The 60,210-nt window shown below is 41.5% G+C and overlaps 4 protein-coding genes across 6 annotated transcripts; 3 read left to right on the top strand and 1 right to left on the bottom strand.

The window, feature by feature from the left end:
• The first annotated feature begins 7,018 nt into the window (after positions 1–7,018).
• LOC147196131 (rho-related GTP-binding protein RhoV-like) lies at positions 7,019–7,839 on the top strand. The gene is made up of 3 exons (XM_086127795.1): positions 7,019–7,196; positions 7,273–7,331; positions 7,396–7,839. The coding sequence occupies exons 1-3, from the start codon at positions 7,028–7,030 to the stop codon at positions 7,837–7,839; spliced, it is 672 nt and encodes a 223-aa protein (XP_085983921.1). The 5' UTR covers positions 7,019–7,027.
• A 2,170-nt stretch (positions 7,840–10,009) lies between these two features.
• On the top strand, positions 10,010–22,286 carry LOC147196130 (zinc finger FYVE domain-containing protein 1-like). The gene is made up of 11 exons (XM_086127385.1): positions 10,010–11,363; positions 11,435–11,933; positions 13,003–13,217; positions 13,409–13,515; positions 13,607–13,715; positions 14,194–14,291; positions 14,533–14,650; positions 16,887–17,057; positions 17,265–17,445; positions 17,542–17,643; positions 20,560–22,286. Exons 1-11 carry the CDS (start codon positions 10,857–10,859, stop codon positions 20,790–20,792), a joined length of 2,340 nt encoding a protein of 779 aa, XP_085983511.1. The 5' UTR covers positions 10,010–10,856; the 3' UTR covers positions 20,793–22,286.
• A 472-nt stretch (positions 22,287–22,758) lies between these two features.
• On the top strand, positions 22,759–45,106 carry LOC147196129 (zinc finger protein DPF3-like). 2 transcript variants are annotated; one of them, XR_015102711.1, is made up of 11 exons: positions 22,759–22,838; positions 32,454–32,614; positions 33,210–33,317; positions 35,532–35,656; positions 35,955–36,050; positions 36,145–36,205; positions 37,159–37,200; positions 37,298–37,438; positions 38,154–38,267; positions 39,188–39,915; positions 42,180–45,106. XR_015102711.1 is itself a non-coding variant. In XM_086127920.1 (10 exons), the coding sequence occupies exons 1-10, from the start codon at positions 22,807–22,809 to the stop codon at positions 39,355–39,357; spliced, it is 1,050 nt and encodes a 349-aa protein (XP_085984046.1). In that variant the 5' UTR covers positions 22,759–22,806; the 3' UTR covers positions 39,358–40,771. The 2 variants fall into 2 exon arrangements, 1 of the variants encoding a protein (XP_085984046.1); XM_086127920.1 differs by lacking the exon at positions 42,180–45,106 and having other exon boundaries at positions 39,188–40,771.
• A 1,406-nt stretch (positions 45,107–46,512) lies between these two features.
• Positions 46,513–53,146, bottom strand: LOC147196128 (cytosolic 5'-nucleotidase 1A-like). Of its 2 annotated transcripts, XM_086128068.1 has the most exons (6): positions 52,651–53,146; positions 51,380–51,547; positions 50,651–50,780; positions 49,089–49,211; positions 48,806–48,990; positions 46,513–47,476 (listed from the first exon to the last, which is right to left on the bottom strand). In XM_086128068.1, exons 1-6 carry the CDS (start codon positions 52,759–52,761, stop codon positions 47,141–47,143), a joined length of 1,053 nt encoding a protein of 350 aa, XP_085984194.1. In that variant the 5' UTR covers positions 52,762–53,146; the 3' UTR covers positions 46,513–47,140. The 2 variants fall into 2 exon arrangements, with proteins under 2 accessions (XP_085984194.1, XP_085984195.1); XM_086128069.1 differs by lacking the exon at positions 52,651–53,146 and having other exon boundaries at positions 51,421–51,541.
• Positions 53,147–60,210: the final 7,064 nt, after the last annotated feature.

Below are 60,210 nucleotides of genomic sequence, written 5' to 3'. Positions count from 1 at the left end.
GATGTGTGTTTAATCAATTCCTTCACGTAACTCAGATGCACATTCAGAGGGTGTAGGTCATATGGCACATTCTATGAAAGGATGCAACGCATGACAGTTGTGTAGCCAGACTGTTGCATATCCCACAAATCAAACGGACAGATTTCCTGCGGTGCTCTCTGGAGGGTGAAGTAGGATTAGTCCTGCCGCCTCTGGATTCATGCCGGGGTTTAATGGAGCAGGACTGACTGAATTGACGGGGATGCTTGTTTTTTGGCCAACAAAGGCCTCAAAACACTTAGGTATTACTTGGAAATTGGGACAGCCTTGTTTACCCTAAGTTGGTTCCCATCCAAATGATATAAATACTGGTTATGAAATTAATTCCGATTGACTGCAAAATCGCTGATACAGCAAAAAAGTAAAAAATTAAAAAATGGCAAGCCCGGATGTACCCCGATTTATATGACTGCTTTCCTGTCACAGATGTAGTTTATTTGGTTTCCTGGATACAAGTCAAACATTCACCTGGTTCATGGCGGAAAACATAAGGAGTTTCCGGTGTACCATCAGACAAACATTTAGATGTTAGAAGTGTAGTTAAAAAAAAAAACTATGCTGCTATTCGCTGTCAAGCCAGTGGCCAATACAAGCTTTTCCACATGACACCTCATAAGTAGCACAGTGTTTGGGTGACATGGTAAGGCATCATAGAAAGCTTACAAAATTAAACGGATAAGTGCAAATCGGTATTTTTGATCTTATAGAGTAGGTGGGGTTCTTTGTATGGTTTTCTTGAAAAGCAGCAAAAAAAAAAAAAAAAAAAGCCATTATTTTTGGCAGTGTGGCATTTTAGACCACGGGTGTCAAACTCAGTTTTGTCACGGGCCTCATTATAATTACCATTTCCTTTGGAGGGCCGTGATGCCTGAAACTATATAAAGAAGTCAACAATAGCGTTTTATTCAACTATTTTTTCAGTAACTGTAATGAGGGGATTGCTGACAATATATGTCACTGATTTATTACATATGAAAATTAGAAATTTTGGTACACATTTTAGCAAATATCATGGAAGTTGTCATCTTTGATTTGCCGTCGCGGGCCACTTAAAATCATATGGCGGGCCACATCTGGCCCCAGCGCCTTGAGTTTGACACCCAGTGTCTTGACATTTATTTTTTTCATTCTGCAGGAATAATAATCTGTCACTCTGGTCGGTGGCACTCTATCGTCGAAATATGAAATCAGTATAGGGTGATGTTGAGTTTTCCTCGAATAAGAACAAGTTAAAATAGAGATTTTCATGATTCTGTTTTCATTAGAGTTGGTCATCATGTCATTAGCTTTTTCTGTTAAAGGACTCCGCGTCAGGTCGTTGTGTAACTGTCAAGTTTTTCTCTTTGTCTTTCTGTTCCTGTATTTGTTCATTTTCTGTTTGTGTCACATTGTTTTGTTGAACTCAGTGGTGTGTTCTGTTGTTACCTAGCGTTTTGGGCGTTTTCGGGACTTTCAATTTTGCTTTTCCAGTATGTGTTTTTGTTCACACATTTTCTTCGCTACTCCCTGCTTCTTCTGCCTCCCTACTTTTTGGTTCCATGACCATCACGCACATACTTAACACAGAAGATGTATTGTAGACGGATGTTGATACAAACACATTGGTCATGCAATTGTCACGCAATGCCTCCATCCAGCCATTTTCTATACTGCTTATCCAGTTCGATGTCATGTGGAAGCTGGATCTTGAGGTGGGGTGAATCCTAGATGGATCACCTGTCAGTCGCGGGGCACATGTCACGCAATGTATAAAGGGCAATTAGGGGAAGCAACCGCCAGCACTCCAGTTAATCCGTCACAGTGTCTATGTAGAATTCAAGCAAGCAGGTCGAGCCCTTTGACCTCATGATTGTAAACAATGGCAGATGAGATTAGGTTAAACATGTGCACAGCAAGCAGCAATACCCCAACCACGACCATGAAGTCACACCTAAGGTCCAGGAAGGGCCATTGCCATAACACGGTGTCTCCGTGTGATGGAAACGCCAACCCTCTATAATCCCCAGCCCTTAAGAGGCTAGCGAATATCTACTTAAAGCGACATTATGGGGGAGATGTTATGCAAATGGGGGCTTGATCCCTTCATCTCTGTGCCAGCCACTTGTTTTGTGTGCTGTCTGCCATGTTGATCTCAGGCTTAGGTTGGGGCTTAATCTTTTAACACCTATCTGACAGATTCTCCATTGTTGTCAGACTTTATGAGACCATGTTTGGGTCGAACAATTCAAACCACACAGCAACCAATTCAATTCTAGATACAGTATTTTGATACACACGCAAGTTAAATTTCAATCACAGGAAGCACTTGGCATTGTTGGAGGGGCATTTTGCACACAGGAGGAACCTTCCTCAATCGGCAGACCTTTACTAAGAAGATTACCACTTTCAATCTATGTCAGGATACATTTCTACAACATTAACTAATAGCCCCACTCCATGGAGCGCGTGAGAATGCTTCGAGATGACATGATTAGAATAAGAGATGTGCAGTCATCAGGCTACAGACGCTGATCGGTGCACTGCTGACATCTACTGCAAGGTACATGCAAAGCTTCCAAGCGCAGGAAGAAAAACAGCTGTCTGATTCACAGCCAGTAAGTCTGCAGCCAGTTTTCATGGTTATTGGAAATTAGCTTTGCTTCGATTCGAAATGTGAGTCAGAGATGAACAGAATCGCAACAATTGTAGATGTAGAGGCCAATCAAAAACATTGTCGTATCACGTATGCTTTCAAAATGAAAATTATGATTCTGGTTACAAGGCAACATTCAAACGGCTGCCGTCAAGCTGTACCAATTCAGTGTAGATATAAGTGTATTTCACTACATTTACTAAATAATTTCATTTGTATCTGTGACTTGAAAAGCAAAGTGTGCACAGTCTGCGATCAAAATCCACAAGTGCAGTCAATGAATGGAGCCAGATGCCTCACGAATATCCACACTTTGTCCATTATTTCTCACCAGTTTCTGCTCTTATAGTGATGTCACTTCAGCGCCAGGAGAATCCACTTCTTCCTTGACAAAAAATGGATGTGAGTTGTCCAGTGTATTTTAGTTTCGCTATTGTCTATTTAATTTGTGTTCACCTGCAGCACTTAGTTTAAGCAAGTCATACAATCTTGCTCAGTCACAAGCTATTCTCACATTAAAGAATTTCTCATGCTGTGTCTTGATTGTGTTTCAGCTCCAGCTGGATTGAAGTGTGTTTCTCTCCAGCGGGCGCACCTGTGCCACATTTTCCAATCAAGCCTTGCCATATTTAAGGACTGCCAAGCTACCTGCTCATTGTCGGGTGATTGACCTTGCTCATGGTTGTGCTTCAAGTGTTGTCTCCTACATCTTTCTATACCTTTCGTTTTGTCACAAACCTTTGTAAGTATTTTCGATCCTCGGTTTCACGTTGGTGGACTTTTGATATTTTGTTTGTATTCTCGGGCCTTCTATTGTACTTTGTCTTTGCAAGCGCTTTTTTTGTTTATGCATGGTTTTTCCTGGCTTCCTGTGACCAGTGATTTCAGTTTGTACTTTTGTCGGTGCCTGATAAATATTTTTATCGCACTTTGTCTGAGCCTGCATTTTTGAAAGCTAAAAACATTACTCGGTTCGGTCTTGAACTTGACACACTTTGCTCTCATTATCAATTCTTGCATTCGTAATCTATTTACAATCACAACTCTGCATAGAATTTATTGCTTTGTCTTCCCAAGGAAACGCATAACTGCAGGAGGCTTACTTCATGTTCGACTTATCGGTTAGCTAAACTGCTACGTTAAGGTAGCTTGCCTGTATTTGTAGGTTTTAATAGTGATAAAATTAGATGTCATAGTTATGTCTCTCATCTTTGAGTGCAAATCACAAACAAAAAAGTGTTGCCATTCTCTTCTTCCAGATTTAATGAAAAACATCCTTGAATGTAATCTTCAGGGAGGTTGCCCCACATCATAGTGCATAATAGTGGGTTGTCAGTTTGTGCACGCAACACAAAAAGTTACTTCTTTCAAACACGAGACGTAAGGCACACTGTCTTCAAATTTTTGATTTTCTAACAGACAAGACTTGTCAAGCTATGTAATTCAAGTTCAGTCTCATGAATAGCAAGTCATACTCTACTTGACCCTCATAACCTTTTGCTGAACAAGTCCTGAAATTGGTTATTTAAAAATGATGGGAAAGAGGTCTCTTTGAGAAGGTATGCTGTGATTGTGGTGGTCGGGCCCGTTTCCTGTGTTGGACATTTACCTTGACTGAGGGAACAGCATTGTTAGCAACATCTGGCAGGGGGTGTCCCAAGAGTGCCAAGCTGGTAACATGATGGGCGTCAGGGGACCCAGATGTTGCCCTCCTATCTTAAAAGTGTGTAACACCGCAGGTGGTGGGAACGTAAGGGGCAAAAGGAGGACTGAGTTTGAAACGACGGCAAACAGGAAGTTGAGACCTTACAACACAATGCACACCCAGCTTCCTGCAGGGGTAGACAGATAAGGGACAACGCTTTGTTTTAAAGTCATATTTTCAGCCCCAAACATTTCCCGCTGCTCTAAAATCACATTTTGTCTTAACTATAACTGTTTCAAAGAGAAACCACAAGTTTGTTATCCATCAAGAAGAACCAGTCACTACACATGATTACCCAAAGCAGTTGAAGGTCATCTCTTCCAAGACAGTTGCAACATATTTTCCCTTCGGGATCAGTCAGCTCTCGGGTTAATCCATTACTATCATAAAACTTGTATTTCACGAAAAGGTGAACGTTTTTAACCTTTTAACATACTGAAAGACCCTGCAGTGGTCTGAAACCCGTGGCCCCAGGGCCATTTATCGGCAGCGGTATGACATTTTTCGGTCCCCTAATTGACATCAGTTTAATGTTGGTGCGGCACCCACATTTTTTGCCATGTCGTAGCCCTGGGTGTTTTGTGTCTCAAAATCCTGTGCCAGAAAGATAACATGACAGGGGCACACAGACGCGCACAATGATCAAACCAATACTGACAGAAGCCGGGGAAATAAATACAAGCAAGATGATGAGACGATGAGAAACGCCTGGACAAGACACAAAGGGTTGAGGGAGTTGACTGGTTAAACACAAGGGACCCGGATGACGAGAACAGGTGAAGACAAAAAGGGCACGAGGGAACAAAACCAAATGTAATCTAAACATAACACTTCCCCTCATGCCCCTCGCCTTTGTTTTTGAGTTAGACACGGTTCGGTTGGCAGCCGAAAATTGCTTCGGTTGGCATTTTTTCCGGCAGTTTTTCAAAAATTTCGACCAGTCGTCAATTCGCCACTGAAACAGGAGTCCGTCAGTGACGCGCTGATAGACCTTCCGTCGGTACTGACGGACTGCCCACCACTGTTGTTGTTTTTTTTTTTTTTTGCCTCGTCGGCCAGGCATGTACGTCATGCAGAAAAAACTGAATATCATTGAAGGGGGAGGAATAAATGAAGTCTAAATTGAAAGCCAGCGTGTGGTCCAGGGCATTGAGTGGGCGTGGCCACTTTCAAACAAGTCATTGTTGGCTGTAAGTGTGTGTGTGTGTGTGTGTGTTATGCAGAGAAAGACCAGAGAGGATAGGGGGCAGGGAAATATATTAAAAAGCCTGACTTGACAGTCGGTATGTGCACCGGCGCTTTGGGCTGGTGTGGACACTTTAGAGCGCATCGTTGTCAACACTTAGTGCAAACACATCATGAAGGGAAGGAACAAGAGCAAGGAGGGGAAAAAAGTCTGACATGAGAGGCAGCATGTGGGAAGTGACTGGGCTACTTTAGAACGCCTGGTTGTCATAGTGTGGAAAAGCCTTGTGACCACACGGCGGCATATATTCCAGCCAGTTTCGCGGCTCAAACATACATAACTGTAGTTATGTGTAGGCTTACGAAGGACACTGGATGAAGTAGCATCCATTTTTCCAGGTCATGGTAGATTTGTTTGATTCACATTTGACAGGTGAACACGGCGTGGTCTCTGCACATTCAGCAAAATAAGCCTAGCGTTCAAGAGCGGAACAAATGGACAAATTTTCAGAGGGAACATGCATGCACACAACTTTATGATGAATAGTGAACCCCAACTATTTGCAGTAGATGGGGACAGAGCCCTGTTGCCAATAATGAAAATCTGGATGTTACTGTACTGATGTCCACTCAAGAAGGTTTATATTTGCCTATAAATGCCACAAGATGGTGGTTAAGGGCTACTTTTGTTTTTAATGAAGCTCCTGAACCCACTTCAAATCGTTTCCTTGCCACCAAGATGCACCATGAGCTTTTGTGTGAATGTCTTTGGACAATTCTATACTGTGCTGTTCTCTGCTGTCTTCAAACCAGAGCAACACTTCCCTCTGTGTGCCAAAGGTGGCATTGCATTTGGTAAGTATGTCGAGCCAAACTTGTTTTTGTGGCGTGGAGGGCTTTTTGTTTTGCGTTACTGTATTTGTTGTTCTACTAAACCATCCTCCATACATATTTATTTGTTCCATTTTTTGTTTTTTTTGTTTCGGGATTATACTGTGAGTAAAATTAATCTGGAAAGTGACTGGAACTGAGCTTTTTAGTTGAAATTTAAGCAAAAGTATAGTACTTGTTTGCATTGTATTTTATTCTGTTATATCATCCTTCTTATTATTTATTTGTTTGTTTGTTTTTGTTTATTCATCGGCCCATCTTCTGCTTATCCTCACTTGGGTTGCATGTGTGGTGGGCGATTTATTGTATACTAAGGAAAATGTTATAAAGAAACATCTGAGAACCACATCAAACAATGAAAGTGGGCTTGACCATGTAAATGAGGAGCAAACTGAATCGGACAGTGACTGTTGGGCTTTGGCATCACTCATCTGATTGGCTGCTTTTGTTCTTTTGAACTGGAAGTGTCCCTTTTCCTTTTTAGGGGGTCGGGTTGGCAGGGAGGGGGTTCACTTACAGGCAAAAGACCTCTTCATTACAGTTAGGTGGCCATGCTGTGTGAAAAAAAAAAAACGATGGCGCTGCAGGCTCCTCAGAGGCATGAGAAGGCCGGCTGGCCAAGGGAAGAGTTGAGCTGCCTCCTGGTTGGGGATGGAGCTGTGGGGAAGACGAGCATGATCATCAGCTACATCTTCAATGGGTACAAGAGCGAGTACAGGCAGACGACTTTCGACGTGTTTACTGGTAGGACAAGATCATTTAAAAAAAAAAAGGATAATGGACCATAACTGATTTAATGTTTATTACCGGTAATTCACAGGTTTGGTTTATGTAAATGGAGTGCAAACACGACTTAAACTGATCGATACAGCTGGACAGGTAAATACGTCATGGTGACTGTAAAATTTCCTCCCAAATGATGTCTGAATTTGTGTTTCAACAGGATGAGTTTGGCCATCTCCGCTCTCTATGCTACGCCCACGTGGACGTCTTCATCCTATGTTTCAGCCTCATCAATCCCGTTTCGTTGGACAACATCACTTCCAAATGGATCCCGCAGATCCGTGCACAGAATCCCAGCTCCCCCATCATCTTGGTGGGTACGCAGTCTGACCTTTGCCATGACGCGGACATCCTCGTTCATCTGGCCCGGCGACGTGCCAAACCAGTTGCACCGGGCCAGGCCAAGAGGCTGGCACGCAGGATCCGAGCTTACAGCTACATGGAGTGTTCGGCTCTGACCCAGCATCGCCTCAAAGATGTGTTTGACTGTGCCATCTTCGCTGCCATCAAGCACAAGCACAATGCTGCAAAAACCAAAACGCTTGGCTTGGTTAAATGCCTGAAGACTTTTTGTGAATTTGAATGGAGGAGAATCTTCAAATAACGTGAGGAGATTGGCTGCTCTGTCTAGGACGGGAGTGACAAACCTTTTTCTCAGTTGTGTATATTCTCAACATTTTGGGCCTTTAGTCCCTCTTGGCTTTTATTTCTTTTTCAAATTGGATGGCCCACGAACTATGGGTTACATACACTTGATAGATGAAATGGACAAACCAAAATGGACATCAGGAGGCCACATTTTACTTTCTAATTCTTTCATGTTTTTTTCAACTCCTGTGTTTGTTGCTATTTTTGTCGTTCGTGTTTTTGCACATGTGGAATAAGTGTATAATAAATGCACTACAGAGCAGCACACATTTCATTCCCTTCTCTTTTATAGTTAACATCCAATTTGAAAAGAACAAGTGTGTGTGTGAGATAATGGCAGTGAAAAAAAATTGGAGGGAAAGCAGGACCAGCAAGTGTTATTTGGGACAAATGGTCACCTGCTGACACTTTGAAGTGCTTGTTTGCAAGACAAAGACCATTTAAAGTCAGCCGCTGTTGGAAAGATTAGGTTGGGGCATGCCCTCAAATCCCTGTTAACCCATTACACTCATACAAATACTTGGAGATTCCCTGCTATTAAGTGTTGTCACTCGCAAGACTTTTGTTTTACTCAAGTAAAATACATTTTTCAAATCAATATCATATATTGTATCGTATTTCAATAAGGCATTATCCACTGATATGTGTATGTTTTTACGATACATGTATTTACTATAAGGTTATGCAACCCTCAAACCTGTATTTTATTTATGTATTGTCGAAATCACAAGTGTCAAACTCATGGTCCAGCAGCCAGACCTGGGCAGCTACATTTTATGTGGCCTGTGAAAGCAAATCAAGCATGTCAACTTCCATGGTGTTTGCTAAAATCTGTACCAAAATTTGAAATGGTCACATGTAGTAAATAATAATGTTGAAATGTTGCAAGCATTTCCTTGCTATGTTACAACAGTAACTTGAACAATACCTGAACAAATTATTATTCTTGACTTCTGGGTGCTACTTATTTCTACTACTTAACCATCAATTTGTTGTGTACTGTATATTTAATAAGATGAGGAGATGATTAAACAATTATATGGATGGATTCACAGTCATAATGGCTCTCCAAAAATAAATTGTAACTTATGTGGCCTTTGACAAAAATTTGTTTGACACCCCTAGCTTACCTCTGGTTTTCTGCATATGATTTTAATGGTTCATTTTTTTCTCCAAAAATTAGGCATTACAGTAATAATTACTGAAGCCATTAAAAAAAGAAAAAAAAACAATTTCACCATGACTAAGGTATAAAGCAGGGTTGGGTAAAGTAAGCTCATCTAGCATTATTATGATCAAGTGTCCTGTTATTTGTTGCATTAATTTACACTGGCTTTTATAATTATTGGCATCCCTGCTTAAGATGTTTTCTTTAGCTTCTAATCAATTAACTAGGGGAAACCCCCTAGTTAAAACAGGACCAGAATTCAAAAACAAAACAACCAAAATAACACAACAAAAAAAAGATGAAACTCCAAATTTAATTAAAGTATATTTATTCAGTTGGGAAAAAAATCCTACTTTAAGAAATAATTATTTTACCTCAAATCATGTGTGCCACAATCTGTGTCAGATCCCTTGTACCACCCCCTTTTTGTCAATACAGCAGCATCTATTCTTCTCCTATAATGTTTCACAAGATGGAAGAATACAGAAAGAATGATCTATAACCATTCCTTTTTGTACAATCTCTAAATCATTCGGCGAACTGAATCCTCTCCTTTGCACGATCCTCTTTAGCTCTCTCCACGGGTTTTTAATGGGGTTGAAGTCTTGGGACTGAGATGGCTACGCAGGAGCTTGAGTCTGTGTTTGATGATCCATGTTTACAATTTTCGGTGCTTCTGGAATAAAAACTTAATTTATCTTAACCAGAGTAACCAATAATTCTTTTTTTTACCTCAAGTATGAGACATGGCCCATTTCCCCATTTTGAGAATCAAATATGGGCTTTGTGCTCACAATCCTGATACATATTACAGTATACCTGTAGTAGTGTAAATTGTGTGACGCATTGAACATCGTTCGTTGTAGAACTACACTTCCCATGATGCACCAGCGACCCGCCCTCAAATGACCCTGTGACTGAAAATAATCTGATCAGCTGATCTGACCTGGCGACAAAATAACGTAGCGAGTGAAATCTGTAAGGGAGGGGACCCACGAACAAAAACAATGACACGGCTCGGATGGATTTTGCAAAACAGCTCCACTTTTTAAAGACTTTAAGCGACGTCGTAAGGATCCCTTCCGGCTTGATGGTGTCCGCTGTTATCGGAGCTCTTTGACATCGATTGACTGCAGTTTTGTTGATGTTTTCAAGTATATGTCGCTAGCTGTTCATTTTCTGGCTGCTGCTACTGCGAGGATCGCTTACTCAAAAACGACGGGCTTGATTTAGACAAAGCCCCAACACGCACAGAACCGCTAGTTTGAAGGAAAGCGTTTCCCGTCTGGATGCCACAGAATTATATTTGTCGTTTTAACCGGCGAGCTATTTTTTTATGATTAAGGGCCAGTCTGGTTGCTAGCTAGTTGTTACCTTGATTTGCACATTTCATTATTCACAAGGAAGAGTTCTTGGTCTGCTGGCGGTTTCGTACACATCTTTCGCCTTTGTTTTTCTTGATTGTTGTAACTTAATTTGTGTGTGTTTGTGTTTAATGGTAACTTTGAGGTACAAACAAGCTAACTGCTTGTTACAAGTCAGGTCTATTCTTTGTGGTTACACTAATAGCAAATGGATGTCGGTATAACAAATTGTTATATGCTTTAAATGCACGCCAGTTAAAATAACTTATTTTGTTGTGCACAAAACAACATTACCCTTGTGAGAATGCAGCTAATTTAAGTTGACTTAGTATTTTACAGTAATTTAGCCAGTATTATCACAGTGCTGTCGGAAATCGCTGGTGCTACAGTTAAAAGCATTTCCAAAAGGCAGTCAGCTGTATTTTTAAGGTGACAGAAACGATGAGTGGGCATGGCTCATCATCTTCTGAAAAGGGAGTCAATACAAGTCGAACATGTCAAGAGAGTTATGTCTGTGGTGGCTCTGAGCAGGCCGCTTTTGATTGTCAAGAGTGCAGCACCTTGCAGTGTGTTCGTTGTGATCTCGAGCTTCACAATCAGAAGCGCTTCCAGAACCACGAGCGCCTCCAGATAAACCCGGGCCACGTCCCTTACTGTGACAACTGCAAAGGAGGGGACAATGGAAAGCGCAGCAGATCAGTCGTCCGTTGCCAGAACTGCAAAGTGAACTTGTGCCAAGAGTGTCAAAAGCGCACTCACAGCGGAGGGAACAAGAAGAAACACCAGCTCATATCGTATCTTCTGCCACCGAAACACACGGAGCTCAAGTTTGTTCAAGCTTCTGTTCAGCCTGCTGTCCAAATCGCTGATGAGCAAAAGTCACTGAAGGCAGAACTCCTGGAAAATGTGTCCAGTTTCCTCCTTGTTGATGAAAATGAGGAAATGCAGGTAAGCTGTACAGAAGTAGTGCTTCATAGAGGTAAATCAATGTCTTATTCCTTTGATTTTAACTTTCCCAGATAAAAGATGATGTTGCATTTGTGAAGAAGCTGAACTGCGGCGCCAGCCAGCTCCTAAAAGTGGTGTCCATCTTTGGTAACACCGGAGAGGGCAAATCCCACACCCTCAACCACACCTTCTTCATGGGCAGGGAGGTGTTCAAGACTTCCCCCACACAGGAGTCCTGCACGGTTGGCGTGTGGGCGGCCTTTGACCCCTTCCATAATGTAGTGGTCATTGATACAGAGGGGCTGCTGGGGAACAGTTCCAAACAGGGCCAGAGGACCCGTCTCTTGCTCAAGGTGCTCGCCATCTCTGACCTCATCATTTACCGCACCCACGCAGACCGCCTCCATGATGACCTCTTCAAATTTCTTGGAGACGCCTCGGAAGCCTACTTGAAGCATTTCACCAAGGAACTCAAGGCCACCACGGCTCGTTGCGGTCTGGATGTTCCTCTCTCTACTTTGGGTCCCGCAGTGATCATCTTCCATGAAACTGTCCACACAAAGCTTCTTGGTACAGGAAGAAATTCTGTAATCTCTTTTTACAGTATGTTTGCTATAACAGGGATGGATTATCTTTTATTCCTATGCAAGGGCATTCCATTTTTTTTAATAGTCCAGTGAGGGTAATACTAAATTAATGGGGGGGGTTGCAACAATTGAGCATGAATTGAACCAGCACGGCACATCTGCCACACAGTTCTGTGGTTCGCAGTTCAAATTAGGGCTGCTGCCTTCATCCTGCAGTGTGTAACCTTTTTTTTTCTCACCCAAGCCACTGTTGACACTGTTGATTAAGCTGATCAGCTCCTCTCACATCTGGCTGTATTTTTCAATGTTTTATCATTTATATTTCGTGTCAATTGTATACATTTTCACGCTGATGGATGAACACAAGGTTTGGACTTTGCAGCGGTTCCTGTTTTCTTTTTCTTTTGTTTTCTGTCCGCGCTGAAGTTATCAGACACAAACATCTCATGCAGGCGAGTTATTCCCTATTAATGATGCGTTTATGCTTTGCGTACTTTACATCAAGCGCCTCGGTGGGCAGCTAAAGCCTTGAAAGATGTTGAGTTTGTTCATTGTAATTATGGTTTTAATTCACAATGTAATTAAAGTGGTATTTTCAGCTACAGAAATGCAAAATGCATTTAGTTACCTTTTTACAAATGGCATAGAAGGGGCCACATTGCGTAGTTTCCGCTATATCGTATCCTGTGCTCCATCCAGCGAGCCTGTGTAAAAATATGGACGGTTGACAGGAAATATAAAAAGATAAATGGAGAAAAATAAAGCAGAGGACCTGATAAGCTTAATCAGGAAGAAAAATACACAATTGGTTCAATAAAGCATGTGGCAAGTACAACCTTGAATAATCGCGTTACAGCTCACATCACGTCTCAACATAATGCTAACCTTATGAGGTGCTTTATGGCGGAATGCCTATGAGGAGAAAGGGAAACAAAGAATTGATAGAAATTGTGGTCAAACGTGAAGCTTGAGCTTTATTTCTGTGTTGAAACGGAACGAGCACAGTATTCGTACACTTACTTCAATGAAGCATCTTTTGTGTTTTGTTTTAGGCAACTCACACGAATCAGTTGACCGGCTGTTGTTGGAGCGTTTCAAAAAGGTTTCCCGTTTCCCTGAGGCCTTCAGTTCTGTTCAGTACTGGGGCACGCAGACTCTCACTCCGCCCACTGACTTCTGCGGCCTGCAGAATAAACTGGAGCAGCTCCTGGACAACAATGCCACGCGTTCTCCACGCACGCCTGTGGTCATCTTCAAAGCCCTGCTGGTAGGGCTGCTTAACTCTTTCAGTACCAGCCAATTCTAGACCAAGTCTGAAAAGACGTTTAAAAACGTCTTTGGGAGTGAATGAGTTAAAAACCAAGATCTGAACATCTCATGTTAAATGAGTTTATAAACGTCTATGTCATGCTCATGTTATTTTAAAGTAACATCTATTTTGGTTTGATTTCCTTATAGGCGTTAAGTGAGCGCTTCAGTGGGGAAATTGGAGACGAGCTGGTAGCCCACAGTTGCTTCTTCCCTGATGAGTACTTCACTTGCTCCAGCTTGTGCCTCAGTTGTGGGTCAGTGTCTCTTGAATCCCACCCCTATGCTTCCTTCAGTCTCCTACTGTTGGTATATGTTTAAATTTCTGACCCACCGATGTCCTCGCAGATCTGGTTGTAGGAACAGTATGAACCACCTCGGAGAAGGAGTCTGCCATGAGGCAAAGCATCGTTGTCGCTATTCAGTTCAGCAGGATAACCGCATTTTCACCTGTAAAGTAAGCACAGTCAATATATATTTGTTCCGCATGTTTACTTTTACCCTACCAACACAATGCGGACAAAAGTGTCGGGACGAAAAGCACACATTAAGTGAGAAATATAGAGTTGTTACAATAGACCTTGCTTTGTGGCACAAATGCAATGGTGGAACAAAAAAAAAATGCCTGCCTCAATTATTTCAATCACATTGTAAGCTGAGTATGAACAATTTTAAAACATCTTGCTGAGATGAAGACCGAAGGTTGGGGTTGGGGTGTCCCAACTATAAAGTAAGCATATCTAAGTGTGTGCTTTTTGCACCTGAGAATGTGCATCTATGCCACTGCGCAAACTTGTTTCTTGCACACAATTTGGAATGTCGAAACGTCCTATGACGGGACTGGGAAACCAATGAGCCCTTGTGTGGTGAATGTCACTGTATTTCAGCAATTCAAGGTCAAAAAGTAAAATGACTTGTTTGTTGCATCACTTCAGGCTTGTTATGAAGGAGGCAAAGAAGTGATTGTCATCCCGAAGACCTCAGCTTCCTCGGACTCACCTTGGATGGGCCTCGCCAAATATGCCTGGTCAGGGTGAGTAGGGTTGCAGGGGGAGTCGCACGGTCAGGGATGAATGAACTCTGTCAAGGCTTTTGTTACCCTGCATGAACTTGTGTTCCAGTGATTTTAATGCAGTTCTTTCACAAGCACGAATCAGTGTCGCTTGTTCCCTCCACCCATTCGGTGCAGTCGAACCATCAACTGTTATGTCACAAGTCACATTTCTAACCGATTATTCATGGGGGGGGGGGGGGGGGGTTGTATTCATTTTCAGGTATGTTATTGAATGCCCCAACTGTGGAGTGATCTATCGGAGCCGTCAGTATTGGTATGGGAACCAAGACCCAGTGGATACAGTAGTCCGCACCGAGATCCAGCATGTTTGGCCAGGGGTAAGAGGACCATGTTAAAACCTAATTACTATATACCCTCACATAGTAGCCTTCATTCTGAGTGATGCCACACCTCAATTAACGACTGGGTTTCGTCAAAAAAAATTCATATTCTGGATCCTATCCCAGCAACATAATAGAGAGCAATTTTCAAATTCTGAAATTTGTAAAAGAAAAAGAAAACACCTCTGCTTAATCTTGGTCGGTCATCAGTCTTTATTTTTAATATATATGTATATGTCTGTCTATTTATTTATATAGTGTCTAAAAAGGTTTAATGCTTAAGAAGTGCAGTCCACATGTTTACGTCTCATTGTTGCATGAAACATGAAAAGTTGAAGAGAGCGACATACAGTATTTGTTTGCATTATTGTTGCAGTCCGACTTAGGACTTACTGACCTTTGTTTACTTGTTTGGTAGGATTTTGTGACGTTGTCGTAGTGAACGCTTAAAAGACAAAGTCAAGTCAAAGTGTTCAGTAAATTGATATCTCAAATTGCTGTAGATAAACTGCCTTTCTTAATACTACATGGTTCATTTGCCTTTATTTCATCATAAGTCAAACCTTTTACACCAAATTATTTATACGCCATTTTCTTTAGAATTCGTCATTGCCTTGATTACAAAAGCTCCTCTACCTTGATCCACATGATCATATCTTGTCAATATTTGACACATTTGATGAGTCTAGGCCTGAAGACGTCGACAAATTATTTATTTTATCACAGTGGTAGCGCCACCTACTGGTTGGAGTAAATATAATATGTTTTACTCTGATGTTTTTGCCCAGCGGCTTAACCAGATTTGCCTCATAGCTTCTTGGAAGAGGTTTTAGGCCTTCTTGATGTTGCAACACGAAGTTTGTGTATTTTCATGAAAAGCTGTTTCCATGGCAACATGCTGTTCACCAAGAAAACTGCACTACTTGCGAGGGTCTAAACAGGCATGAAAATTCCTGAAATTTTGCAAACATATCAGGCCTAGCAAGAGCATCAATAATTGTGTGTGTGTGTTTTTTTTAAATGGCTCAACAACGCCCTAACAAATTTTCAATGAAGCAGGCTTGGTTGTATGTGTCAGCAAGATTGATTAAATTTTGGAAGTGTTGTACAAAATGGCGCCGCGAGAGTGGCTGCCTTTCCAGCAGCTCCTATATTTTGTTGTTCTACTTCTTCCTTTCATAACTTTGCTGCTGTGAATTGGGAATTTCTCCATTGCGAGACTAATAAAGGTTTTCTTATCTTATCAATACATCCTGATTTATATAGCGCTTTCACAACAGCTGCAGCTGTAACAAAGCGCTGTTATGTAACAACCCAAGACCGACAAAAAAGTCTCATATGCGAAAGCTAACAGGAAGTTTGCGATTTGTCATTTTCTTTCGGGTTTGGAACCTTTTTGGCCTTTTATAGAGGTCATATTTTTGAAGTCCTCAAAGAGGTTTTACCTGATTGTCTTGAAACTGTGGATTTCTTTCAAACTAAAATGATCTTGACAACCAGGGAAAGCAAGTTTTTTATTTTGCTAAACACTGTTGCCCTGGCGACGTACTGTTTGCCAACAAAAATGATTTTGAGCCGTACTCAAAATTCAGAAGGAATTCGTCCATTTTTAATTTCCTTTCAAATTTCGCCTCATTTTTGGCCTTTTATAGAGGTAAGGTTTTTTTGCAAAATATCATGAATGTGATGTACTTTAATTTAAAAAAAAATCCAAATCCAATGTGCCAGTACCCCAATATTGCCGGGGACTGCGAGGGCCCTTAACTCATTCACTCCCAAAGACGTTTTTAAATGTGGTACTGAATGAGTTAATAGCTGCTCACAGTTCTACTTGGAATTGGGTTTGCATATGTGACATGCACCAACTGAAGCCAGGACGGAACAGTTCCGTCTTTAACTGCCTTATATTATTGATAGATACAAAAATATTTTAAAAAAACACAAGAACATCAAAAATGAGACCGCTAATGTAAAGCAGTTACATATTCCGTTCCCATTGTAAAACTGAAGTAAGAATCATCTAATAATCAGCAAACAGCAGCGTGTCTCACCACCTGCTTCCTTATGTACTGTATTTGTACAAATGAAATCTTCCCCTCAAAGAGACACCTTGCTTCACAGTTGGGTTAAACGCCCTCGGCTAATATATGAGGAAATATTGAATCAATCATAAACTGCAGACAAAACTGTCATCTTAATTTTGTAGTAATAATTGAATGTCTGTGTTGTGCAGTCGGAGGGCTTTTTAAAGGACAACAGCAATGCAGCGCAGCGACTTTTGGATGGAGTGAATTTGGTGGCCCAGTCTGTATCGGAGCTCAGTGTCAAGCCTGCTAAGGCTGTCACCTCCTGGCTGACAGACCAGATCGCCCCCACCTACTGGAAACCCAATTCTCTTATCTTGGTGAGCGACCGTAACATCCCCGCCCCCTGTCACACGACACCTGTAGCCTTAGCCAACACTTAGTGTCCCGAGGGACGTTTATGTGGTGTTCCTTGCCTGTTATGTAATCTTTGTGTGCTCACAAGATAAAGTGTGGACATTACGTTCCCCTCCCACTACAAAGCAGGTCGTGGTCAATAACAGCGGCTTGTTTGTCTCTCCCATAAGCTTTGCCATAAGTGTCAAGCGGTTTTTCTGGAGAATGACACCAAGCATCACTGCCGTGCCTGTGGTGAAGGCTTCTGCGATGGATGTTCTTCCAAAGCTGCCCCCGTCCCCGAACGCGGCTGGGGTCTCGGCCCTGTTCGAGTTTGCGATGTATGCTTTGAGCAGAGAGCCTTACATGCAGGTATAGCCGCGCTCATTAGTGTCACGACGCCAGTCTCACCTCACTGTTTTCCTCGGACAGTAAGTGCACCTCATGAATCATTTTGTCGTCATGCAGCTCACGAGGAGGAGGAGGAAGGCGGAACACTCGCCAGGAAAGTTGGCGAGGCAGTGACCAACACCATTGGGGTTGTTGTCACCGCTATTGACATCCCACTTGGTGAGTGTTTCCCAAAGCAAAACCTTGAGAGGATTGTTGTGTAATAGGAGTAAGTCACTCTGTCAACGTTGCTGTATGAATGCATTGCCCTCTGGTGGCAGAGACAAATCATCTTTACAGTCATGGTGTGAGATCCTTTTCCAGCTTCATCGCTCATGACCAGCCTGCAAAGCTACACTGATAAGAAATTTAAGATGGCATTACTCCTAACTTGTGATGAAGAGACCATATTTTCCGTGCTTTTTCGGTTAAAATGTCCCAAATGTCAACACTATCTTTGAAGATTTGATGGCGCCTGCATGGCATCATTGCTCAAGCGCTGCCATTTAACATTCAGCTCTGTCATTAATTTGCACAGTCTTATTGGAATTGAGAGATTCAGCAGATGCTCAATAGCTTCGGTAATTTCATTTTAAGAGCCCTCGTTTCAAATTCACTCTCATTGTACATAATTTAAATGTCACTCAGAGTGGTCGTTCTAACTGCAACGATCACGCAACGATTTCATGTAGTGGATTACATGAGAGGGTTTGTTGTTTTGAATTTCCAACAGGAAACATCCCATGGCAATAAATAATTTCCTTTTGCTCCTGTACACTCACCAGCCATTTCCTTAGGTAACACTTTTACAATTTAAATCATAAATACATTTGATCAAATACTATAAATATCCACTTCAGTTCTACACTAATGCACCTCAATATTCACCATATGAGACCAATGACTTCAGTTAATAGTGATTGAGTGCTTATAATCTTTGACATTTGTTGGTTTGTGCATTTTTGCCTTTCTACAAGTGTACCATAATCACTCCGATTTGAGTGGTTGTTGAAAAATAAATTTTGGAAAAACAACAACAACAAAAAACACACCGATTCGCTACCTGCTTCAGAATATAATTTCACTTTTCAATTTGGCCCACTAAGAGGACCCAAGTGAAAACTCTCCAAAGGAGGCATTACAGACCCACGTAGCTATAAAGGGGATCTTTCCACAATCGGAAATGTACTTGACAGTATTTGCTGGTGTGGTGTGTGTTATATCAACGGGCCTCCAGTTACGGACCTGAAAGTCAATACATCTTCTTTACTGAACTCAATACTCTGTTGCACTTTTCTGCAATGACAGAATGAGGACCTCAAATGAGACGGGAAACAATATGGAGTGCAGTATTTCAGTATGGCAAACTGCTTCTGCTGTTCTGCCATTCCCCTCAGAGTGAGGCAGCTGTCACAGATGCTACTGTGGATGTGCGAAAAAGCTGCCACCATATGGATCGTGTCGGTGGTACGCTTTCAATAAACAAGCAGTCAATAATGATAATGTATGATGAACACTCCACAAAAAAATCAATAGATAAAAGAGGGAAAACAACAGAAAACAATAAAGGGATTTATTATGAGTCGGGGGGAGGCCTCGTACCTGCCCTGAATTTTAATTATTCTTGTTTGACATTTCTATGCTTTGTTTTAGGAAGGCCTTTTTTTCCAGCATGACTGTGCCCGTTCCCAAAGTATTAGAACCCTGACCTTAACCCCGATCAAATCAGACAATGGCACAATGAAAAACAGGAAAGGGTTTTCAATCTAGAGTATGTCTTTGAACTTTTTCCCCATGCTAATGTGGCCTCTCAAAAACATGCAAGTAAAATAACATGAAGTGTGAGTGAATCGTTTCTCTCGAGAGTATATGCAGTGCCATTTGCTGGCGACCAGTCAAGGGTGTACCCCGACTGCCGCCCAAATTTAGCTGGGATAGGTTCCAGCAACCATAATGAGTAAAAGTGCTTTAGAAAATGGACGGATGGTTCAGAAGTGTGTCGCTCTGGCTGTTGGGTTACATGACAACAGCTTTTTGGAGTATGAAACCAAAACATCACTCAATGTTGTCGAGAATCTAAATCAAATTGATAGTTGTTGTTCTAACTGCTCATGTTCTTGTTGTGTATTGGTGTTTGATCAATTTATGCTCTCACATATTAGATGTGCAGCACAATTGAGCAAACAAGCCTTACAGCCTTACAAATGGCTGCTTCAAAACAAAATGGCTGTCTTCCTGTTCAGTTTTACCCATGATTCTACTTTTTGTGCTTCTTATGTTGTTATATTTATACATGTCTATGTAGTTTTGTGTTGATTGGTGAACTCTTTGCACACACGAAACACAGCACGGTAGTAATATTTGTGTTTATACATTTCTCCAGCAAGGTGTACATATATACTGCCAGATGGAGTCATATGCTTACTTCCTTGACAAAATATTAATTGAGGTATCATACTACATATGCAGATAAAAGCTGTTCAAAACAAGCCAGTTTCATCCCAAAGGACAACAGGTTGATGTGTTGGTAGCTCTTCTAGACAATTTTTTCCCCCAGATTTTTTTTCCGGGTCTATAGTGTCATCCCCAAATAATGGTAAATTTGTGCAATGGTGCTATATTTTCTTACATTTATACTTAGTGTCGGTGTAATGTCTAGCTGGACTAATATTAATGCAGTCTAGGTCAAGGATGGGCAACTTAAATGCTGGAGGGGGCCACCATTTTTCACTTCCTAAACAGATTATATAGGGATGTGTGTGTGTGTGTGCCTGTCACCATACGTCGCTGGCATAAATAGTTGTTTTTTTTTCTGTAATCTTTTTTGTCAAATTGGGTAATTTCTCATGTCACACCCGATGATCTCACAAAGCACGATGCCTCCGTGTTGCCCACAATGGAACACATGTTCATTATTTGATATGAGCAGTTGTAGATTGTGTGCTTTAGGACAATTTCTCACAGTTCCTCTGAGATGGCTCTTGTTTTTAGAACTGCATGGCTGCCTGGATCATATGCTCTCATGTGCTGTGTATTGCCCGCAGCCTTTTGGTCGCGCACCCCTGTATTACTATCAATATTCTGTGCTCCTTGAAGGCCTGGTGAAAGATGCCGCCCGTCCTGCCTACTGGGTGCCCGACCAGGACATTCTCTCTTGCCACATCTGCCGACGCGAATTGACTGCCAAACTGTCCAAGCACCACTGCCGCGCCTGTGGCCAAGGGGTGTGCGACGACTGCTCCCCGGAGCGTCGAGCTGTGCCGTCTCGCGGCTGGGACCACCCCGTGCGCGTATGCGCCAGCTGCAACCAAAAAGCCGGAGAACTTTAACAGAGATGATCTTCAATTACTCAGAATACTTGGACAGAACCGCTCGCTTTGTTGTCATACCTCTGCTTCTCCAGTGGTCTTGTATCTGTGGAGAGGACGTGCTTAGGTATACTGTACATAGGACACTTAACCAAATTTGGGAAAGTGAGCGTTCATGTGGCCTTTGTAGAGCAACCAGAATCTGTGAGTTACTTGACTGAGAGTGTAATATGCATTTCCAGTCTTGATTATTCAATGTGTATATTGGAACTCTTATTGATACATGTCCACATGTGTATGATAGATGGCTGATGAGCTATTTTTCTACTAGGAGAAAATATTTTTTAAAAAAGTAACATTTAAAAAATACTAGATAGTTGAGAGTGTTATTAGATTCCAGACATTCTTTTATCAATGAGTATTGTCATATGTATGTGTAATGGCCAAGAGGTGTTTTATATGCGTGCAGGTTACATTGCATGCTGTGTTGCAACTTTTTAGTTTTTGCACTAAGCCTTTCTTCAGCTGTTATAGGTTGTTGCTAACCATGGCCAAAATAACAGATGTCCAAGTTTTGGATAGATCTGCCGTGCCAAGTCATTCAGGTCACTGTGTCCGTGCTGGTATGATATTTATATTTTACCAAGTCAGTTGTGGGTGTATGATGACGTAGAACCGTTTGCAGCTTGGAAATGTAGTTATGTTTGAGAATTGATGTAAAAACAAAAAACAGCTGTCTGATATGCATGACAATACATGAGAGCCTTATGGTCATTTACTTTGTTTTTTTGTGGTTGCTGTTTGAATGACTTCATCTCTTTTACCACAGTACGTTTAAAAAAACGTAATGTGCTAATTTAGATTTTTAACGTTATTATTGATGGCTGCTTTATTTTTGTTTGTTTGTTTTTGTCCCTAATTCGGTCATGCTCTTTGTCCCTTACATGTGTACATTTTTTCCCAGTTTTTACTGTCTTTGAAAATATATTTTGCCATTTTTCCCCAACCTGTATTTCTTTTCTCCATTTCACATATTTATTTGTTCATCCTACGTAGACTGCCGCTCGAACAGTATGAAGTGACTGAGACGTCATGTATCTTGTTTGTTTTGCATCACAACATGTCCTGTTTCACTACCTAATACGTAATGCCATGGAAGCTCAACGCCTTAGAAAGGCTTGTCTTTTGTTTTTAATTTAAGTAAATGTAACAGTCGGCTACACATAGACATTAAAGGGCAAAAAAATACGATACTGTTGAATCTTTGCCCGTTAAATTCTCTGGTCCAAAAAGGCCTCCTGCGTGACTAGATTTGACAAAATGTTGTATCGCACCCCGACATGACATAGCATTGCGCAGGATAGAATCGGAACTACATCTTGTCGTATAACTGGAGTTCATTCCTTTGAAAAAAAAAAAAGGCCAATCTGTTGCTTCCCATATCTTCTGTGGTGTTTGATAAACGCGTGCATGGATGAAAATATTTGACAAAGATAAAAAGTGTCAAAACATGAAGTGGGACTCGCCCTTTGTGTCTCTGATGTGTGTTTTGGGGCGTAGTGTGTGTTAACCACTAACTGCAGTCCTATGTGGGAGGAAAACAGTGTTTGCATTCCGTGCTGCACTTTTCTCTCACCGCTGCAGGCTCCGATAAAATGAGGAAAAGCATTCCCTTCGAGCTTATTGATGATGCCACTAAATAATTAATAATTAGTTGAATGAATAATTAAACATAGCTTTCTTGTGTCCACTCTTTCACGTTGTTATGTGTTAGTGGTATGCCAAAACTAATGTGACTCACTTAAATTGTGACTCTCAAGCAACATATACTTTGCTACGGCAAGTTGTGTGAACATATAGAGTGAGGGAAAACCCTTTAAAATTATTTTGACAGTTTACCACTACCAGGCCACGCCCAATTGGCACATACCGCACGTCTATTGGTCGACGAATACATCCCGAGCTCCGATAGGTCAGTTTCGATAGGTTTCCCTCAGAACTGCAAGACGCCGATATTGCATTACATTGTAGCAAAATGGCGGCTGTCATTCAGAATCCACTAAAAGCGTAAGTAATTGAGACGTTTTGGGTTAAACTGTGATTAATTAATTTGTTCCCAACTCGTGTGGTACAGCTAGCCGTTCGTGCATGCTAACCCTGGTCGCGAGTGTTCGGCCGCTACGGCTGTCTAATTTCATGTTGGTGTACTTCTTGCAAGGCAAAGTAGCCTCGATATAGTTTTTATTTTCACAAAGATTCCAACGTGTCGACTGCAAACGTGACATTGCCTTGGCACAAAAGCAGCTTCTTCGGAGAATGTCGCCTTCCTCAGCTATGTAATTTTAATTTAACCCAAGCAAAGTCTCGACACGGTGACTCTCCGTTGCTTTCGAACGAATTGAGAGGCGATTACAAAAAAACTCGGTTGCTTTTTGTCAAGCGACGCGGCGGAATATCAAGTGACATTCCAAGAGTGCTTTCTACTTTTGCAATTTGTCGACATGTCAACTTTGGTTTGTCGGAGCGCAGACGTGGTCAGGAGGAGGAGGCGGAGGCGGCATTTTGTGTTTGCATGCTCGTTGGCCAAATCGACCAAAGTGCCAGCACAGACAGACACTGGGGAGAAGACAAATTTCTGCCACAACATTCTGTGCAATTTTATCCATGTTCATTCCGTCAATGCTATAGTGCTCCACCTTATTTCTTTCGGTTATCCTTTGTTCACATGCATTGCCTCACTGGTGCACATCGGTCTTTTTCTTCTTTAACTATGATGATTTGCACACTGAGTCAGTTCATCCTCCTCCTCTACCTCCTCCTGTTCCTCCTCCTCCTGCTCGTGCAACTACAGCAACCGTGCTCCACTGTGCCTTTAAGTAGAGGAGTGCGAGAGATTAGCCTGGTCTGGTCCAGGATCCTGGGCCCATCTGTCAGAGAGATGCTCCAACAGGGAGGAAGTGTTGAGTACAAGCGGGAGAACCATCTGCTCCTCCAGAAAGAGGTGTCCCTCTGGCTCCATCCTTCCTTCCTTAGTTCGGAGCTTGGTGGACCTCACCACACCTTGCCCCGTCACCATTGTTGCCAGTGCGCATTTCCTTTTTGCCCAGCCCTTTTCAACTGTTCTTGTGATTGGATTGTTAATCAAATGCATGCGGCCCACACAACATATGGGGTGTGTGTTGTATTCTGCGGTTCACAACTACGGGGGAGACAAGCCCACGATTTAATTCAACATCTAATTTATGGTCTGTAATGTCTGTCGTCCTGTTCCACCCATGTAGGTGCTGTTCTATGGTCATTCTTAGCAGGACAACCCCCACCGGTATTCCCATCGAGCAGAAAATCTCACCTAAATCTGTTTAGTGGCCTGTGCATTTATTACTAGCTGTGCAATAAGCTCTATTTTGTTGGCAGCCAAACGGCTCAAAACAGCACTTGAGGTTAAGACCTGAACAAAACCCTATTAATACTTTCAATTTTCACATCACTTGTGTTTTTTCATGGCTAATCCTGCTGGTTTTAGAAGCACAAAATTCCCAGTATATGTTATCAGGTGTCAAGGCTGAATTATATATGAGGGCCACACTTAACAGAACAATTGCGAAAAAGTGTTACGAATAAAAAGTTGGATTTTATTCATGAAAAAAAGCCTGTCATAAAGAAAAAAAAAACTCGTAATATGTGTGTAAAGTAAAGCTCTTAACAAAATATGACGTTGCAGGAATGAATTTGTGGTTAAAAAAATCCCCAAAACAACTTGTGATGTGAGAATTAACTGTATTTTTCAGGTATAAAGTCGGTTTTATGAAGATGTTTTTCTTGAGAAAAGGCATAATAGTGTTATTACAAGAGTACTTTTTGTGAAAAAAAGATGAAAAAATATGTAATATTACGACAACATAATAAAGGTCATACAAATAGTTTGTTTTGAAAAAGGTAATTTTCATAATTGTCAGTCATCACATTAAGCTGCTTGTACCTATAGCGTTAATGAGACAAAAATTTGTTTTTGACATTCAACATTCTCCAGATGTTCTTGGATAATGCATACAATTTTCCTTGTATGTATTAAAAATATTGCAAGAATATTAGTATTTTCTCACAGATTTTCAATGTTATTCTAATATATTTCAACTAATATTCCATATAAAGTTGGTATTTTACCCTTCTACTGCCCGAAGACAGCTGCGATGGGCTCCAGCACGCCCACGACCCTCGTGTGAGGATAAGCGGTTCGGATAATGGATGGATGGATGGATTGATGATTATTCCAGGTCATACTTTGTTCCTATAAACTAAACATAATGAAGGGTTTTAATCCGCCATGACAGGATTCTGGTTTATGACTTCATTTCACACTTTAGTCTGATTTATAATTAATAGCACTTGACGCTAATTGGATATTGCTCCAGAGAACCGGCGTCACCCTTTTTTGTATTAAGACCATTCACTTTAGGGAAATAGTTTGAAATTGGGCTGGAGAGATGGTGGGGCACCCACAATGTAAGGTCTTTGTTGATCGGAGAGGACAATAATCACTGGAATCAGATTAATATGAGGCTTTGAATATGAATTGAATAAAGCTAAGCTCGTCTAGACATTTTTCATGGGCACATCTTCCGACTAGAGTGAAATCACAGTGGGAAGATCCTGCCCATATGCCACATTCCAACCAAGTGGTAAAACTCACGTTTGGTTCGCTTTTTGTATGATTTGTAGCAGTAAAGCCTCATCTGTTTTCTTCATGAGGTGTATCGACATTATGGCTGTCGGCTTTGTAAATTGTGACATCATCGTAGAGTGACACAATGTAACACAGAGGAACGTACTAGCCAATGGAGGATATCACACCATGTCTGTTCTTTCTTGGCTTGTTGTTTACTTCAGGAAGAAGAGAAGAAACAAATGACAATTCACCCAATGAATGTTTGAAACTATTTTGGTTTAACATTTCAGATGTAGAAAATGATCCCTTGTTTTGGCGCCCTGTAACTTTTGATGATGAAATTTGATACACTAATCAAAAGAACATTATAGCCATTGTGGGACTGTGCTCTAAGTGTGACAAACACACATTTGAATGAGATCCAAATAAAACGGCAATCTGTGTTCTGCATGCAAAAACCAAAAAAATAAAAAATAAATACAAGTCTGTGGCAGCCATGGTAGACAGATGAGTAAGAACACTATTGTGTCACCCGTTGGGATACAATTCACCAGCCACGAGCCAAGAGATCAGAAGAAAGAATGGTATCACTCATGTGGTGTTACGCCATTTGTATTGTCATTGATTGAATGTCGTTTAAGAAGGCATTTAAAGGTTTCATCAGAGCTGATCTTTTTATTGGAACTTGATTGTTTTGCTGAACTACTTTTACGGTACATACAAATACAAGGGGCCCTTGATTAATGACAGTCATTCAAGGTTATGAATGGTACTCGATGAGGTACTTTGCAAAGTGGATTAAAAACATGTTATTGCATACATATTGTGACACATAAATTATCCAAATGTCCACAAATCAATGTGGAAAGGATTCACTAGAAAATATTTGGAGGAGGATGTCATCAGATTGCAGGAGAAGAAACGCTTAGTTACTGCTATCGTTACCATGCAAACAAACAATCGAAGTCGCCTTGGTGGGATATATCATGGTTATCAACAACCATGCGTACAGTATGTCAACAATCATCTCGACTGCAGTTTATCGATCTCCACCCTCTACCCGTCACACCCGGGGTTGCAGCCGCACTGTGGTAGAGGTAACATAGTGGTGCAAAGTAGTAAGTGGTGCAAGTAGTACGGCTTAGTTCGTGTTTTTTTTTTTTAGAAAATTTGCATATCATACCAACGTGAAAGGAGCTGTACTGCCGGTTAGTAACATTGTTACTTTGAACGAGTCACGTCTGCTGTTGATTGGCACTGTCGTGTGGTGATCTGTGGTCTGATTTAATGCTGTTCAGTTTCCTGCAGTTGGTTGTTTTGGTGTGGTAGCTGCAGCTTCCTGCGAATGAGCTGTGCGCCTTCACAAAACCTTTAAACAAAGTAAGACTTGTCCTCCGGTTTGTGGGTTGTAGTTGTGTGTGTCTCGCTGAGGAGTCCCCACGACATACTAGAAATGCAAAGTGACATGCAAAATGAGCGTTGACACATTGTCACATTACAGGCTGTCATGGAGGCCGACCGCTGACAGGAACGTACTGATAGCGGCTGGGTACGCTGGCTATATGATTAGCTTTTGTTCAATTTCATGCACCCGCTAACTGTATGATGCGAAAGCTGTGTAGTACATGCCACAAGCGGAGCTGAAAGGCTCACTTAACCATACTGTGACTTTGTTTTGGCACTGGCAGGCTCATGGGAGTGTGACAAGAAGAGATTGGGTTGGACCAAACCACTTCATTTGGTGGAAAAGTTCAAAAGGAGTGCCAGTTAGCTTATTGTGAACGCCACCATTCACCACTCATATGTTACATTTGTGGCAAGTTTGTGTTGTGTAGTTTGCCTGTGTTCAAAGTCGATGACAAATGTTGCAAACTATTCTTTACTAGAAATTCCGTATTTTCAGGACCATGCGATGCACATTAAAAGGCGGAGTGTGAGTTACGGGTGCTCTTTCTATATTTAACAAACATTGGTGCATTACGTTATTGGACGGTGGCATGATAAAACATACGCTATCTTAAAAAATATATAGCATGCATACACACTCGCATATGTTTTGAAAAAGGCAGCGAGAGCAAAACTAAGTTCGGTTGTAACTTTTTGACGTGGTTCACAATGTACTTTTTTTATTTTCTAAATCAATCGCGTAAGATAGGAATGTGCGGATTGGTTGAGAAAATGGTAATGGAAGCCAAACGAGGCCGGCAGAGCAGCAAAATAAAGGATTAAAATCTCCAAGAAAGTGTTTTACTTAATCTAACGCAGAACATTACACTTTCTACTGCAGTAGGAGCAGAAGATGGCCAGCTTTTCCTTGCAATCCGCTGGATGTTCCTTCACCATGGTCATCCTTGTCTGGATGGACCAATGGCGCCATTTCATAAAACAAAAGCACCAAGCACCATGGATTAGTTGATCTTGAATTCGCTTGCGGCTGCTCAATTCCCATGATCCTCTGTGTAACTGACAGCTTGCAGTTTAAACTGTGTATCGTAAGCCTCTCTCTTCGTATGTGCCATTTTCGGGATGTTGTTTTGCACAATGCACGTAACGGCCCTATTTACACATACTGGTGGCGTGCCTTTAGCGTCGTATTTCACGCTCACCCTTCCCACATTAATGTCCGCACGCTGTCCTCAGTTACGTCCGCCTTTCCTCTAGATAAGCAACGTGTCGGCGCAATGTCAGTCAGTCAAGCGGATCAGTGATCCAAGTCACACCAGCAGCATTCACCGATTTTGGCAATCGTTACATACACAAGGCATCATTAGGGATCCCGTCCATTTTGGAGAAAATTTAAGACTTTCATGTGCATCTTATGGTCGTGAAAATAGGGTATTTCCATTCCAGTGGCTACAGCCCAAAATATTGCGATTACTTTGCCCGATGACTTTGCCCTGTTGTTCAAGTGAGGAGACAGAGCAGAATAATTTACATTTTGGAAAGTAGTGTGTTTGCTGATTTCCAAGAGACAATCCAGTGTAAACCCTTGAGGGTGTCATTCTCACCTGAAGAGGGTGGCTTAAAATTAGAAACATTTTCCCATGTCAGGTTTTGATCAAAAATGTCACCTCACTACGTTCAAAAGAGTCGGACTTTAGATTTTCAATTTTCATTGGAAAAAAAAAATCCCTTAAATGCTCAGTGAATTTTCATTTGACTACATTTTTTAATTACAATTAAAAATGTAGACGTGTTAAGTTTGTTCATAGCTGTGTTGTGTACCATCCTGAAATTTAGGTCAGAGGTCTGGTTGGACGTGAGAAATGTTGACTTTTGCTCAATAAGAATGTTGTCAATCGTGTAGAATTTGATTAGTCTACTAGGTTGTGTTGTCTATGCCTTGAGGGGCTGGCGGTGTCATGGAGCTCACTACTTGACAGTAAACAGGAAAGTCAGTCAAGCCCACTTGTGCTGCTATGGCTTGCTGAACAAAATTACTGTAAATGCAATGGACAGTACATATTTTGCAGGAGTTGCAGATTCAGGATTAGACATGCTAGTTTGAGTCGGAATTGCTTGCCAACTTGCTATGTGAGGCGATTACAATTCAGAGATCGACTGTGCGATTCGGGTGTGTCAAAGTCCCTGGCAAGCATTGTTCCGCTACATTTATTGGTGATGCTTTGCTGACATCATTCCAGCTCAATTATGTCGCCAACTCCAAGCAACCGGTTCATCATAATAACAAAAGCCTCGCTCACAACTGATGAGGCGGGGTGAGCAGTGGCTCACTTGCATGAGACAAACGCCCCCTCAAAACAGTCTTTCGGCATGGTCAAAACAAAGTGTAAGGTGTATTGTAAATCTGGATCCATAGGCTATTTTGAGAAAAGCCTGTCACAGAAATATTGTAGTATTTAGACTGAGCAACTGTGATGTCATTTTGAGTTGACAGAAAGTGGAAAAATGGCCACCCTCTGAGATGGGCGAAAGTTGCTGCTGAACTCATATTCCACAAAAACAATATTCAATCATTTTTAGACGAGTGGACACTCAGAACATACTGTACAGAAAAATTTGGGATCAACTTCCACTTTGAGATTCATACCAGTGGTACTTTGGGATTGTCTTTACATGAAACCGATTTGTTGTGCAAAAAGAGTTTGGAGGATCGCTGGACTGTGCTGGAAAAAGTCATGTCAGTGATTTAATCCATTTCGGTTCGGCTTTCATGACGTTAGTTGACTACACAAAATCTTTGGCTGTTCAAGCCTTACTCCCCAGCCAAAACCAGTATTTTGCTTATGTTAGTGAGTAAAAGTGAAGCAGCGACAGTAGAACTTTATAGCCCCTCTCTACCACCTTACAAGGGTTAGAAGACTCTCCTACCTTGCGGCTGGGGGGGGACTCTTTCCCTGAGTAGTCTGCACCAACCCAAATACTTTTAACCACATATTTGTTCTCTCAACTTGACCCCCCGCCTACAGTGAAAGGCAGTCGCTGAGCCTGATTAGTATCCGGCGTTCAACTTGAGTGGTCTCAAGAGCTGCTTCCATGTGGCATGCCTTTCGAGTGCGCCTTCAAAGCTGAGCCCACTTGAGGGACCATTTACAGCCGGTCTGTGCTTTTGTAAGCTGATATGTCATGTCGCGTTCCATCACTGATGTGTGCTGATGTCGAGGAATGGCAGGGAAGGACACAGCCCGGAGTTTGATGTGCATTTGGAGATAAGTGTCACATTTAGGGATGCACGTTTGAGGTTCCATGATCGACTGTGTCAAATTAACAATTTATTATTTTTTAATATTCTTTTAAAAGGTTGGGAGAATTTCTGCACACAAATCCAATTTGGTCCCAGCTAGTATATATGCATGTTCTTTATTATTTTGAAGCTTTTTAATCATTATTTAATGGGGAATTGGACGGTATACTTACTCACTCATGTGTTCAGATATGGGAAAGGAGAGCAACAGTTACCAACAGCTGAAAATACCCTTTTCAGCTGTTTATTGAATATTTGGAGAGCAGTAAAAAGCATGAGCACATTCCTCCGAAAGATTCTCTCTGCCACGGCTCCTTCCCAAGTACTCGTTCTCAAAGGGCCTGCTTCTTAAAGGCACATATCTGACACAAAAGGTGACCGTGCATTTGGATTCCTAGCCCCAACTCCGTCGAGCCATCTTGCTCAATCTTTTGGAGCTGCCAAACCTTTCTCCTGCTTGACAGCACCGAAACAGCACCTGAAAACTCACCGATGTTGTCAAACCATTCCACAGACCTCTCTTTTGTTCCCATTTTCTGTGCTATTCTTTTTCTAGTTAATTTCTCTTGGTGTCATATTGGCGCCCTTGTTTACATATTTGTCTATTTTACGCCCGTCTCAATTTTACATATGGATGTATTTCTGAAGTGCTTTCTAACTGCCTGTTTTAAATGTGCCATATAAATAAAACCTAACATACTTAATTACAGAAACAATGTGTACAATCTTTTCTATACACTTGCATTTTTTTACGTGTGGGTGTGTTCAAATATGTTTAGAAAGTGTGTTGTCGTGAGTTTAGGTGTTTTTCGATGAGTTGGAGTTTTCATACCTCTATGTACAGCAGATGTCAATCTATTACAATTGGGTCTGTAACGTATATTATCAATATGTCATTTTTTTGACCTGGAACAACTCTCATGCATAGACACACCGATTATTGTCGAAAATAAGACAATACTCTCAGTACTCGCGGAGTCGTACCCATCCACCGTATATCTTACCCTCCTAAATGTTATCATGGATGATTTAGAACATCCATTTATAAATCACATTATTTAAGATAATAAACAAAGGCATATGCCTAATCATTTGGAACACAGTCCGGATTGGGAGGTCTGACTGTAAGTGATCAAATCGTATTTATTTTTTTGCCTCTTGTCGTCTTGGAATCTAGTGTACCTGTGACTCTCGCCGCTTGTTAGCCATGGCCTCACACGCTGTGGCTTTGTCCGAGCCACAGTGTGGAAGGCTTTGTGCGGACAGCATTCCTGACGCGACTGTTCATCTGCTACGCATTGTCTTGTCAGGAGCTAGGGCTGGAGGCGGAGAAAGCGGGTGAGAGCAGGACAAGCAAGCCTCTCGCCTCCCCAGGTCCACTTAACGATTCCAGACTCGACTCGCAGCCGTCAGCTCATTAGTCTGCCTTCAATATGTCTGTCTTCCTACTGTCGTAATCGAAAACATGTGGAAGAATCTTATTATGCCACGCCGATGTGGAGATGCCATGTTGCAACTAACAACGACCTGGAGTCATGGTTTGGCCTCCCCCGGTAGACAACAGATGATAGAAATCGAACACGTCGTACTTATTCACGAGCCCCAGCATTTACCCTCCATTTTTGACAGTTAAATTAGAACCTGCCCTTGTGCGCACCACTCGGCCGGGATTAATTAAGTAGGCTAATTACCATAGCAGGCATGTGGCAGAGATTGAGGGTTTGACTGTGAAATATCCTTCGCCATCCCACTCTGAATATTAACACTGAAACGCTGAGGGACAGCCAAAGTCTCAGTGGTGCTCAGGAAAGTGGAACTAAGTCCGAGAGTCTTAAATGCTCTCTCGTCACCGGAGACACTTAATATGGGCCAGGCGGGAAACGAGCCTGGCAAAGAATCTCTCAACATTTTCATCAGTTGTTCAAGTAAAATAATCAGTCATTTTTTTATGCTAGTCATTAGCAATTATTCTTTTGGCTTTTTGTTTTTAATCGAAATATTTATCTTAACTCATTCAGTACCAGCCAATTCTAGACCAAGTCAGAAAAGACGTTTAAAAACGTCTTTGGGAGTGAAGGAGTTAAATGAACAAAATTAACTTTCCCCCCCCCCCCCCCCCCAGAAAACTTAAGCTCAACTTTTGTGTTGGCCCCACATTATTTATATTGATTTGCTTTGCTCCTTTTGCCTAACGGATGCGTGTTATATCAGCCAGTGTGACTTTAGGTTAGTTAAATAATTAAATCCACTATATATAAAATAAGGGAAATTCCTTTCTTGTGGCTAACCTTATGGGGCAACCACTTTTCAGATTGGGTGACCAGTTCTACAAGGACGCCATTGAGCAGTGCCGCAGCTACAATGCCCGCCTGTGTGCCGAACGCAGCGTGCGCCTGCCATTCCTGGACTCACAAACTCGTGTGGCCCAGAACAACTGCTACATCTGGATGGAACGTCATCACCGCAGCCCAGGTGGACACACACACAGGCACACAGACTACAATTTAACAATTACCGAAACTACAATTCTTTATGAGGTCATCATTATTCATAACATGCATAGTCATTAGAGCTGGGTGATATGATGATATATATTGCAAAGACAATGCATAGCAATGCATCACGTTATCGTCATTTGTCATCTGTAACAAGCTGGAATACCTCAAATAAGTTTGATTTGATGGGCAAAAGCTTTCACCTATCAATCTTATGCTGCACCACTGCCACTGTGTGTGTGTGTGTGTTATATGTATGTAAATACATACAATCTGTGTGTGTATATATGTGTGTGTGTGTGTATATATATATATATATATATACAGTATGTGTATATACACGTGTGTGTGTGTATGTATATAGGTATATGTATGTATTTATGTATATGTGTGTATATATGTATGTAAATATATACAATATGTGTGTGTATGTGTATATGATGATTTAGGAGGACTGTATGTGTCTTTTCTGGTTAAAAAAGATCTGCCCCAAAACAAATGGATTCGCAGGTACTCTACTCTCTATTGTGCAAGTATTGAAACAGTCTCATTTGTGTTCACTGGTTAAGCAGGGGTGGCGGCCGGGCAGATGTACACGTATCCGGCTCGTTGCTGGCGAAAGAAGCGAAGGCTCCACACCGCCACCGACCCCAGCCTGGGCATCTTTGGTCTCAAGCTCGGTAAGTTTATCGCCCGCCGAGATTCACCACCTCTCTCTCTTCTAGGCTCTTTTCAGTGTTTATGTGGAATAATCTCACTAAAAGTAAAGTGTAGCTCTGCATTAGGGTGTAGAGCAAAAGAGGCTGCCAGTCATTTTTCCACCCAATGAGCCGTGGCCATGTTTACCCGGCTGTTGAACTTGTTTTGTGAAGAGAACATTTAATTAGATTTCCCGCTGCTGAACGCTGGTCCACTGCAGCGTGTATTCAATAATAAATGGTCTGGAATAAAGTTAGGCCGTCTCCTGGCTGTCTCTTGAGACGTTACGTTGAGCCTGCGCCTCGATATTCTCTCACTATTTTGGTCAGTTTATTGTATGTAGGTGTGATTCTAATTGTGGATCGTTATTGTTTGTCTATGTGTGCCCTACGATTGGCTGGCAACCAGTTCAGGGTGTACCCCAAGACACCTGGGAAAGTCTCCAGCACGCCTAAAACCCTCATGAGGATAAACTATTGAGATAATGGATGGATGATTTTTAGCGCTTTTAACTACTTTTATCTCCTTGTCTCTTGCAAGCAGTTTCTTCACTCTTGTTTGTGCGGTCTGAGGCACGAACAAATATTTAATTGTAAACCCAATTCCAATGAAGTTGGGATATTGTGTAAAAAAAATAAATACAATGATTTGCAAATCATGTTCAATCTCCATATAATTGAATACACTACGAAGACAATATATTTAACGTTCAAACTGATAAACATTGTTTTTCACTTGAATCAGTTTCATGGCTGCAACATGTTCCCTAAAAGCTGTGACAGATGGCAAAAAGACTTAAATAGTTGAGGAATGCTCATCAAACACCTGTTTAGAAAGGCAATTTAAGTATTTTTTTCTTTCTCATGTATTTTTTAACTGGTGCGACTTAGCTTCCGATTAGCTTACAGTCTGAAAAATGCCGTTCCCTTCCAACGAAAGATTCCTCCGATGCTCCCCGACTTCTCTGCAAAGCCTCCTAGAAAAGCTCAACTTTCTTTGGTGTCCATCACAGACACTTATTGTGCCAGGTGCGTACTGACTCTGAATCCACAAAAGGTTGTGCCTTAACTGTACATCTACTTCAACCTGTATGGATTTCTTGAATCTTTCTCTGGAGCGAGCCCAAAACAATGCGCTTGTTCTCAGGTTGAGCTGAGATTTGTCCATTCTATGTTTTGGAAGTCAAACACAAACTGGAGAGAGAGCAACTCAACTAGGCCTTTGTTTCCCAACCACATCTCATTGTTCCCTTTTGTTTTCCACTGAGACAGCCACCCCTACCCACCTCCCCGCCTTCTACCAACAACTGTGCTGTGTCAGGGAGAGCCCAGCAGAGGCGACACACACACACATCGACTTACACGTCATTTAGGATGCTAAGCACGTTGTGCATCTGGCCAGAGGTGGATCAGCACAAGGGAGCCGCCAAAGTTGTGCTCTGGCTAGCAAGCTTACTGTCCTGCTGATGGTGTGGTAGTGTGACTTGTGCTGCATGCACAATCAGTTCCGTGCTGCAGGCGGCTGCCAGCTCTATTTTTAGCCCACCAGATCCCATGGGTGAGTAGCGAGGGAGGGGAGGTGGACCCGTCTCGTCGCGGAGAGTTGAAAGTCAGACACAATGGTGTGGGGCTGCAGTGGAGTTTTATGTCTGATTCTCACCTATGCAGCTTTCGGTTGCTTGTGGTGCAGGAGGCATGTTGGGTTGCATTGGGGATGGTTGGAGCAATGTAGCTGAAATACGTCCGCTTGTCCAACATCCATAAAGCATCTGCATCGCCATCACTGATGAAGAGACTTTTCAAATAAGATGCACAATGTGCGCCTCAGAGCTTTTAATTCATTCTCCACCTGCCTCCTCCGATACAGTTTTTCTTGGGAGGCAAGATCTGCATGACGTGCTCAGGTCCAAGTGATGCATCTCAAGGGTCCCCGAGTCAGCACAATATCGAGAGAGTGCAAAATTGCCTTTCCTTCTCTGAAGAAATTCCATAAGCTGCGCATGAAAATAGTGGCTGTGACATATTTGTGTTGTTAAGAAACGTACACAATAGCAAAGAGGTGCTGCAGCAAACTGCGACTTGCTTTTTTAAGTGGAGAGTGGCTGAAAGATAAGATAAACGGACACATACTGATTGAAAGATCACTTGCAGAGTTCAATGATTTCTTTTCTGTTTTGTTTTTGTTTTTTTGGGCAGACAACGGCCTCATGTCCAAGGACACATTGCCCACCCAGAGCACAACTCTCGAAGCTCTGCTAAGAGGCGAAGGTCTAGACAAGAGGAACTCCAGGAACGACGAAGAGAGTTTGCTGGAGATCCAGGTGCCTTCATTCAGACTAATCTGCTGTGAATGTGAAATGTGCTCAATCAGTGAGCGACCAGCAGTGGTTCACATCACCCATACGGTAACGACTCAGCACTATTATTAAAAATATGACCATCAAAGTGCCACAACCCATCTCTTCGTTTTCCTCCACAAAGCCCTATGTTATGCCATTTCCACAACTTGATACAGTCCAAGCTCAAAATTCTATCTTTAAATTCTTTTCGAAGCTTGAGCAGACCTCAACCAACTTGCCTGTTCAGACCGCATCTTCATGTGTATCGTTCTCATGTCAGAGAGTCCTCGAGGCAGACGCGGCAGAAGATGCTTTCAATGATGATGACGACTACGAGGTGGACACGCCCAAGAGGAGACACCGAGGCAAAGGAAGGGTAAGTGACTCAATTACAAGGTGACGCTTTCAATGTGTGCAGGCTACTGCTCGTATGTTCAAGATTAAGTGGATGGTCTCGTGTTTGTCTTTAGGGTCGGGGTTCAGGCCGGAGGAAGGCTGAAATGGATGATGACAAGCCATATGTCTGTGACAGTAAGTGAACATTAGAGCAGCATTACATCCTGTAATTTTGACCTTGCATGTGAGTGTCTGAATCCTCATATAGGGTTTTAACATCTGAACCATTTTTTATAGTGTGAAAGACCTCACACACGATGAGAGGGAAAAAAATTGCCTTATTGTGTGTTCTTACTGCCTTCATAGTGAGTAGTGTACTGTACTCGAAATGACCAACACAGAACACCTCACATGGAGGATGTCTGTTGTAATACCAAGACTGACCTGTGTGAGGCAACATGGTGCCCCAGGCAGCATTGGGCATCCATAATGTCGGAAAATAAGAGTACAAGAAACAAAAGAAGCTAGGCTAACTGTTTGTTTGCTAATCGGTGCATTGTCGTTTTCCTTCTCGTTTTTTATTGTGGTGTATAGCGACATAGAAATGTTAAACACTCAACACAACCAGTTTCTCCTCAATATGTGTCCAGCAACAGCGCAAGCGACAAATCAAATCTTGATTGGTTATCGTTCAATCAGTGGCTTGGTTGAGCTTAGTCTTAGCTTAATATTTTGGATTGTCGGGCCAACCTTTCCCCAACCCGATTGAGAAGCCAAAAAAAAACACTCTTTCCTCACGCTACAGGATTATTTTTTGGAGGCATTCAGGTTGTTGCTGACTTTAAAGGGGGGAAAATCAAGCTCAAAACTGGCCTGGTTATCAGCACTGATTTGTGATTAGCTTTAGTGATTGAGCAACCTTTCAAAAAACTTGTCCAATAAAGCTTACAGTAGGTATGTAGGAGTCCTCATTGTTGAATGATATCTACTGTGATTTTCACAGGGTGAAATGCAATTCTTGTCGCAGGCTCAACTATCCTTTGCATGCAAGTGGATAGTGGAGCTCGGGGTTTATTCATGTTATGCTTGTGACGACAGTAAATGGACAACACTTGCTAAGGCTGATTTTGTCATCGTTTCTTTTCTAGACAGATACAAACAAAGGAATAATTCCAAATCATCAACCTCAGGTAAACCGACTTAGTTTATCAATTGCTGTGTATTTGCATTATAATGTGTTTAGATTGAAGGGTTGACATGACTCATTGCTGTGCGTGTGTGTGACAGTCTATGCGAAGCGCTATAGAAGCCGTACAGGACTAAGCTACCACTATACCAATTCCCATCTTACTGAGGAGGACAGAGCCGAGGAGAGGAGCGCTGTCTCATCAAGGTCTCCTTATGTACAGCCCACTGACAGACACAAACGTAAGAACTGCTGTCGCTAACTCGCTTTGCCTTTCAGTGCTGAAAGTGTGCAGTGAGTCTTTTTCAGAAAAAGGTTGAATGTGTTCATCTTTATTCTGGTGCCGCTTCATTGACGTGTCTTCTGGCGTTCCACAGGGGAGCAATATGACCAATTTTATTGACTGTCTGCTAATGACCTACCAGCTCCTAGATGCAACTCCAACAATTCAAATACCTGCAGATAGCATTTCATGTTTTATTTTCGACACAGTAATTGTCAGTGCAAATTTCCCCAGCTAAACCAAAAAGTAATTAGATGAGTGGTTGGCATGTCTGTTACTCAGTACTGAGGTTAAATGAATTAGCTGAGAAAAAAAAAGAAAAAAAAACATTTTTGTCAACAAAATAAAAACCAAACTGCGTTTTTAAAAAAAGAAAGAAAAAGAATATCTGAGAGAGGCTCCAGCACCCCTGCAACCCCCGTGAAGATGAGATCAATCTCAGTCTTGTGTTGGATAGATACAATTCAATATTTTATGTTATTTTTGGTGGTAAACTATGGGTTTTTTCACGTTTTTAATCAATACAACTGAAATGTTGACGATGTGATGTGGCAATAAGCAAATTTGTGGAAAATTCGTGTTGATTGAGCAAACGTTGCATGTCATTGAGACATTTTTGCTGAAGTTTCTTTTTCTTTTTTTTCTTTTTTTTTTAATATAAACGTTTCTCTCAGGTCCAAAGGCTCCGAGCGGGGCCAGAATTCCCAACCGATACTGTGAGAAATGTCAGAATGCCAACAAGAAGCTTATGAAATCTGGCTCCCCCTGCACAACCTGCCAATGCACACGTGAGTTGGAGCATTTACTGCTCTGTTTATTGTCAGGATTTTCCCTCTTGGGTCACCCACCACCTTCTGTGATGTCATCTCACCCGAAAAAAAATAAACACGCTACAAAAAGGAAAACAGGTAATGCTTTTGATGCTCACATAGCTGAAGTCCCACAAGATTTGACAGTCTCATCTGCACTTGAAATTGTACCACTCTTGCACGTTGTACTCTCGAGGTCCCACTGTGGATACAAGGAGACATATTATGTAAAATGTACGTTAAGTGCTTATATATAGAAATTTTCGTGTCTCTCGAGTGTCTGCCCAACCATCAAGTGTGTAATTAAACAACCAAGCACTATCGAGTCTATGAATATTGGGAGGAGGAGACAATTCTTGTCGTTTTTGGCTCGAAACAACACCCCAATGCAGTTGAACTGAAACAAACAAGATGTGCTTTCACTGCAGACTTTCAGCTTTAGTTTGAGGGTTTAGCCATCCAAATCAGGTAAGCGGTGTCGAAATGTGACAAAAACAAAAATGGCAGGGATATATTCGTAAGTATTGTTGCAAATTTTATCCACGCATATTCAACCAAATATTTCAGGAGGCCAATGACACGACGCATACTGTGAAAGCTACCAAAGGATTTTTTTTTTAAATAAAAACATCTTTCAGATTCCGAAAAGAAGAAAATGGAAGGAATGTAAGTTATTTATTCTTTCTGTGCAGCCCGGCACCAGATGGCCTGCGGACCGGTACCGGTCGTTATAGACCAAATTGATTTACACATTGCGTATCCAACTTTCAATTGCTCCAAGAGTCTCCTGGAAAGCGCTAGTCCTAGTTTGGAGTAATTCTTGGCAGAGGAAGGGCACGACCGCTTCCCTTTGTCTTTCCGTCGGACTCATTTTGCTCCTCTTTTGTCCCGTGAGCCAGCTGACGGCGGCGAGGAGAAGGAGGACGGTGGCGGTGGCAACACGGGCGGTGCCGAGGAGTTGTTTGCCACCACATCGGAGAGCGATGCCTCCACCTTTCACGGCTTTGAGGATGACGACCTGGAAGAGCCCGCCGCCAACAGCAATGGATTATCCAGCCGACACAGATAGACACACTCATTTTCCATCTACAAAAAAAGAAAAAGAAAAAAACATCTGGATTCATCTCTGGCAAAAATCTGCTGCTGCTTTTTTTTTTCCACCCCTCCCCAACTTTTTGTTTGCAGAAAGCACAACGTGATCACTTCGGGACAAAAGAAAAAGAATATATAAGTTTTATTTTATCTACTGGACTTTTAATTTATGAAATTTTATTTATAAACATCTATAAATTAAGTCAACTAATGACTTTCAACCCCCTCCCCCACCCCTCTATGGAGCAGAAGGAGCATACTATTGTGTGGAAGAAAAAAAAAACACTGGAACTCACAAAAATTTGAACAAAAGTAACTTTTTAACATTTGGAGGCTGTTTTGAATGTCTTTGAAGAGCCATGACGTCTTTCTGAAGGATCTCGCTATGACTTTGTTGTGCTCCGTAACTGGATGATATTTTTTATTCAAACGTGAAGGAACCAGTGAACGGGCTGCCGCAAGCCAATGGCGATGTTTGGACATGAAGGAGTCTATTTATTTTCTTGATAGACGCAAGCCGCGTAGTGAATGAAAGGTAAGCAGATGTGATGAAAATTATTAGCCCGTGAACACTGTTGCTCATACTGCAGATGTTTTTGTTCCCTCCACCCCCTCCCATTTCTTTTCCCACTTAACTTTTTCACCAAGGGATACAGACAATTCAGTTTAGCTTGTCACAAAACACATGACATTGGTTTGTGTGTGGATCAATTCAAACTAGAATTTCACGGTGAAGTTGTAATTTCACGACACAAAAGCAGTTGCGGTGTCGGAACAAGAAAACAAGTCGGAGAAATTCTTTTCCAGAATTAAGTCCTCGTTTCAGAAAAGAAACGTGTATATTAATAAGAATTCACACACAGGATAGACCAGTGGTGGGCAAACTACGGCCCGCGGGCCGAATCCGGCCCGTTGGTCTTTTTAATCCGGCCCACCAAAGATTGGTCCACGATTAAGGTTCGATGTGAATGATTGCATTCATTTCAATTGGACTTGTAATGAGAGACATTTCACCGCCAGGTGGCGCATTGACTTGAAGTTGCAGAACACGGGGGGGCGGGGCAATCTTTTCGACCACCTAGTACCTCTGTATCGCTCTACTTCTACTGGTCTGATCACAACCCATCTGCAGCGATGCACAGGCTAAAATAGGTCATCAACAACAATTTTGTCATTTAAAAAAAAAGTATATTAATACCGTACTTTCATGATTTTGTTCTGTTGATGTTTGATATGGACTGTCAACAAATGCAGTTTTTTTTTAATGTAACATAGCTCGTGCTGACCTGGCCCTTCTGTCAAATTTTAAAAGTCAATGCGGCCCCCGAGCCAAAAAGTTTGCCCACCCCTGGGATAGACTTACTAATGATAATAAAAAAAAATTCTTGTAACACTGACTATTTTCCTTCCAATATTACAACTTTATTCTTGGAATGCTGACTTTTTTTCATAAAAATACAGCTATTCTTGTAATACTGTGAATTGTTTATCCTAACATTCTTTACTTATAATCGCTGGACTTGTGTAAGTCCTGAAATCCGAACCTTAATTTTCATACATTATCATTTTTATTTTTTAATAAACCACCTTTTTGTCTTCTTATCACCTGGGTGTGGGGTAGCAGTTGTATTATTGCTATTACAACTTTTTCTCTTGTGATCGGTTCTTTTTCCAGAACAGACTGTTTTTTCTTTTAATATGACTTTTTTTTTCAATCCCAGTTATAATATAATGCCCTTTATATTGCAATAAAATAACAATTGCGGTCATTCCAATTTTTTCTTTTGGGGAAAAAAAACACTTCTCAAAATGTTGCATTTTTTTCCCTTACAGCTTTATTCTTGCAAAATTAGGACTCTTATATTCTTGACAAATATGAGGCAACATGCTCACCAAGTGGTTTGCACATCAGCGTCACAGTTCGCAGGTTGTGACTATTATAGCCTTCCTATGTGGAGTTCCATGGTGGTGTGGATTTTGTTTGTTTGATAGTTACCAGATAAGTGGTAGATAAGACAGTTGGACGAAAATATAAGTCCAGATTTTCTTTCATTCGTTCATTTTTCACTCTGCTTGTTGAAGAAAATTTTGAATAGCCAAACCTCACGTATGCATGTAGGCATGCGGAAAAGGATGTTCGAGCGAAGGAATGCATCTCTCCAACAACGACTTGCCATTTCTGTATTTATTTTGTTAGGGCGGTCCACAATGGGATGTGGACCGTGACCCTGTTTTGGAGCTACTGCAGCCTCTTTGTAGTTCTGTAGTCATATTTATTCAATTTTTTTTTTCTTGGAATTATTACTATTCTCACTGTTCTGAGGACATTTCTGGTCATATTTAGACTTTCAAGAAAAATGTAATAATTTTAAAAAGACAAACAACTCTAACTTTTCCACATAACAATTTTAATTTATACCAATGAATGTTCTTGAAAAATAAACCTAATTCTCCTCACATTGCAACTTTTTTGTTTCATAATACATAATTGGAACGTTCTCTTTTTGTGCTCAAGCTAAATCCCTGTGTAAAAATACTCCCTTGGTGCCACAATGTGGCCAAGGAACCATATTCATGTATGCGCAGGAGCTTCAGTTTGTCAGGCCATAGCTGTATCTAACAGGAAAAAGGGTGTTGCTGCCATCTTGTGGCTTCCATGTGCAATTACAACACCTTTGGGGTGTATATCAAGTACTCTTGGCTTATTTTTTTTATTTAGATTTTTTCACGATTGCTGCTATTCAATGGATTCAAGGATATTGTGATGTGTGTGTCTAACTTGACTTTCCTGTGTTGTAGGAGCACTTCTCTCAGAAGAACAGACATAGTAAACACAAGGATTTAACAAGACTTCCTGATTATGGGCCTAAATGTGTGCAACGAGGAGCAGATGGTCCAACGTATGACTTCCAGGATGTTCCCGTGACCATGAGGAGCGCCCATCTCTTCACTCGAAAAAAAAAACAGGACCAACCACCACTTGGGTCAATTTGACCCAACTTTTTTGGTTACTCATTTATCCCCAAAACTTTACTCAAAAGAGTCGCATTGCTCATCCCAATTTTGAGAATTGTTTTGCACAAATCAACCCAGTTTTTGGGTTGGAACTGTGTAGTGAGACTGGTCTTAACTTAAGGTCAACCTGGGGCTGACACTGGGATCTCATTCATTCGAAAAACATCCATCCATCCATTTTCTGATCACAAGGGTCGCGGAGCGTGCTGGAGCCTATCCCACCTAGGAACAATTTTGAGTGTTCAATCAGCCTGTCATGCATGTTTTTGGAATGTGTGACAAACCAGAGTACCCAAAGAAAACCCACGCAGACAGGGGAGAACATGAAAACTCCACACAGGGAGGTCGGAGCTGAAATCTAACCCAGTGCCTTTGCACTGTGAGGTCGACACGCTAACCACTGGACCACCAGGCCACTTCTAACAACAGTTGGCTTGAATATAGCTCAAATTGGGTCAAAAAGGGACCAACCCAACTTCTGGGGTTGTTAATTTAACCCCAGATGTTGAGGTTTTGTGGGTTATTGATTTAACCCAACATTTTGGGTTCAAAATATAGTGTAACCCAAAAACTTTGGTCGGCTTCTTTTTGACCATATTTTTCAGCCAAATGTTTTTAGAGCACTCCTCTGTGCCAAGGAGCTTGTTGAATTTATTCTTCTCATGTCATGCAAAAACGTGGTTGTTTTGTGCTAAACAAGTGTTGTGTGTGGTTATTGATTTGACTGAACTTTGTGGATTAAACAAACAACCCACAAAGTTGGGTCAGATTGATCCAATTGGCATCGGTCACTTTTTGACCCATAATTGGGTTACTTTTGATTTTAGAGTGGGGGATGAGCGGTGCAGTCGGACTTTGGGTCAGAGCTAGTTTCACTGAGAACTACAGCAAGACTAACGAGAAGGCCTTTGGGCTAGTCGGGCCTGGTCACCACCCGCCCCTCTTTCCCCTCCCCAATGCCATGCTTGTGCTCCGTGTGATCCGATGTGACACGAAGACGTCACTTCCCCTCACTGTACCAGCCTGCCGTTCTCCACTGCAAACTCGCTCTGACAGCCATAGCCCCCTTCCCCCACACCGCCTCCCTTCTACATGATTGGACCAGTGAATACCCCCCCCCCCCCTAGCCGTAGAGTCGGTGCTCAACTCCATCACTAGTACAGTACAAGCTGACCTCTGAACCTTTTCGCTCATCACTTGACTTGAATCGTCACGCCTCCTCGCTCTGCTTGCGCGTTTTCTTTTTAGGATTTTTGCAGGAGCGGTCGCGGGATACCTCTGGCCGCCAAACTACTCAGGCATCCTTTACTAACGCTCCGCTGTTGATTGTGCAGCCTCTGCCGTCGTAGGCCAAAGTCATGTGATTGTATTGAGCTGGCGTGGAGGGACAAATAAACGCCCCACACGGGTGCCGTGATGATTGAGCGCATCGTAGCAGGAGCGCGGCTGAAACGCTGCAATAATTCAGTTGCTTGCGTGTGCGTGTTTGCGTGCGTGCTTGGGAAGAAGGCCGAATTGAAGATCATTCCTTTGATTGGATGGTGTTAATTGGGTGGAGAATGTCTCTTATTTATTTTAAAAAGAACTGTAATCATGTTATATGATGGAGTCTGTTATAATTTTACCACCAACCCCCCGCAACGAAAAGAATACAGTTTTATTTTTGTAAGTACAAACTTTCATTTGTAACATGACTTTATCTCACATGACTTTTTCATAGTTTTACTTTTTTCTTGGAATAAACTATCCTCAAAGAAGATGACCTTATTTTGGCAATGTAAAAACTCTTCCTTGAATATCACTTTATTCCAATAACATTTCTGGTGTTGCAAAATGGCTCCTAAAAAGAGGTTTTTTCTTTTTATTCCCCCCCCCCCAAAAAAAAATTCATGACTTTTCCGCTCCCCAAAAACTCTTGATTCTCTTAACTATGCATTTTTTAATATAACGGAACATAATAATCTGATGTGATTTCACTGCCTTTTTACGTGACAATTAAGACACATGCAGTCTATCCCAGCCATCCCTCAGGTAGTTGGCGGGGGTGCACCCTGAACTGGTTGCCAGCCAATCGCAGGGCACACAGCTCTACACTACACTCAGTACAACCATCCACGCTCACACTCACACCAAGGAACAATTTAGAGTGTTCCATTAACCTGCCATGCATATTTTTGGAATGTGGGAGGAAACCGGAGTACCCAAAGAAAACCCACTCAGGCACGGGGAGAACCACGTTCAAAGCATCACCCCCCTCCCCCACCCCCGAGGAACGCTCCTCACAGTTGACCCCCCCCCACCTCCATGTGTGATTATTTACAAAGCCCACATATCATGCACAACCTGCCTTGACGTCACCTGCTGAAAACAAAAGACGCTCAAGTGAGGTGAAAGCCCTCAGCATCAACTCCTGAACGCAAGTCATCCTTACGTCAATCAAGACAGCGATAGGAACCCCCCCCCCCCCCCCCGCCACGCCCCATGCACAACCAATGCTCCCTGGTGCTGTGTGAAGGGCAGTGATGGAAGTGTGTGTGTTTATGTGATTATATCGAGAATGGAGCCAAGAGGAGATGAAACAGACAACAACGAGTGCTTGCTTCATCTTCCGCTGTAAATAAATACATGTCAAATACGGCACAGTGGAGTTCTGAAACTATTTTTATTCTGGTAAAATAAAAATGGCAACATTGTGTCTTTTTATTACTGAATTATCCCGTTTTCTTGAAAGAATTAGACAGGATGTACTTTTGGTGTCTAAACTGGCCCAAAAAAATCGTTTCGTGTTTTAGAACGCAAAACAATAACTTCCGATGTAATGGTTCTAATTCTTACACAATTGAGATGGTTTCTCACAAAAAACAAAACAGAAATCCGTTTGTATAATATAATAAACAGAGATACAAAGATAATGTTCAGTTTTACATTGTGCTGACTCTACGGTCTGTGTTGTAAACAAATCGACCTTTTCCACAACTGACAAACATATCTCACAACACATCAATAATCATGTGCAAAGGCGTACATCATAATGCGAACCTACAGCGGTTGCTTTCTTTTTGCCTTAAATGGAAGGTGGAAGCGGACTGTGGCATTAATTTCGAGTAGCTTCAGCAAAGAGTAGGCTGTCGCTTACTATTTTCTACTCTTAAAAATGTAGTATGATACACAAAACTGCGCTGCTATCTAGTGGTCGAATGTTGAATTATATCAAAATAATTTTTAACATGGAAAAAAAGTTAAATAAATAAAGATTCCGGAAATTAACGGACAAAAAAATCCAAGTATTTTAATCTTCAAATCTTCTAACCCTAAACCCTTCCCTACTTGCAAACCCTAAATCCTAACCCTACATGTAAATCCTAAAGCCAACCCATACTTGCAACCCCTACCTCCACTTGCAAAACCTTAACCCTAGCAGCAACCTCGGATTAAATAACGTAATTAAAATGAATTATAAATCACACCGGCCATTCAACCCTGGGCAAATATTAATCAGAAAAAGGATCAAGAGGCTCATTCATCATGCTCAATATGCACTTGTGTTTTCAAAGAGGCTGACAAAAGTCACAAAGGGACTCCAGGGCTCCCCTCTTTTTATTTTATTAATTTAACTTCTCCGTTGTTATGTCGTATTTCCCTGAATGAAACTCAAGTGTTTGTCATGTGAGATGCGACACAATTAGAACACGAGCTAAAACCACATTAACAGAACGAGCCAGCAGAGAATTTATATCCATCCATCTATTTTCAACAACACTTATCGTGTACAGGGTCACGGGGCGGTGCTGGAACCTATCCCAGTTGACTTGGGGCAAAAAGCGGACTACACCCTGAACTGGTCGCCAGTCAATCAATCGCAGCGCATAGCAGAGAAAAAGGAAAAGGAAATACAATAGCTAACATAGACCCAGTTAGCCAACTGAATAAATCGGTTTCTGTCGCCCTCTACCGTCAAGAATAAATAGCTTCCAGTGTTCTTTAAGTGAGAAACATTAGGACCGATATTTCTACTTTTTCGTTTTTGAAAATGCACAACTTCATATTAATGCATTGAAAAGGTGCACTGTTTTATTATATGAGGTGAACTAACTTTTTATAGTGATGATGATCAAGATGATTGTAGAATCCAGTTTATTTGACCTGCCACGTAACCTGTAAACCCATTTTACAACTGCAAACAAAACATCCGGTCTTTTCCCACTTAGTAGGTATTACTGAAAATCTGAAATGAGAATGATGCATTTCACAGTTGCTGTATGATAGTCTGTGGTAGATTTTTGTATGTTTGATCATGCGAATTAAAGACAGGTAAATGTCAAATCAAGACATGAGGAGACAACTAACAGAAATGAAATAGGGATCACAACACCTAGATTGTGTTTTAAGAGATTTGAGAGATTTTTTTTTTAATTTCACAACATAGCACATTTGTAATGGTAAAATACGTGAATAATTTAATCAACGACACGTACAATATATGTCAATGATGTGTAAGATCAAAATAAAAATCTGCAAAAACTTTAGGGCATTTAAAAAATTTACAATAGGTTATAATTAAATAAACATGCTATAGGTGCTGACAAAAATAGCATTTTTCTTTTGTATTTGTAGTGGTTTTAATCAACAATGGCAGTGATTTTTAAAAAAATATTTGTAGACATTTTAGGAGAACTTCCACCATCGTGCCTTGTTTCGTTTGCATCCGAATGTTCACGGCCTCTCCATCAAAGGTGGTAACAAAGTCATTTGTCTGCAAGCCTCTGGGCAATGCCATAGGGAACATGACAGGCTACCGTGCCAAGCTCAGCTGCCCCTTCCACGTGAAACATCTGGTCGTCAAAGAAAATGTGCGGCCTGATCTTCTCCAGCATGGGGCCCTTCGGCGCTCCTGCTAGAAAAAGGGCCTCATCAATCTCCAGGCCCCACGAACGCAGAGTTTTTAAGGCTCTAGTACCGGAACTGGCGGCACTGCGAGCCGTCACCAGGTAGGTGCGAATAGGGCAGTCCATGCGCAGACCTTTGTGAAAAAACTTCCTCTGTAATTTTCCCAAAACCTCCAGGAAGCCCTTCAGTGGACCCTGCAGCAAGATGGGAGAGCACATTTAAAACAGAATTTTCGGTAACTCTGCTTCAAAAGGGGATATATCCTATTTCATCCATCATGTCACAGTTCCAGAAACCATCAATACTACACTATCCGCAAAATTTATTTTTTTAAAAAAACGACTTGATAGGTGAATTTAATTTGACCGTCTGCAAACTTTTAATGTATTTCTTTAAGGAGGTTATCCAGAGTGTTGGTAAATCGGTCTTGGCCATTGTATTATTTTTCTTTCATGTTAAATGTTCTGTAAAGCGCTTTGTTCCAGCTACAGCCATTGCAAAAGTGTTTCTGGTTTTGCTGGACTTGACTGCAGCATTTGATTTGGTGGATCACAGTATTCTGTTGGCTCGTTTGCAGCACCAGATAGGCATTCGTGGTAGCACCATTGAGTGTTTTAGATCCTATTTCGCTGACAGAACATTTTGTGTGAGCCTTGGTTGCTCTGAGTCACGCACTGCCCTACTGCTGTTTGGTGTTCCACAGGGTTCAATTCTGGGGCCTCTGCTGTTTTCATTGTGTCTGCTCCCTTTGGGTTCCATCTTAAGGAAACATGGTATTTCCTTCCACTGCTATGTGAATGATCAATGATGTCCCGCTGATCAAAAAAGATGCTTTCTCATTGAGACCACTTTTATCCTGTATAGAGGAAATCAAGACCTAGACCAGATGCACTGAACTTCCTGAATTTCAATGAAAAGAAGTGATGGTGTTTGGTCCCAGTGGCACTTGTACATCCCATCCTGCTGACTCAGGCTTGCTGGCTCCTTACCTAAAGCCAACAGATTTGAACTTCGGTCTTAAACTGAACACTGAATTTAAATTGGACCGTCAAATTGGTGCTGTTGTTTAATCCATCTTCTTTCATCTTCGGCAACTGGCTAAAGTAGTCTTTGTGGCTTCATCACATCTCAGCTGGATTACTGGAATGCACTTTATTTTGGAGTGGGCTAATGCTCCCTCAAGCATCTCCAGTTGATCCAACAAACTGCTGCTCCCCTCATAACTAGCACATAACTCCTACTATGGCACTCCCTGTGCATTTTAGAGTTTTTTTTTTAAGTTTGTATTCTTTCTATCGTATTATTGTATTGATTGTATTATTATACTATTATAGATTGTTCTTTCATTAGTTTCAACATTTTCATTATTATCATGAAGCTTTGTTTTCTGATTGGTTTAACTGTTGTCTAGGAAGGTGTTTGTCCGCCATTTTGGGTAGCCAAATATTGTTCCTCTCTTCTCCATTGAATGGCTACAAATAGCATTCCATTTGTGCATAGCGTTCAGTGAATGGATACTTTACATGGTCCAAAGGCTTGTTTTCGTGAGCCTTCTCGTGCTCAAAGAACTTGTCGAGTCCGTGGGCCTTGAAAATGCGTTCCGACTCGTCTGAGAAAAGGACAGCGTCGCCATCAAAGGCCACGCGAAGCTGAATGTCCGACACTTCCTTCATCTTCTCTGGGGTGAACATCGTGGCTGCTGCAATACCTGACAGACACACACACACACACAAACAATATTTATATTGTTGCTGCATTTTATTACACAATCTAAGTAAGATACTGCTTTTACTCTTTAGCACTGACCTTCTTGTAGAGCTTCTCGCACCTTGGCAGAGTCAGCAGAAAGGTACAAGTTCGTGTGGTAGGCCTTCAAGTAACCTATCGGGCTGTTTCCTCCAGTCATACAGAAGCGCTCGATGAGTAAGTCTAAAATAGAATCAAACCGAAAAGTTGTGATTTAGTCAAACCTTTGTACATGCACTCTTGAAACGCTCTCATACACACTACTGAAATGCGTATTTCAGTGTTATGTCTGAGATTGTTTATTAGTATATACAGTATAAGAACATTACAGTGAAGTAGTTGGAGAGCTGAAGTCATTCGGGGAATTCGTCCATAGAAACTGTTATTAAAAAAAAAATAAAAAAGTCCCGATCAGGGGGAAATTCTGGGGAAGATAAAAGTTATCTTGGCTGTGTAGAGTGTTAAAATAGGATGTGTGAGAGCATTTCTGTAATTTATGTGAGTGAAAAAATATATACTTCAGTCGGGTGTGTGAAAGCAGTAGGGTGCGTGCGTGTGTTCGTCTGCGTGCATGTGTATGCGTGAATTTCAAGAGTATATAGCAGAGCGTGACAGCGTTTCAATACTGCAGGCGAGCCAAAAAAAGTGGTGTATATATGAGAATATTTGGGTCGTGTTTATGTTGTGTGTATGTTTGAGTTGTGTGCATGAGAGCGTTTCAGTTGTGCATGTGAGCAGAAAAAACATCTGAAATGGGCTGTGAGAGCATTTTAGTAGACAGTTCGAATGGAGAAAAATGTTAAGGGTGCGTGTGAGAACATTTCAGAAGCATGAGAGAGTGTTTCAGTCCTGTGTGTGTGTGTGGACTTTGCAGGAGGGCTTTGTTAATAAGGTATTTTTGATTATTCCATGAACATTATTTGCCTTTCTTTTTTTTTTTTTAGGAATTTTCTTTTTTTTCTATACATCCTGCACTCCTACCATGCCTTCCTTCATTTGGTCCCTCCATTTTTGAACAACCACGTAAGCCCTCGACTGTAACGGATATCACAGAGCCAAATATGTTGAGAGCTGTGAATTTTTTTTTCTCCACTCTGCCTGATTCCACTAGTGATTAATGGCTGTGGGGGTCCCATATTCTCTTGGGTTGCATCATTTGGTGTGTGGACCATGAGAAAGATTTCATTTTAAACAAACAGTAAACTGGGAATTGCTCGTTGAGGGATTTAAAATGTTTTGCGCCACAAAATGAAAACCCAGACCCATGTTTTCCTTTTCTTTCCTCTTCCTTCCTTAAACAGAGGATGTTGGGTTGTGACTTCCTGTGCGCACACACACACACACTTGCAAACACAGGGTCATGGCATCAGAGTGGGAGGATTCTGAGCGGGCAGCAAGTATTATATCTAAGATAAGAAGACACGTAACTTCGGAATAATTCGGTGTGTCGCAGAAACACTACAGAGAGTTCAAGTAAAAAGTAAAAACCCGTTAGTGTGTGTGTGTGTGTGTGTGTGTGTGTGTGTGTGTGTGTGTGTGTGTGTGTGTGTGTGTGTGTGTGTGTGTGTGTGTGCGTGTGTGTGTGCGTGTGTGTGCATCGTATGGTGTGGCTTGTAACTCACGATGATGGTTGATGGTATGGATGAGCCGGAGGCCCACGTATGCGTGGTTGTTTGTCACGAGCACCACGTCAAACAGCTCCTCGCTCTGTGGGTAAAGCTCCCGCAGTCGGCTGTTGACAGCCTCCAGAGCCTGGGGAACATCACGAAGCTCACTTTTAAGATAAAAATATACAAACCTCCTGAATCATTGGGTGGGCTTCACTTGTCTGTTTGTTCTTTTTTTCTTCACCGCCCCCTGATGCACGAAGCAGCGTGTTAAAACACTTTGTGGGGGCGGGTTGAAGGCTGATTTTTTTTGGCATACCGAGATGTTTGTGATGGCTGAATTATTACATAGGTGGATAATGTTCTTATTCTTATTCAAAAAGGTGCATTACCGCCACCCCTTTCATGCTTCAACATTCTTCTCAAGCATTCCGATGTAATAAACCGAAGAAAAAATAAATGATATTTCAAATGGTGGCAATATTTTTTGTTTCGATTGCAGTTGGTCGGTTTGTTACAGCAGCAGGATGACAAGCACGTAAATGACATTTCGGAGGAACTCTATTACGTATAAAATGAGATCTGTTTTCCATTTTCTAGTTTGCCTCACATTCGAACTATACCAACTGCCACAAAATGCAAATGGTAGAGCCCCTTATTTCCACCCTAAACACATCAGTCTGTGTTTGACCTGATCGATGCACAACAGTCATTTTTGCTGCATCATCTTGGGCTCTCGCTGACCTTGACGAAGGAGAAGGCAGGACCGGGACTGAAAGGCTCACTTTCATGCTCCAGCTGGTACTTGAGATATTCCTCCATGCCTTGCCGCTCGTAGATCTGTTGCTCACGTTCCATGTTGAAGAGCACCCGCGACGACACGGCGATGGTGATGGCATTCTCGGGTTTGGGCTGAGAAATGGGCCAAGTACATGAGTTTGTTTCTCTGTTGACAACTGCGCAGGTGGCAAAAGTACTTCCTCTCTGTACTTCGAGTGTAAGAGATATTTGTGTAAGAAAAAAAAAGACTCCGGTCAAAGTAGACACACATATTCAACACCTCTACTTAGTCAAAAAATACATTTTGTCACATGTGTACAGTACCTATTTTCAAGATATCAATCGTGGATAACTTAACCTCCTCCTATTTAGATAGAGTACGTCTTTTTACGTCATGTCATCTGCAGACGTTGAAAAATAGAACAAACCGATTTTGACAAAGTGAGGAGTAAAGTTAACTGTTTTGAAATCTGAGGAGTTACAGTAAAAGCCTGAAAAGGCTCAAGTACAGTCATGAAGGAGTTGTGCTGAGTGGCTGCCCCCTACTGGTCAACTGTATCGACTGTCTATGAAATTCTCACCTTATTTAATGTAAAATTCAAGTCCTAAGCACTAGTGCATTAAACATTGTGACAAAGTAGGCAGTCCTACTACTATATTTCTACACTGTAAAACCGAACAATGCATCTGAACATGAATAAATAACATATGTTTACTTCAGTTAAAAAAAACAGAATCACTTGTTCCAAAAATGTACTAACCCAGAGATGACTTTTTAAGAATAATAACTGTAGTAGGCATTTCATTGTTATGTGTACAATAATATTTTAGAGCATCACCAGTCCTCAAGCCGCTACGGCCAAGTGTCATTTGTTATTACAGAGCTGGCAGCAACAGATTGACTGTGACAGAAAACACTTCATCCCCTCAGCAAAGGGCACATACTGTACATACCACAATGCCTAAATGTTAACACTGTTAACATTGATCTGATTTATTGATTTAGAGTTTGTCTGATAGGAAAGAGCCCTTTGCCCTTTATGATGAGTAGTTTCAAGTTGTTGTGAAAAAATAAAATATTTGAGATTTACATACTCATCCACGATGGTATATTCATGCCAAAGATGACGTGATGCATTTTGCAAGCGATGTACGTTGTACTTGATGCGGATGCATCCACAGGTTGCAAAATGGGGTGAAGGAAAAACAACGAACACCGAATGCACATAACTCACAGGTTGAAGCTTCCTTGTCGGAGTAGAGGGCTTCACAAGTCTCTTCGTATCTTCCCGGCTGCTACTTGCATCATTTCGGTTCTGTCCACTGACACCGTTGCTTAAATTCATTCTTTGACAAACGACAAAAACAGTTTAGTCGCTCTTTCACGTCCTGGTCTAGTCTCCCTCTCTCTCTCTGCTTGGAGGTGCCACCTGAAGTGCGGTCTCACACATGCAGAGGGGCAATTTGAGCTGAGCCTCCAGTGAATTCAGCAAACGAGATCAGGAAAAGAAATAACAAGCGGATGAATGGCAAGCGGTGCGCACTCATTTCAGGAATACAGTATCCCGCATTATCGCGAGAGCGCTCGTTTGTCCTTGTCTTCCCTCTCTCATCCACACTGACTTGCAGTCATTTGGAGTCTTCCTCCTGATTTTAACCCTTTCCGCGTTGCATTTCCTTCCTGGAGCAGCAGAGCATCTGGCTGAGCGTGACAGGCGCTTGTTGCATGACTGGATGACGTAGAGTACACTGATGTGACAAAGTAGAACAATGTCTCATTACATGTGTCCCATTGTTGAATTGATCTGTTCAAATGATGATATTTGTACATATTTTGATTATTCCTTTCTTTCTTTCTTTTTTACGCGGTCATGTTAATTTTATGCTATGTGATTTGACTGTCATCCACTGCCACTCCATACTGCCGCTCAGCCGTGTGGGAAATTGAGTCCTCTATGGGTAATTTACTTCCCTCACAGCTCCCCCCCCCCCCCCCCCCGCCACCCCCACCCACCCTGGCTCTTTTTGTCTCCTTTCTTCTTTTGTGAGCACATGCTTGATCTCACCAGGAAAGCAGCACTCTCTGTTGCCCGGCAACAGCCACCGACTGGCTGGGAGGGTGATAGAACGGAGTTTGTAAAATACCTGACCTTAGTGTAAATGTGAGGTAGCGGCATAATTATGCAATACATTAATCTTAACATTCTCCATCATTGTTTTATGATGCACATCTTGTATTGGTGTCCCTGTACTGCACAGCGCTGCATGTAGCATTAGTCAGAGAAACAGACACACATCAAACAAAGATGAAAGTGTCAATTGCGCTTTGAAGATATTAAATGTATTACAATATAATTAGCGAAACCATAATTTAGAGGATGCTGAGCAGACATCTTTGTGAAGACCCACTGAAGAAGAAGATTGATAGATGCTTCCTGAACATCCGTCTGTTGTCATTAGCCTTGTCATGTTCAGAGTCACAGCAGGGCCTGGAACTCATCCAAGCAGACTAAAGGCAAAAGGTGAACTACGCTTCGATTATCATCAGGCAGCTGCTGGGCGAATGAGGACTTTGTTAACCACGCAACCATGTTGTCACGTTGCGAGGTGGTGGTGGACCCCAAAAAGCAGGCAAGAGGGAGGAGCAGGGGTGTACTTGACCAATTTTATTACAACATAGAAAACTAAATCCAAAACAAAGTCCTCAGAACAAAACAAATCCAAAGTAACAAACAAAAACCATGGCAGAAACTAAAAACCTCTCAATAACAAAAACATGACCGAAACATGACTGAACAAACATGACAGTAGCAAAGAGCAACAATGACCCGACAATGAGTGCTCGGGCTCGGAGTCCTTTTAAAGCCACTAATTATCTAACGACCAACAGGTGTACAGCTGCAGGGAAAAGCCCCACAGTGCCACCTGTTGGTCACAAACCGAAACATGACACATGTGGAGGGTAAGATATGGAATAAAAAAACTTAATATGCTAAAAATAAAACTGACTGCAATTCAGGAATCAGCATGCCAATTTTACTTTTAATAAGAATAAAAATCAAATTCAACAGAATAGCTGTTTTTATTGTTATCCAGAAGTGCTTAAATACGCTTTTATTATTTTAAAAGCATTTAAAGACCTGCACCTGTTGGAGACGTCACGTTATTTGATTGGTTGGAAGACAGCAGGGTGATGTAGTATATTGTGGTTGGTCTCTTTTGTGGAAATGGGATTGTAATTCGGAGAAAACACGGATATTTTTTGCGAAGAAATCAATTATTACGAGGGATTTCCGACTGCCCTGCGTACTGCTTCCAAAAACAATCTGCGCATTTTTAAAAGAAATAATTAATTGATTTATAAATATTTTCGACATTTTAAAAGTAAAATGTGAAATTTGCAGCTATGCTGGTAGTGTTAATTTGTAATGGTTCTTCAACCTGGGGGTCACTGCCTTTGATTAATAATAATAATATCAACAATTACATGATGTATTTTTCCACATATAAATATTGGAACTGATATTTGGTACATAATAAATAATACCAGAAAATACATCATAAATAAAATGATCTACAGACTCAAATTACTAAACAGACATGAGGAAAAATACGTTTACATTGCAAATTCCCACTATTAAGAGGACAATGTGTATTCCTTAAGTATATATACAGTATATTGAAGTATAATTGATTGGTCAAACAAATAACAGAAATATGGAGCTTTAGCGCGGAGCGCCGATGCGGATTTGGAACTGGGAGTCGCGGCTTGGAGTTTGAAGCGGATTACGTGGGACAGGAGAAGTGAACGAATCTCTTTTCGTCAATGGACGCTACAGCTTCGTGTTTGCTTTCAAAACTTAGCTTGTAGCAGACGTGTGCACATTTTCAGCATGACGTCTCTGATCCACTGGTGAAAGGACACTTTGATCCTCTCCTCTTTCATCTATAACTGCTTCAGACAACAAAATGTATGCAGAAAAGTGGTGAAGATTGCACGACTGTCTGTGTCCTATGTGTTGTGTTGTGTTATTTTTGTTATTTTGACTTCAAAGTGGCGCCGCGAGAGTGGCTGCCTTTCCAGCAGCTCCTATATTTTGTTGTTCTACTTCTTCCTTTGATAACTTTGCTGCTGTGAATTGGGAATTTCTCCATTGCGAGACTAATAAAGGTTTTCTTAAATACAGAAAAAAAGCAAACAATTTAAAAAAGGGGGTATCTTGCAGCCGCTAGAGAGCAGTAGAGGACAGGCTAGTCTGTCAAATTAAGACGCGCAGCTCTTCATGTCATTCCGTCTGCACATAGAGACAGACAACCATTCAGAGGTATGGACAAGGTTCCTTAATAATACATACCTGTCAACTCATACGGTTTAGCCATAGTTCATACGGATTTTGTGGTGAATCTTACGTATATGGCCGTATCGCACAATTCATACGGATTCTAAAAATCCCCCCCCCCCCCCCAATGGTGCCAGTCTAATGCTCGAATGCTTTCATTTCCAAAGTAAATATGAATTGATTCTGTAACTTCGAGCCGATGGGTCAGCATTTGGAGTTGGTGAAAAAAGTAACGCAGGAATACAACTCTGAACACAGTAATGCCACTAAGTAGAATGATGATTAGACATTAACCAGACATTGTATTATGGAGCTCGACAATAAATATCATTGAAAATTTCGTGGGTTTTTTTCTGCCGTTATTTTGACATATAAAATGATTTTTTGCTCTTTATAAGGATTTTTTTGGTAGTTTATACAGGTTGGCGCTCCGAAAAGTTGACAGGTATGATAATATGCATTTTGGGGGCACGGGGGGAGGAAGCTGAAGTACCTGGAGAAAACCCACACAAGCATGGGGATGACGTGCAAACTCCTTACAGGTAGGTGACGAAAATCCTGAACTTTGACCCAAATGACACCAGTTCAATTAAGATGTTGTGTCACTGTCAAAAACTAATTAATAATTGCATGAAGCAAAATGTACTTCAGCTGAACAAAAACAAAACTGAGACGATTGTTTTTGGCAAGAGAGAAAAGAGGATTGTTGTTAGAAAACACATTTTCATACCCATTGCAAAGCTGGTGTGACACGCAGTCTAAGTGTAAGAAGCATGGGTGGAGTTTTCTTTCTTTTGGTATTTTGGTATATGGGAGCAGGGAGAAAGGGATGTTTGCACCGTTGTGTGCCATGGGAGGGAACGCAGTCAACTAGTTTGCCATTGAGTGAAAGCGGCTCCCTTCGTTCTATTTAAATTCAGTGTAGAGAGCCATTTTGTCAACATGGCATGTAAATGTTGTATTTGTATGTAGCACTATTTTGTAATCCGAATGGTGTTTTTCCTCTGGATGGTTGTATTTTACTGTATTTTATCTTTAATCCATTTAATGTTTTCCCATTTTGAATTGGTAGAAAAAATATAGCCTTTGTTGTATATTTATCAACAAAGGCTGATATGAAATACTTACATTGTGATCACATTTTCCGCTGTATCACCCAGCCCCATTTTCAACTTCATAATGTCATGCCTCACGGTTAATGGTTGAAACTCTGTTATTTTTTTCCCCTATTTAAAATTCAGGGAGACATCTGTTTTGTTTTGCACTTTTGTTCATTTATTACAAATGAATCCCAAATGTAAGTGAGTTGTTTGTGTTTTATTTTTCACTTAAATTCTCTTTTGCAGAGTGACTGTTTTATGTTAGAAATAAAAGATTTTTTTTATTAGTTTTTTTTTAGTTACCGAACATTGGCTTAATAGAACTTTTAATGTATCATAAGTGCTTGTGGTATTGGTTACTTGGTATTGGTAAGAGTTCAGTATTCATACTGGAATCGGCCAGAAAAAAAAGTGAACATTCCTGGTTTCAACATAGAGATTTACACGTATCAGAACCAGAATGTATTCCCTGCGACAAAGTGGTTAACTGTAATGCTCTTTGGAGCATATTATAAAGCTTACCTCTATATTGTTAGTTTAAAAATGTGGTTAAAATAATATACTGTCTTTATCTGAAATATGAGTGAACATTTTTTGTTTGTTTGTTTGTTTTTTAATGAGACCTGTACCTAAATAAAGGTTGCGGCCTTCATGTTGTGCTTGACGGTCTGGAACTCAGAGGGGGTTAACAGGACATGGAGACAGTTGGGGCGCACCCACTGAGCTGATTTAAATAACGCCGGCGTTTTGGCGCGAGGCTGTGTGCAGCCAGCCTTTCTTCATACCGGCTGAGACCACGTCCCTCCCTCTGCAGCCTGAGTGGCGGGAAATGCTTGACTAAAATAAACACCAAAAAAAAAAAAAAAAAAGAGAAGCGCTCTTATGGCTCAACTACTCTACACTACCTGCACTGGTTGCCCTGGAAACATGCCAGATAGAATAGAATGTGTGTACCTTGGGAGAGGGAATAGTAGCAATGCCAGCCTTCCTGTCTCAGTGGGTGGGGACAAAAGCAAGAATGAGAATGGAGTAGACCAGGACAAAGAGGGTAAACTTACGCCGGATCAAAGCCACCACCCTTCAGTTTGTTCTTAGCGCTCGCCAGAAGTTTCAAAAGTAATCACGATCTGTGTTTAAGTATAGAAGTACAGTATAGATACTTGAACCAGAAAATACTCCGGTCAGAGTAGAAGTCCTGTTTCAACCTATTCGTGAAAACAACATCAGTACGGACTGATATCTACTTAAGTACAAAAGAAAGATACGCATTTTTACCTCCAATTATGTATGACACCTGTTTTGATTTAAAAAAAAAAGTTAATTCATTGATTTTCCCAACTGCTTATCCTCACAAGGGACGTTTTTCATTATCCGAACTGCTTAACCTCATGAGGGCGTCCCGGCGCTTGTCCCAAGTGTCTTGGCGCAGTAGGCGGGGGACACCCTGAACTGGTTGCCAGCCAATCGCAGGGCACACATAGACAACCTTAGAATGACTTTCATTAGTTGGCGTAGTGCTTGCAGTGAGAAGGAAAAAAGTCAGAAGGTAAATTCTGACTAGATTGAAATGACAACAGGAAGCAAAACGTTACAACCTCACAAAAAAAGTTCTAAAGTGGGTAATGATAACAACTGGAACAATATACCGTATTTGAATGTGTGGGGAGGCTTTTTTTTTCGGATTAGACAGATTTTGAACAGCAGAAGCTAGTGGTTGTTTGGTTGTCGCAAGACATCGCATTTGCAACAAAAGATTTTAACATTAAAAAATTTTCTTTTTTAAAGTCATGGCTGCAGAATATCTTGCACACTGTTTTGTTGGTAATGCTTCATGGGTAACATTTCTCCACGTTTATTCCCACTTTATAAAGAACCTAAGATTTTAAACAATCAAAATCTCAACTCCGGTTGATCTTAACATTCTCTACTTACGTCTTTTTTACGTGACGGGTTCTCCACGAAAGTTGGAAAAAAATAACCCGTCCATTTTGATCAAGTAAGGACTTAAAAGCGAGGCTCGCTATCGGTATCGTATTAACACGCATGTGCACATATTCTGAAGATGTGCGATCCCTGAAGGTCACACGTCATGCGCAGACCACTAAAAGCATCTGCCGAGCACTCAAAGTGATTTAATTCAATTTGTTTCCATTGCTTTTCTCAAATGCAATTGTCCAGCCAAACAAACCTCTTCTACAATAGATCACCAGTGTCTGCGGGTCAAAGTCACAGAAAAGCAGTTCATCTCACTTCCTGCCTCCATTTGGCTCAACATGAAAACAGTGTGTGCTGCCTCTGTGTTTCCTGGGCCTTGTAATAGTTTAAGGGTATGGGCGCTTCATACACAGGTTTTATCATATGAGACATTTTTATTACATAAGCTCCACTGTGGCAATCGACGATGACTATGGACTACAACAACCGTACCATAAACAGTCCCCCTCTGGTGAAAAACACCGCGTGAGTTGAAGATCGTAATCTGCATTAGAAGCATTCAAATGCATATTGATGCAAATACACTGTCGTCTGTACTCTCATAATGCAGTAATTGGTCAATAAATTGGCTTTTGATGTGTTTGGTGGTGGGAGTGAGGGAGGGAGGGAGGGAGGAGGGGGGTCATCTGATTAGGTCTTACCCGTGGGTGGGCACAAAGAACAGTGTGTTTGTGGGGGTGGGGGTTTTAATGGTTTTAATGGTCGTGGGGCAACAAAGATGAGGTCTGCAGGGGGTTGGAGTGGGGGGAGGGCAAATCCCCTCGCCTCAGTAGCTTGGGGGTGCGGAAGGTGCTGGGGGTTGGGGGCGGCAGCACTCAATGGCCCTACATTCAAAACATGCGGCCCGAGTCCCAACTTCAGCAGAGGCAACTTTACACCGCCGAGCCTAACAATGGAACATCTGCTGGCTGACAAAGCAAAGTGGCTGTGAGTTGAACTGCTTTGCAGTGCTCAGTAACAAGTTACAACCGATTTCCATGGCTGTTAATACCTCTCATCTTTAGCATACCAACATACAATACTACACCTTATTAGCAACAAGACAATTTTGAGTAGCATTGGTGGTTGCGGGATTGCCCTAAAAGTGTGAAGTCTGTGCAATTTACTGACAATGCAAATTGTTAAAACTATATACAGTATGGTGTGTTTCTAGTGCTGTGAAAAAAATAGTTGCTCCTTCCCAATTTGTGTTTTTTTCTTTTTGCATACACATTTAAATATTTCAGATCATCAAACCAATTATAATCCTCTTCAGAAACTCATGTAATATAAAATACAGATTTTATTCATGAGGCAGGTGAAAAAAAATCTATACATATTAGACAGACTGTTGAATATGCATATGCATGTGTGATAAAAC

This window comes from Hippocampus guttulatus, chromosome 13, assembly GCF_054856545.1.
Source record: "Hippocampus guttulatus isolate MCC_2025c chromosome 13, RoL_Hgut_1.0, whole genome shotgun sequence".
Taxonomy (NCBI): domain Eukaryota; kingdom Metazoa; phylum Chordata; class Actinopteri; order Syngnathiformes; family Syngnathidae; genus Hippocampus; species Hippocampus guttulatus.
This window is presented reverse-complemented; position numbering and strand designations above follow the sequence as displayed.

What these genes read in the sequence shown, in the direction of transcription:
- LOC147196131 (XM_086127795.1), top strand. Translation starts at nt 7,028, where the DNA reads ATGGCGCTGCAGGCTCCTCAGAGGCATGAGAAGGCCGGCTGGCCAAGG. An exon ending in GACTTTCGACGTGTTTACTG is followed by an intron (nt 7,197 to 7,272) that starts GTAGGACAAGAT and finishes GGTAATTCACAG; the next exon opens with GTTTGGTTTATGTAAATGGA. An exon ending in TGATCGATACAGCTGGACAG is followed by an intron (nt 7,332 to 7,395) that starts GTAAATACGTCA and finishes GTGTTTCAACAG; the next exon opens with GATGAGTTTGGCCATCTCCG.
- LOC147196130 (XM_086127385.1), top strand. Translation starts at nt 10,857, where the DNA reads ATGAGTGGGCATGGCTCATCATCTTCTGAAAAGGGAGTCAATACAAGT. An exon ending in ATGAAAATGAGGAAATGCAG is followed by an intron (nt 11,364 to 11,434) that starts GTAAGCTGTACA and finishes TAACTTTCCCAG; the next exon opens with ATAAAAGATGATGTTGCATT. An exon ending in ACCGCATTTTCACCTGTAAA is followed by an intron (nt 13,716 to 14,193) that starts GTAAGCACAGTC and finishes GCATCACTTCAG; the next exon opens with GCTTGTTATGAAGGAGGCAA.
- LOC147196129 (XM_086127920.1), top strand. Translation starts at nt 22,807, where the DNA reads ATGGCGGCTGTCATTCAGAATCCACTAAAAGC. An exon ending in ATTCAGAATCCACTAAAAGC is followed by an intron (nt 22,839 to 32,453) that starts GTAAGTAATTGA and finishes ACCACTTTTCAG; the next exon opens with ATTGGGTGACCAGTTCTACA. An exon ending in CACAACCTGCCAATGCACAC is followed by an intron (nt 38,268 to 39,187) that starts GTGAGTTGGAGC and finishes CCCGTGAGCCAG; the next exon opens with CTGACGGCGGCGAGGAGAAG.
- LOC147196128 (XM_086128068.1), bottom strand. Translation starts at nt 52,761, where the DNA reads ATGAATTTAAGCAACGGTGTCAGTGGACAGAACCGAAATGATGCAAGT. An exon ending in CGACAAGGAAGCTTCAACCT is followed by an intron (nt 51,548 to 52,650) that starts GTGAGTTATGTG and finishes CCCATTTCTCAG; the next exon opens with CCCAAACCCGAGAATGCCAT. An exon ending in CCATACCATCAACCATCATC is followed by an intron (nt 49,212 to 50,650) that starts GTGAGTTACAAG and finishes ATTCTATTTTAG; the next exon opens with ACTTACTCATCGAGCGCTTC.